The sequence below is a fragment of the Thamnophis elegans genome, chromosome 2 (genome assembly GCF_009769535.1).
Source record: "Thamnophis elegans isolate rThaEle1 chromosome 2, rThaEle1.pri, whole genome shotgun sequence".
NCBI classification, from domain to species: Eukaryota; Metazoa; Chordata; class Lepidosauria; order Squamata; family Colubridae; genus Thamnophis; species Thamnophis elegans.
Genome location: NC_045542.1, coordinates 162030391 through 162098650, shown reverse-complemented (window position 1 = coordinate 162098650; position 68260 = coordinate 162030391). Strand labels below are relative to the sequence as shown.

General features: G+C 43.4%; 4 protein-coding genes across 6 annotated transcripts; all 4 read left to right on the top strand.

The window, feature by feature from the left end:
* Window positions 1-6100: 6100 nt before the first annotated feature.
* On the top strand, window positions 6101-7636 carry LOC116502513 (zinc finger protein 665-like; the record flags this gene model as incomplete). Its single annotated transcript, XM_032208393.1, has 1 exon — window positions 6101-7636. A coding segment is annotated over one exon (1536 nt), but the record flags the coding sequence as incomplete, so codon positions are not given.
* A 6211-nt stretch (window positions 7637-13847) lies between these two features.
* Window positions 13848-35692, top strand: LOC116502769 (zinc finger protein 260-like). The gene is made up of 2 exons (XM_032208695.1): window positions 13848-13968; window positions 32171-35692. Exon 2 carries the CDS (start codon window positions 32269-32271, stop codon window positions 34135-34137), a length of 1869 nt encoding a protein of 622 aa, XP_032064586.1. The 5' UTR covers window positions 13848-13968; window positions 32171-32268; the 3' UTR covers window positions 34138-35692.
* A 6204-nt stretch (window positions 35693-41896) lies between these two features.
* LOC116502771 (zinc finger protein 260-like) lies at window positions 41897-54714 on the top strand. The gene is made up of 3 exons (XM_032208697.1): window positions 41897-41953; window positions 50670-52959; window positions 54265-54714. The coding sequence occupies exons 2-3, from the start codon at window positions 50875-50877 to the stop codon at window positions 54295-54297; spliced, it is 2118 nt and encodes a 705-aa protein (XP_032064588.1). The 5' UTR covers window positions 41897-41953; window positions 50670-50874; the 3' UTR covers window positions 54298-54714.
* Window positions 54715-56154: 1440 nt separating this feature from the next.
* LOC116502767 (zinc finger protein 260-like) lies at window positions 56155-67063 on the top strand. Of its 3 annotated transcripts, none has more exons than XM_032208687.1 (2): window positions 56155-56285; window positions 64228-67063. In XM_032208687.1, the coding sequence occupies exon 2, from the start codon at window positions 64433-64435 to the stop codon at window positions 66341-66343; it is 1911 nt and encodes a 636-aa protein (XP_032064578.1). In that variant the 5' UTR covers window positions 56155-56285; window positions 64228-64432; the 3' UTR covers window positions 66344-67063. The 3 variants fall into 3 exon arrangements, with proteins under 3 accessions (XP_032064578.1, XP_032064580.1, XP_032064579.1); XM_032208689.1 differs by having other exon boundaries at window positions 56155-56342; XM_032208688.1 differs by having other exon boundaries at window positions 56155-56370.
* Window positions 67064-68260: the final 1197 nt, after the last annotated feature.

Below are 68260 nucleotides of genomic sequence, written 5' to 3'. Positions count from 1 at the left end.
AAATGGAAAAGAAGGAAAGGCAAAGAGAAAGGAAAGGAAAAAGAAAGGAAGTTAAAAGAAGGACAGAAAGGAAAAGGAAAGAGTGGAAAGGATTGGTACTGCTCAAAAATCAAGTCTCAAGATCCCGTGGACCCCTTTGGCTCAGGCATTCCAATTCCACGCTGCTTCCCTCTCTCCCCAAAGCGAAGGGATGGCAGAAAAAATGCTGAGCCCAGAACGGGGCTTCAGATGAGGCAATGCCTGAGAAACCCCGGATGTGCAGAGAAACGCAGTCTACAACCAGCGAATCCCGTTTTCCCAGGAACTGGCGGTGTTTTTTTGTTACCTGTGCGGCCGCGGACGTACGCAGCTTAGAGCAGTGTTTTTCAACCACTGTGCCGCGGCACACTAGTGTGCCGTGACATAGTGTAAGGTTTACTGTGGGAAAAACACCTGCCAGGTGTTTTTGCCTCGGGACATCTCTGTGTCCACTGTTCCCTCTAAGGTGCGCAGCTGCGCACGTGGCAAGAAAACACCGCGCAGCCGTTTCAAACTGCGCGCAGTGGTTTCTGCCACAGGCTCCCGAAGCTGAGGGGAATAGCTGCTGCTGCCTCCTCCTCCTCCAACAGCACTGCCGGATTTGCCGCCAATGCTGCAGCCGAGTTGAAGCCTCCAAAGCTCCTGCAGGCGCCCCCGCCCATGGCAGCGGTGGCAGTGTCTCCCCCTCTGCTCGGAGCACCTCAGCTGGGCTCTGGGTTACCACTGCCGCCGCCTCCAGAAGCCATGAGGCCTTTTTCCCTGCTCCCCCCCTCCGCCGCCTTCCTACTAGCTCCCGCGGCCAAATGGCTCCTCAAAAGCACGGCGGAGGAGGAAGGGGGAGGGATAACACGGGGGCCAGCTCAGGTGCTCTGCGTGGAGGCTAAGTCAAGGACTGGCTGTATTGCAGAGGAGCTGGGAGCCACCCAAGGATTTCACGGTGCTACGAGGAGGATAGCGAGCCTCTGAGCAGCTGCGGGGAGCCTGCCTGGCCAGGAGCGACCTTCGGCTGGACGGAGGGGCGAGGGCTGCCTGGAGAAACAGCGAGGGCCCTTTTGAGCTAATGAGCAGGAACGTTTGTGGAGCACACCGGTTGTGTGTGCAGGCTCCACGCAGAGCACCTGAGCTGGCCCCCGTGTTATCCCTCCCCCTTCCTCCTCCGCCGTGCTTTTGAGGAGCCATTTGTCCGCGGGAGCTAGTAGGAAGGCGGCGGAGGGGGGGGAGCAGGGAAAAAGGCCTCATAGCTTCTAAAAAACTGTGGAGGTGGAGGTGGCGGCAGGGGTAACCCAGAGCCCAGCTGAGGTGCTCCGAGCGGAGGGAGAGGCACCGCCGCCACTGCCATGGGTGGGGGCGCCTGTGGGAGCTTTGGAGGCTTCACCTCGGCTGCAGCACTGGGCAGCAAATATGTTGGTGCTGTTGGAGGAGGAGGAGGAGGCAGCAGCAGCTATTCTAGTGGCGGCGGGGGCTCATTGGCATCTTCAGCGGCAGCCCTGCCCCCTGTGAAAAAAACCGAAGATAGAGCAGATCCACGCAGATGACGTTGCTGCAACATGACTGGAGGAGGAATTCTGGGAGTTGAAGTTCACAAGGCTTAAAGCTGTCAGGTTTGAAGACCCTTGGGATTTTTTTTTTCTAAAGGGTTAGGGGTGAAAAGGTCTTGGAACTTGACAGCTTTAAGACTTGCATGCTTCAATGCCAGAGTTTCTGAGCCAACATTTTGGTTGCTAAGCAGGACCGTTGTTAAGTGATACTGATATTATATAACACTTTTAATTAAGCGGGTACCTTGAATAAACATAACTTTGAGTTTCAAATAATACTGATTTCGTTGTTGTTTGGTGACATCTGTGAAAAAAATTCAGGTGCTCAGGCATGAAAATATGCCACTCAAACACTATACTTTTCTGCTCACACTGAAAAAAAATTAGAGGGACTGTGTCCTGAAAGTTGCTTTCGGGACACAGGGATGCCTCTATTAAGTCCCTGCGGCCCCGCGTTTACTTTAAAAACGTGGGGACCGCCGGGAGGTAGCGCACGCAGGGACGTCACTGACGTCCCATGCATGCGCCCATAGCAACAATCGCGGAGGATTCAAGAGAATTACTTTATATATAGTCAATATAGGCACAGAGTTAAATTTTTTTAACATTTTCTAATGGTGGTGTGCCTCGTGATTTTTTTCATGAAAAAAGTGTGCCTTTGCACAAAAAAGGTTGAAAAACACTGGCTTAGAGGGAACACTGGTGGCTGTCCATTCTTTTCTTAAAAGACTCCTCTGCAAACCAGTTGCTCCACTGATTAATTGTCCTCCCTGTTAGGAAGTTTCTCCTTAATTCCAGCTTGCTCCTCTCCTTGGTTAGCTTCCATCCAATATTTCCCGTCCTGCCTTCTGGTGCTTGGAGAATAGACTTATCTTATTATCTAGATCCCTTCCAGTCGGGATTTAGGCCTGGCTACAGCACGGAAACCGCTTTGCTCGCATTGATCGATGATCTCTGGAGAGCCAGGGATGGAGGTTATGCCTCCGTCCTAGTGCTCCTTGACCTCTCAGCGGCTTTCGATACCATCGACCATGGTATCCTTCTGCGGCGACTGCGGGAGGTGGGGGTGGGAGGCACTGTTCTACGGTGGTTCTCCTCTTACCTCTCGGACACGTCGCAGTCGGTGTTGGTCGGAGGGCAGAGATCGATTCCTAGGCCCCTGACGTATGGGGTACCACAGGGTTCGGTCCTGTCCCCCCTCCTGTTTAATATCTACATGAAACCGCTGGGTGAGATCATTTGACGGCACGGGATAAAATACCACCAGTATGCGGACGATACGCAGCTGTATCTGTCCGCCCCGTACCAACTCAATGAAGCGGTTGACGTGATGTGCCAGGGCCTCGAGGCTGTTAGGGACTGGATGGGGGCTAACAAGCTTGTACTCAATCCAGATAAGACCGAGTGGCTGGTGTGTTTCCCTCCTACTAATTGGCCAAGTGTTCCATCTCTCAGGCTGGGGGGTCAAACAGTACGCCCCTCAGACAGGGTCCGCAATTTGGGAGTCCTCCTGGACCCACAGCTGACTTTTGAACACCACTTGTCAGCGGTGACCAGGGGGGCATTTGCCCAGGTTCGCCTGGTGCACCAGTTGCGTCCCTACCTGAACCGGGAGGCCCTCACAACAGTCACTCGCGCCCTTGTAACCTATAGACTGGACTACTGCAACGTGCTCTACATGGGGCAGCCCTTGAAGAGCATTCGGCGACTTCAGCTTGTCCAGAATGCAGTCACGCGAGTGATCGTGGGTGCACCTCGGTTCACCCATGTAACACCTATCCTCCACGAGCTGCACTGGCTGCCTATTGGTCTCCGGATACGCTTCAAGGCGCTAGTCGTCACTTATAAAGCCCTTCATGGTATTGGACCTGGGTACTTGAGAGACCGCCTGCTGCCAATTACCTCCACCAGACCGATTAGATCCCACAGAGTAGGCCTCCTCCGAATTCCATCCGCCGGCCAGTGTCGACTGGTGACTACCCGGAGGAGGGCCTTCTCTGTGGCTGCTCCCACCCTCTGGAACGAACTCCCCGTGGAGATTCGCACCCTCACCACCCTCCAGGCCTTCCGCAAAGCCCTTAAAACCTGGCTGTTCCGACAGGCCTGGGGCTAAACAACCGTGGCCCCTATCTCGAATGGTATGATTGTTGTGCTTTTTTTAAATTATGCATTGTTTTGTGTTGGTGTCAAACTGTTTGTATCCCCTTTCCCTTGCTCAAGTTGTGAGCCGCCCTGAGTCCCCATCGGGGAAAAGGGCGGCATACAAATGAAATAAATGAAATGAAATGACTGACCTCCTCTACATTCTGACAGCCCCTCAAATACTAGAATACTGCTATCATGTCACCCCCAATCCTTCTTTTCTAGTCCAGACTAACCATTCTCGTCAAATAAGGAAATAAGATTGTTTTGGCATGATCTGTTTTAACAAACCCATGCTAGCTTTTATTTATAACTTTGTCTCTAGAGGTTCGAAGATCTGTGTTTTTATTATTCTTCAAAATGGAACCACATTGGTTCTTTTCAGATTCATTGTTGTCTTATTGATCTCCAGGTGCAGGACAAGAAAGGTTGGTCCTAGAAAGACTATCTGCTCTGCAGTCTATAGTTTCTGTTTCCCTAAGAATTGAATCACCTGTCACTGAAACTCGCTTTCTTTCCCTATGAAATGCCGAGATATTTTCTTCCTGTTGTAGAAATACTGGATTTTGCCTCTTTTTAAGGAACTATTGCTCTTTTGTGGGTGACTGCATATTTTCTTCCAGGGGGAGAACACGACAGCAATTGATTTCTTGGAGTGGAGGAGAATACATAGAAGGGGATTTGCTCTCGGTTGTTGTTTCCTTCTGAAAGTGATAGGATTCCATCGGTCTTCCTCTTTATATTCCTCCATATATTCTAGGGTCAATTTTTTAAAATGGGAATTGTTTGTTCCCTGTTGTGTTCAAACTGCATTGCTGGCCCCAATCAATGTATTTGCATCCTCCCTTAACTATAAAGCTACAATAGGAAGCCATTCTAGCTGGGAGACATATTCATACTACTGCAATGCGCTCTACATGGGGCAGCCCTTCAAGAGCATTCAGAGACTTCAGCTTGTCCAGAATGCAGCCGCGCGAGCGATTGCATTCGACACCCACGTCACATCTATCAATGCGACACCCACGTCACATCTATCTTCCGCGAGCTGCACTGGCTGCCTATTGGTCTTCGGATACGCTTCAAGGTGCTAGTCGTCACTTATAAAGCCCTTCATGGTATTGGACCTGGGTACTTGAGAGACCGCCTGCTGCCAATTACCTCCAATAGACCTATTAGATCCCACAGACTAGGCCTCCTCCGAATTCCATCTACCGGCCAATGCCGATTGGCTACCACCCGGAGGAGGGCCTTCTCTGTGGCTGCTCCGGCCCTCTGGAACGAGCTCCCCGTGGAGATTTGGACTCTCACCACCCTTCAGGCTTTCCGCAAAGCCCTTAAAACCTGGCTGTTCCGACAGGCCTGGGGCTGACGAGTTCCCGTCCCCGCTCGAATTGTGTGCTTGTTGATTGTTTTTAAATTGTTGTAGTTGTTTCTCCGTTGTTTTCCTCCTGTTTGTATCCCCACCCTTACTTTGGTTTGTGAGCTGCCCTGAGTCCCTCTGGGAATAGGGCGGCATAGAAATGCAATAAATCAAATCAAATCAATCTGTGCTGGCCCAAAGAACAGGGTCTATGAATACCTACATGGGTTGTACTCTGTACACAATTAGCTCTACTTGGAACATATAAATCCTATGAGGGATCTTTGCAGTTTCTCTCCCATCATATAGAATCATCTCCCCCACCCAAAGCGAGCAAAAGGAAAAGGCAGGGTTCATCTCCAGTTCAGGCAGGGAAATGAGGGGCAACAGGGATTCTGTCAGCCATCTCTCTCATCATACTAAGAAAAGCAGAGGGGAGGTCAGCTCCACAGGGGGCATCCCAGCATGGCTTTCATTCTGGGGTGGGTGGGGGGAATAGAGGCTTTGAGGACCCCACCAGTGTTCATATAGGGGGTGTCCCAGCTATTGTTTGGGCTATTTGGAGAGCTGAAGAAAATAAATCTTCTCTCCTTCACTTCTTTTTTCTTCATCCTGCAGGTGCCACCAGGAAAACCTTTGCACAAAGTTCTGCTTGCAGGATCCAATCTGGGTCAGTCACCAAGGCCAGAGGTTTCATCTTCTCGGCTTTCGGACTCATGCTAGAGCCCCTCCCTCCTCCTGCCCATCGTTCAACCTTTTGGCCAAAGTTCTGCTTGTTTCGAATTTCCTCCGATAGAAATCCCTGGAAGTGAGCAGCCCCTGGAGACTATGCAGAGGGGGGAACACTTTGGCCACAGGTCCCCCCAGAGGAATCAGGGGAGACTCTCCAAATGCTCCGATTGTGGGAAATCCTTTGCTTACCATTCCCTCCTTTTGATCCACCGGAAGCTGCACACGGGGAATGGATCCCACCTGTGTTTCCTTTGTGGGAAATCCTTTCCTGGAGTGTGGAGCTTTGCCAAACATGTCCGGAGCCACCCAGGTACTGAAGCCTTACAAATGCGGAGAGTGCAGGGAGCGTTTTGCTAAAGGCTCGGACCTTGGAGCCCATCAGCGAATCCACCAGGGAAAGAGACCTCAGGAGTCCTGGAAGCGCTGGGGAAGATTTCCTGAGAGACGGCATTTCTCTAGGCCTCAGAACAGCCCAACTGAAGAGAAGCCCTGCAAATGTGTGCAATGTGGGCTGTGCTTTTCCCAAACCTCGCAGCTGCTTAAACATCAGCAAATCCACACCGGAGGGAAACCTTATCAATGTCTGGAGTGTGGGAAATCTTTCCGTTATAAACAATTGTTTAGAAGACATGAGAAAATTCACACAGCGCAGAGTCCTTATAAATGCCTAGAATGTGGGAAGTGTTTCACTCGGAGCTCATCTCTTTACCAACATAATAAAACACACACAAAGGACGAAAACAAAACATGCATAGAATGTGGGAAATCTTTTTCCAGCAAATCATCCCGGCTGAAACATCAGAGAATTCACACTGGGGAAAAACCCCACAAATGCCAAGAATGTGGGAGATGTTTTGGTGAAAAGTCAACTCTAATTCAACATCAGAGAATTCACACTGGGGAAAGACCCCATCAATGCCCTGAATGTGGGAGATGTTTTGGCTATAAATCACGTCTAATCACACATCAGAGAGTTCACACCGGAGAAAGACCCCATCAATGCCCAGACTGTGGGAGATGTTTTGGCAGAAAGTCTCACCTAATTCGACATCAGAAACTTCACACTGGGGATAGACCCTATAAATGCCCAGAATGTGAGAAAAGATTTGTGGGTTCTTCTGAACTTAGAAGACACCAAAGAATGCACTGTGGAGAAAAACTATATAAATGTAATGATTGTGATAAATGTTTTTCTCTTAAAGAAACTCTTTTTCAACATCAGAGTATCCATACAGGCGTGAAGCCCTATATGTGCATCGAGTGTGGAACATTTTTCCGTACAATACAATGCCTCAGAATGCATGAGAACGTTCACAGAGGGGAAAAAAAGTTCAAATGTTTAGAATGTGGGAAAGCATTTGGTCGTTCATCATATCTTAGAATTCACTGGCAAACCCACACGGGTGCGAAATGCCACAAGTGCTCAGTGTGTGGAAAATCTTTTGGTCGCAAATATACTCTTAGAAAACATGAGAGGATTCACAAAGGAGAGGAGCCTTCCAAACCCCACAAATGCCCAGAATGTGGGCGGTGTTTTCGCTACAAGTCAGACCTAATTCCACATCAGAGACGTCACACTAAAGACAGACCCTATCAATGCTCAGAATGTGAGAAAACATTTGTGGAGGCTGCTGAACTTCGAAGACATCAGAAGGGGCACACAGGAGAGAGCCCCTATAAATGTGGGGAGTGTGGGAAAAGTTTTCTCACAGCAACACTGCTTCGGGTCCATCTGAGAATCCACACGGGGGAGAAGCCATACCTATGTGTGGAGTGTGGGAAAGGTTTTTCCCAAAAACAACACCTTGGGAGGCATCAAAAGATCCATTCACGAATGAAGCCATAGAGATGCACAGAGTGTGGTAATGTTTTGTTCAAAAGGGAGACATGAGAAAAATGACATGGGAAAAGCCCTAATAGGCCCTGATGGTAGAACAGTTTTTCATAGTTGTTCAACCCTTAGGAGCCATATAAGAGATCATAAAAGGGAGAAAAATTAGAATCTCTTAGATCGTGGGAAAGCATTTTCTTGTCAATCGTTCCTTAAAAATCAAACTCTAATCCATATAGCAAAAGATGCAGTTTAAATGCTTGAAGTGTGATGTATCAGGGCTTAGAATGTGGCAAAGTTTTTTATCTGATCATCAGATCTTCGGATGCACATGAAAAATCCACACAGGAGGAAAACCTTGCAAGTGTGAGTAACATGAGAATACTTCTCCTTGCCAATTGGAGCGCCTTGCCTCCTGGAATTTGTCCATTAAAATTGCCTCCTTGGAAATTTTCTTTGCTAAGTTAAATGTTTTTATAATTTTTAAAACAAATTAATTCTAAGTCATGAAAATGAAAATCTGATGAGATCGTGGAAACCTAATATCTAATGTGAAATTGTCAGGAACCGTATAAGGACTCCTGCCTTGCCCAGGGAAGGTGGGACTAGAAGCCTGCGCCTCTGTTATTCTGTGGTAGGTCCCTTCTAGCCCTTTGATTCTAAGTATTTGAAAAGAAAATGGAAAATGGATGAAAAGCAAAAGGAGGGTTCATTTAGTGTCCATTCAAAGTTACAGTGGCACTGAAAAAAGTGACTTATGACCATGTCTCAGCAACCCCATGGTCATGTGATCAAAATTCAGATGCTTGACCACTGACTCACATTTATGACGGTTACAGTGTCCCAGGGTCACCTGATCCCCTTTTGCGACCTTTTGACAAGCAAAGTGAAGGGTGAAGTCAGATTCACTTAACAACCATGAAACTAGCTATACAACTGCAGTGTTTCACTTAACTCGTGTGGGAAGAAAGGTAGTAAAATGGGGAAAACTCACAGGGTTGGGCCTGCCCTGGGTGTTGATCTGCTGTGCTGGTGGCTTGCCGTCGGAGCTGGTTGACGTGCCAGCGCCACATTCGCCCATCATTGAGCTGGACCCTATAAGAGTATAAGGTCCAGTTAGTTGCGTGAAGCAGCCCTGACAGTGTGGGAGTTGGGGAGTAGTGATTTTTAAGGTTCGCCAAAAGTGTCTCCCAAGGCATCGAATGGATGGAGGGGCCGCTAAAGCCCCAGCTGTTCCAAACCTCTCGTGGCCACAGGTGCTGCGTAAATAGCCTCTTTTACGGCCACTAGAGAAACCAGTGAAGTCGTTTGCCTCCAGGAAGCACTCAAACCTCTCGAGGTAGGCGTCCCATATTTCAGTGGCCGGGCTGAATGCTGTGAATGCTATTAGGTAAGCCATCCTTAGAAGGACGGAACGTGAGGAATTAGCCTTGGAGCGATGTCTCGTCGCCAGTGAGTTGAGGCAGCTCTAATAGTGACTTTGCTTCTTTCCTTTACCTCAGACCTGATCCCATCCTCGTCGCTAGTGTTCTCTAGGGAGAACGAGGCAGACAGGAACTAAGGGAAGGCAGGTTGAAGCTAACACAACCTTTGATTACGGTAACATACAGCTCAACGTAAGGCAAACCTCGAACCAGCAAACAACAAAACATTTGACAGCTGACAGCCCTTTTATACCAGAGCTGTCAGATGCTTAACCAATAGATTGGCTGGATTTTCCCGCCAGCTGGCTGCTCGCGTCTTAGCCAACCAGGAGCTAGCAATGCAAGACAATGGTGTCATAGCCTCGAGGACTGAGCCAAGGTGGCGCAGTGGTTAAATGCAGCACTGCAGGCTACTGCTAGATCAGCAGGTCAGCGGTTCAAATCTCACCGGCTCAGGGTTGACTCAGCCTTCCATCCTTCCAAGGTGGGTAAAATGAGGACCCAGATTGTTGGGGGCAATATGCTGACTCTCTGTAAACCGCTTAGAGAGGCCTGAAAGGCCTATGAAGCGGTATATAAGTCTACTGCTATTGCTATTGCTATTGCTATTAACACTTGACAACAGAAACTTTGGGTTCAACGGTGGCCGTAACTAGAGGACTACCTCTAGATGATAAATTGAGAGTTCTTAGAACAGGAACACGGAGAAGACAAGGTGAAGACAAAAGAATGTGGAGATGTTTTGATGAAAAGTCACACCTAGTTTAAACATCAGAGGCTTCACACCTGAGAGAGACCCTATCAATGCCCAGAAGGTGAGAATAAATTTGTGGATTCTTCTGAACTACAGAGGCACCAGGAGGGGCAGGAAGGAGGCCCTATAAATGTGGGGAGTGTGGGAAAAGTTTTACCCGAAAACAAAACCTTAGGAATAATCAGGCTGGAATGAAGCCATACAGATGCATAGAGCACTGGTGGATTCCTACCGGTTTGTTGATTGTCCGTGCGCATTTAAAAGAAAATTGCTCTGAAAGGAAGGAAAACAGCGAAGGAGTGGCAATTCAATCTCCCTCCCCAATCAGCTGGGCTTCAGAAGCTGAAATAGAGGGAGGTCCAACCCTAGGGGCCGGTGGGTGGGCCCCATTTTCTTTTTTAAATATATTTTTATTTTTGCATTTAAAATAGTGTTGCACAGCAAAGCCATTATGGCCATACAATCATATATGTGTACATAAGCTCATCCATTAGCTGTCAGTCTACTTAGTACTTTATCTATCCTTCTATCCAATCACATTGTTTACAGTTTGTTCCAGTCTTGTCACCTTGTCTTATACCAATAACAAAATCTCTTCCGAACTTCATAATATTCCGACTCCCCTTTCTTTTTTAATTCTAGAGTGAACCTTATCTGCTTCCGCACAGGCCAAGATTTTCCTAATTATGTCTAACTCTGATTGGATACTTCCTTTTCCCCAATGGGTTATTTATGCCGCTGACAATACATGGATAACTAAATAAAGCGCATCCTTCTTATACCTCTCTGGTTTTATACCTAGGAGGAAAATTTCTGGTTTGAACAGAATTTGATCTCCCACCATTTGTTCCAGCCATAATTGTACCATTCTCCAATATCTTTTTGCCTCGTTGCATGTCCACCACATATGGAAAAAGGTTCCTGCTGTTTTCTTGCACTTCCAACAATTTGGGGCCAAATTTTTAAACATTTCAGAGATGGGGAAAGGTGCCATGTGTAGAACATCTTGTACAGAATTTCCTTGTAGTTCGTGGCCATTGTTCATTTCCAATTGAGTGTCCAAAGTCTTTCCATTTAGCCAATTCAACATTGCAACCAAATTTTTTTGCCCAGGCAACCATAGTTTCCTTAACATGTTCTTCCTCAAGTTTACATTCAAGCCGATATCTGTACAATATTTAATCAAAATTTTGATTAAAGTGGGTGGACCACTTTCAAAGCAACAGAACCGTTTTGCTCTCTGCTTGATGGAAGAGCTACCGGTTTGGGAGAAATGGTGCGAACCGGTAGAAACCCACCACTGGCATAGAGTGCAATCAAGTTTTGCTCAAAAGCGACACATCAGAAAAATGACATGGGAAAATCCCCACCATGCCCTGATGGTGGAACAGTGTCCAATAGTGGATCAAACCCCGAAAATCATATAGAAGTTTGTAAGCTTTCTTAAATTTTAGGAAAAGTTAAAGTGCAAGAAAAGAAAGGAGAAAGAACTGAAAAAAAAGAAAGGGAGTGAGGGAAAAACAAAATTGAAGAGGGCAGACAAAATGTGGAAAAAGCTATAGAGATAAAAGAAGTTTCCAACTTTCTTCACTGAAGGTAAAATCCTAAGTACCAATAATTCTTTAAATTAGAATGAACCATAACAAAGAGTATTTTTATCATTATCAACATGTATATCCATAAAGTAAAGCGGCAGAGCGAATATCATGGCTACCATCATTCTGATCTTAAGATTCTGTCGATTCTAGCCTTTATCAACAAAGTAAGAATTCCCGAACTCTTCTGGGTTTCCCTTTGTGTCAGCCTCTGCTTTGCTGCCTGTGCTTTGCTGTTGCTTCGGCTGCCATGAAACGGGGAGGGAGGGCATGGTATTTGGGAGGGGTTACTCATTGCGTGACCCGTCAAAAGCGCGGACGGCAAAAGCGCGATCGACATAATTGCACCTTTGACGTCATCACAGCGCGATGAAAAAGATCGAAAAATTCAAATAAAAATTAATAAAAATTAAATTAAAGCAAGCCGATTCACATAAAGGTAAGGGTTAGGGTTAGGTTAAGGGTTAGGGTTAGCTTTAGAGCGTTAGCATTAGCGTTAGGGTTAGGTTAAGGGTTAGCGTTAGGTTTTTCGTTACTTTAACGGTTAGGGTTAGGGTTAGAGTTAGGGTTAGGGTTAGGTTTAGGGTTAGGTTTGGGGGGCTTAGGGTAAGGTTTTCGCTTTATTTTTACATTTTTCGAACTTTTTCGTCGCGCTGTGATGACGTCACAGCGCGCTTTTGTCGAGCGCGATTTTGTCCTACGCGCTTTTGTGGTGGAACCACTCATTGTGCTGGAGCAAGGTTCTGGAGTTCAGCTGATATCCGTCTTGACCCCAATATCATTTTTCTTTCCAAAACAGGCAAGGCAGTTTCATTAAAATTAGCTCCTATTCCCTGGGGTTTCTTTGCAACCCTCCAAGTGTTTCAAACCGTAAATTTGTGAACATCTTTTAAGCATTCCAATTGGGCTAAAGTTCATCTCTGAATTTTTGTACATTTTGTATCACGATACAAAAAAGGTGTTGAAATTAGAAAAGGATGCAGGGAAGAGCAAGAAAGATAAATAAGGGAATGGAGGCTACAGCATAAGAGGAAAGGTTGCTGATTACGACTAGTCCAAGGGAGAGAAATAGGAGTAACAGGATGGTGACACCCCCCTCCCAAACACACATGCGACCCCTCCCTGGCTTTCCTGAAGGCTGGAGAGGGCAAAAAATGAGCTTGCCAGTGTGCGCATGAGGGTCAGAGCTGACAACTGGAATGCAACCAAATATGGCTCAAAATGCCACCTGGGACACGTGTACCCCCACCCCCGCTGTTCCATGCAAGCACGCAGGGCTTTCGTGGAGCCTGGGGAGGGCGAAATCGGTTGCTACAGGTTCACCATCATGGGCATAGGATCTCTTGCTGGAGGGGGGAGTTTTGAGCTTGAGGACCTCCAGGTTCCCTTCCAAGTCTGTTATTCTGTCAGCTTTCACACCTGTGGCTTGGAAAGTGTTACACACCCACCAGTCACACCCATCAATGCCCAGAACGTGAGAAACGATTTGTGGAGTCTGTTGAACTTCGGAGACACCAGAAGAGGCACATGGGGCAAAACACGATGAAAGCAGAGCTCATAGGTTGTTCTTTCCTGATGCCCAGAGATGCACAATAAGGGAAGCATGATGCCCATTTTCTACAATTGGCAAAAGACATCACATCCAACCTCTGATCCACGTGTCTCATCCTCAGTTTCGATGCCGCATTTCCCCACAACCCACTGGGAAGAGGCGCCCCAGAGTGGAGACGGAGCTCCTTGGGAAGGGATGAAAGGCAGGGAATTAAACTTTCGCCCTTTGCACCTGGCGGGAGGAGGAAGAGGGGGGGGGGTCCTTCCTTCCACCTCGACGGGGCCGCCTCTGCTGCAGGGAGACCGGCCGGCGGGCAATGAATGGATGGAGGGCTTGGCTGACTTCCAGGGCTGGAAGGGAATCCTCGTTTAGTGTCGGTCTGTGTCCTTGCGGAAGCCACGAGCTTCTACTACGGAGCCCATCCTCCCCAGCCGTCTCAGCCTTGCCAGGTGCCGGATGGGGGATCCCAGCGCCCGGTCCCGCCTCCAAGTCCACCCCAAACTTCGGGGGAAGGAGGGAGCGGGGATCCCCGGCTGACTCTTCCATATCCTGGGGGGGGGGGGGAGAAGGGAGGGAAAGGCTCCGGGCCCCTCTGGACTCCGCCCGGCTGGGAAAGCGGCGGCTCTCGCCCAGCGTCCTCCGAGGGAGAAGCGGCGCTTGCCGGACCCCGAAACTGCAGCTGATCAAGGAGGAGGAGAGGAAGGAGGGGCTAGAGCGTCTCCCACACTCTGCAAGGGAGGAATGGGGACCGGAAAAGGCGGGAAAAGAAGCGTCCGTGGATCCTCTCTAGGAGCCTGCTCTCGGTCTCCCTCTCCACCTTGTATGGGAGCTGAATTTCGGGTAGTTTTCCTGCCTTTTTCCCCACTTGCGGCATTTTGGGCGACTGTGCAACTTCTGGGCCTCCGGCAAGGCTGCTCCTGGGCTCCGCTCCGGGCAGGTGGGGCTCCCGCTCTCCCTCGGGCTGCCAGGAGGGCTTCTCCCCGCCAGGAGGAAGGTAGCCCCGAATCGGTGCCAGGAGGAAGGTGCGGGTGGATGCGGGGCTGGACGGGGAGCCTCTGGGCAAAGGGGGGTGGGGGAGCCTCGCCCCACGGAGGGAAAGGGGGCTTCTCCTCCAAGGGTTTAAGGGGGGGGGATTATTGGGTGGCTGAAAGAAATACCCGCCCTTCTCTCTTCAATGGGGGGTGGAGGGTTTTTCTTTAGGGGAAGAAAAAGGGTTCAAATGGCTTGAATTGAGTTGAGTATTTTCCCAGCGCAGAAAAGATCCATTTTCTTTCGCCTTTATTTAAATGGTAGAGAATGAATATTCTTTGCTTTTAAAAAAATATATTTTCAAACTTACAAAATACACAGAAACCAAATTTAGACATAAACTACATTTACACAATACATTGGAACTTCATGTTCCTTCTTATAGCAGTTTCAAATCGGTACAATTCTTCTTATGTTACTTCCCCTTCTAATATGTTTGAGTTTCACCATTTTTAACCCTCTTATTTTACTTATCAATCTGATATATTCAGTGATTACCTGTAGTAAATTTAAAGTCTCTTGAGTGCACATGGACAGTACATGTTAATCCTCCTTAAATTCTATTTTTGGGCTTTGTTGGCTTCTTTCATTGACCTTTGTTTCTTTCCTATCTCCACCTATACCAATTATCGCATATCTGATTCTGGGAAGTGATCATCCAGCCCTCTCCCAGAAAAATGAAATATCCTAGGAAATATGGAAAAGGCAGAATATTTCTCTGGATGTGAAAAGAAAGAAACATGTTTTAAAAGACAGAATAGTTGCCTGTAGCTTCCTGTCCATCCCCAGTTAATGGGCCATTGAGATGGCCAGGCTAGCCCACTTTACATAATAAAGACTTCACCAGAAGCTACAGAAAGGCATGATCATATAAACTGATCACAAGGCATCTGAGAACTCATCACAGACTAGAGAGTAGCCCCCTGCATGGCACCATGGGATTCTGACAACCAATCAGAATACATTTCTTACACAGGAACGGGAAACAGAGAGGTGGGACTAAACAGGGTATAAAAAGCCTAGCAAGCCCCTTCCTCAGCCTTCTCTTCTTCTCCACCTACATTGAAGCATGTGATCACCTTTTCTGTTCAAGACTCAAGCCATGTGGCCCTGTCCAACAATAAACCACCTTTCCAAGCAGCCTCCATGTCTCCAGTGTCTTCTTCCCCACTTGGAGCTGAACCCAAAAGGACATTTCTTTCAACATGATAATATTCTGTCTCTTCTTTTCCCTGAATTTCTTTTTTTAATTTGTCCATTTCGGCACAGACCATAACCTTTCTTATTTCGTCTTCGCTTGGTATCAATTTATTTGTCCATTTCTGAGCAAAGGCAATCCTCGCTATCGTTATTATGTTTAGAATTAAATACTGGACTTCTTTTTTATACAAAGACAATTGGTTCTCATTATTCCTAATAAAAATACTTCTGGTTTCCAATCAATTTTGAGTTCTGTTATCGATTCTAACCAATTTTGAATTTTTTCCCATGCTTTTTGGCTTCCTCACACATCCACCATATGTGATTATATGTTCCATGTGCTATTTCACATTCCCAACATTTTGGTGATATATTTGCTGAGATTTTTGCTAACCTTGCTGGTGGTAGGTGTCATCTGTAAAACATTTTGTACCAGTTTTCCTTGTATGCAACCGATAGTGTCATTTTTAAATTTGTTCCCCCAAATTTTCCCCATTTACCTAATTCAATATTGTAGCCAAAGTTCTGTGCCCTTCTTACGAATTTGTTCCTTCACTATTTCTTCTTCCATTTTATATTTCAGAAGAAATTTATATATTCACCCTATCATCTTTCTTTCTGTACTTTGAATTATTTTGTTTATTTCGTGTGGTTCCATTTGGGTGTCGTATAATTTAGTATCGTTTTTGTGTTTACCTTTAATTTTCAAGTAAGTTAGCCAGTCGGCCTTCATGTTTTGTTCTACCAATTTGATTGTTTTTAAATTTCCCTGTCCATTATTCATATCTGTAAAATTTGTGTGCGACATCCTTTCTGTTCGGGGATAGCCAATTCTGGATTTTCATATAGTGGTTTTTTAAAATTTTGAACCAGTTTTGCAATAACGCGTTTCTAATTAGATGTTTTTGAAAGTATTTGTGTGTGTTGTTTTTACCATCCCATAGGAACGTGATCCAACCTACTTGCAGATTGTGGCCTTCTAAGGTCAAGATTCTTTTATTTTTTAACTCCATCCAGTCCTTCAAGCATGTTAGTGTTACTGCTTGTGTATATAATTCCCAGTCTGGTAATGCTGAACCTCCTCTCTCCTTGTTATCTTGCATTGACTTTAGTTTAATCCTCGCTTTTTGGCCTTATCAGATGAACCTGGATGTTAGTTTGTTTAATTCCTGGAAGAAAGTTTTACCAGGATTTATAGGTGGGGCTTGCAACAAAAATAAAATTCTTGGTAAAATATTCCTTTTAACTGTGGCTATGAGTGATAATTGAATACTTTTCCAACTTTTTAAATCTTTCTTTGTGTCATTAGTTTATTATAATTATCATCTTTAATTGTAGAACACTTTGCTGACATCCAAACCCCCAAGTATTTCACTTTCTTAATTGTTTGCATTGTAGTCACTAATTCCAATTCCTCTTCTTGCTTTTTTGTCATATTCTTAGTTTTCATTTTTCATTTTTAAGTCTTAAACCTTTTATTCCCTGGTCCTTCTTAATTTCATTTAACAATATTTCCAAAGTTAATATAAACAGCAAAGGAGAGAAGGGCATCCCTGTCTAACTTCCTTTTTTATTTCAACCTTATCTGTTAGGTCTCCGTTCATCAAAACTTTGGCTGTCTGGGTATTATGTAGTTTTTCTATCATTTTTGTAAATTTTTCTTCAAGTTTCATCCTATCTAATTGAGTTGTTATAAACTCCCAGATTACATTGTCGAATGTTTTTTGTGCATCAAGAAAAACCAGAACCAATTTCTTTTCCGGATGCACCTCATAATATTCTAATATATCTAGGATGACTCTTATATTATTTTTAATGTGTCTGTGATGTAAAAATCCATTTTCATCTGAATGTATTCATTCATTTAGCACTGGTTTAATTCTTCCTGCCGTAATTGCTGCAAATAATTTATAATCGGAATTCAATAGTGAAATTGGTTTATAGTTTTGAATTTCTTGTAAGTTAGCTGCTTCTTTACGGATGAGCGATATTGCTTCCATCCATGATTCAAGCATCTTGGCTTTTCTAAAACTTCATTAAACATTTCCAATCCTACTTCTTCCAATATTATTTGTTTATATTTGTATAACTCCACCTGGATTCCGTCTGGTCCTGGGGTTTTATTCTTCTTCTGGTTTTTCAGGACTAATTCTACTTCTGATGTCGTTATTGGCCTGTTTATCGCGCCCCCCCCCCCTTTGTTCTTTCGAGATTGGATTTATCTTTTCTTGGTTTAAATATTGTTTTATCTTAGTTATAATTTTGCGCGTATAATTTTGTGAAATATTTTTGAATAATTTGCCTCTTTTCTTCCGATTTATGTTGAATATTTCCTTTGTCATTATTGTGGATGATAAATCATTCTTTTTCTCTTTCATTTTTCAATCTGTACGCCAGCCAATTTTTTTTGACTGCTTAAATTTTTGTGTGCTAATTATTTTTGGGTTATTAAATTAATCTTATATTTTATCATCTCTTTTGTTTTTTAATTTTATTCTTTGGGTCTTTCTGTAATTCAGCTTTGGCTTCACTAAGTTCTTTTTGCATACGTTCTTGTTTATCTTTTTCCCCCCCTGTTTTTTCTTGCTATATAGGCAATCGTGAGGCCTCTTATGTATGCTTTCATGGTATCCCAGAGATTTTGAATTGAGATGTCTTCCTTTTTGTTCATTCTAAGAAATAATTTTAATTCTTTCCCTAGCATTTGAGTGTATTCTGTTTCTTTTATGGTTTATATTCCGTGGCCCTCTCAGAAAAGGATTTAGGTATTCGTTTTTTTCGTCTTTTTTTTTTAACTTTCATAGTTCATCTTTTTATCCACTATTGCGTTATAATCCCCAATTAAGCAAATATTTTCATAATCTAATTCATTCTTTTATTATGCAATTTCCTATAATATTCCCCTTGTTTCTGATTTGGTGCATATATCACTATTAATAAGGTCGTTTTTTGTGTTGTTTCTAATTCAATCATTAGAATCCTGCCTTCTTCGTTGGAGTAGGCTAATTTGGACTTTATTTTTTCTTTTACCTAGGTTGCTGTCCCTCTTTTTTCTTGTCTGCCAATGCTGTATATAATTTTCCACATTTTAGCAGAAAGTGTTCGTTATTACCGGAGAAACCAGCCTGCTCGGCGCCATTTTAGAAGCCTCTGAGTAAATAATTTTTCGAAGGAGAAAAAGAAAAGAAGCTAAAATATTGATAAGCAATTATTGTCCACAGTAAACGGATCCAGCTCGTGATAAGAATAAATCAAACAAAACTTAGAGCAGAGTGGGAGAGACCTACTTTGTCCTGCACAAGGCAGTTTGAAGTTCCCAGCACGGACAGCCGTTCTGCCTTGGGCTAGCCCCCCTTTCCTTGCAAGCACAAAAGCTGCAAAAATCGAAGAGCATTTGCCAGCAAAACAGTTTCTTCTTTCCTTCTTGCCTGAAGGATAAGAAAACCTGATAAGACGTCAGATGGAAGATCCTCTAAACAGGTACGTAGCCAGGAATTCGGAGGCAGCTGATTTTTTGCTGCCCCCACCAGTAGGCTCCTCCCAGGAAGTCCCTCCTCACAAGAATTCAAAACAAAAGAGATTGCTTATCACTTGTTTTGGTTTCACAATAGAAGAATTTTACTCCTTCATTAACCTTGCTTATTTGGAAGTTAAATGGTGATGAATCTGCTGAATGGTCTTGTTACAATGTTTACTCACTGAAAGTTTTGCCAAGCCTTAAACTTCAAAATAAAAGCCTCTTTATTTAAAGCTGCATATTTAGGCAATAGAGTTTTATTAACTGCAGGCAGATAAATTTTGAAATGGCCTCAAAACCAAATATTAACTTGAAGTCGTCACCCTCTACTTCCAGGGGCACATCCTCAGTGCCTGGCACAAAGCTGCAGCCTCCGCTTCCTACGCCCCCTGCTGGGGATGTGTTAACGAAAGAATTTTTCCTGAGTAATCTAAGCGAGGCTCTTAATGCACAGACAATTAAAATGGAAGATAAATTTAGAGATAATAGAGAGGAGAGAAAAGAGGAAATAAAAGAAATGAAAGAAGAAATTAAAAGTGAAATAAAAGGACTTAAACAGGAGCTGTATGAGAAATTTGAGGCTAAGGTTGATAAAATTAGAGACGACATGCTGAGTCTTGTAACTGTATTAACAGAACATATTTCTGGAGTGGAAGATACTCTAGAGGTTCTTAATGATGCCAATGCTAACTTGACATTGAAAACAGAGGTGGTGGAACAAAAAGTGGAAAATGCTGAAAAAGAAATTATTATGATACAGTACCGACAAATGGAGTTCGCATTAAGAGTAAGGGGGCTGCGTGAGGAGAAACAGGAGAACCTGAAACAGATCCTATCGGAAGCTTTTGACCGCCTGATGGGAAGACCAGGGACCAATCAAGATTGGCGAATTGACAAAGCTTACCGCGTTAACTCCTGGCTGGCAAAGCAGAAGCAGCTTCCTCGAGACATCGTTATATATTTTACTACAAGAGAGTTTAGAAATATGGTACTGCAAGCATCTTATAACACTAAGCTTCAAATTGGCGGTCAAGACCTGGCTGTTTTGAAAGAGATACCACCTCAAATGTTAAGAGCCAGGAGAGACTACGCTTTTTTGGTCGAAGAACTCAGAAATCGTCAGATACAGTATAGATGGGATGCACCATTTGGCATCATATTTACATTTGATAAGCAAAGATACCGCCTCAACGCTGTATGGAAAGCCCGAGATTTTTATTATAATATATTGAAGGCCGGACACCCTGCACCATCTGGACCTAGAGAAAGACCACAAGAAGGACAGGATAGACAGCAAACTACACAACCACCAGACAAGATGGAGCATCTCTCTTCTCTAGAAGTGCAAGGTGCTATGGAACCAAGACCTAGCCGCATGACTACTAGACGTATGGAGAAACAAGCGAAAAAGCAACAGCATCAACAATCATCGGCCATCGATCAAGGATCTACAACAACAAATCTGGAAGCAATGGGAGGAGCTAGACCTAAGGTTAAACAGGCCGTACAGGAAGCTCTAAAAATGCTTCAACCAACCAAAGATGACAACTAAGATTTTAACATGGAATGTTAACGGACTGAACTCTCCACAGAAGAGGAAGAAAATATTTCATTATCTCAAACAGTTTAAGAACGATGTAATTTGTTTGCAAGAAACTCATATCAAGTCAACTGAGGATTGAAACTACCTAATTTAAAACTATATTATGATGCAGTGGCATTATCTGTAATTAGTGATTGGATTCACTTAACCAATGATAGAATATTGAACATTGAGGGACACGATCTGCTATTTGGTTGGCATGCTTACCTGTTATTCAACAAAAAATTGGATAAGAACTTTAAAAGTCATATTTTAAGAAATGCTTTATTGCGGGTCTGGAAGAAATACCAATATAAATTAAATGACAAGATACCCATGTGGGCAATTCCTAGACACGCAATTGAAAATATGAATACAGCACAAAAACAGGACAGAATTACCTACAGACAGCTTCTTACCTCGGAAAGGGGGGTATTACAATTAAAATCTTTAGAGGTATTAAAAGAGGAGAAGGTAGTTCAAACATGGTTCCAGTATGGGCAATTACAGGCTAGGTGGAAAATAGATCAAAAAATTGGTTTTATTCAAGTTGAGGATAATCTGTTTAAACAAATAAGAGATCAAAGCTTAATGCATATAAAGAGGATATATAATGTATTAATACAGATGGATTCGGAAACAGAATTAGTTAAAGATTGTATGATAAAATGGGCTCAAAATATTGAGGAACCAATAATGTTGGATACATGGGAAAGAATTTGGGTAAGAAATGTGAAATTTACACAAGCTCAAAATCTGAGAGAAAATTTTTACAAGATGTTCTATAGATGGCATTTAGATCCTAAAAAGTTGGCTTCTATGTATCCGAATGTACAGCCTAAATGTTGGAGGTGTGGTTCTCTCGATGCTACATATTATCATATATGGTGGACCTGCCAAAAGGTTAAGGCATTTTGGATAAAAATATGGTGGGTCATGCAAAATGTTTTTAAAAGAAGGATAAAGTTTAGTCCTCAGTTATTTTTACTAGGTATATGTACTGACTTTACAGTGGTAGAGACCAATTTGATTCTGCACCTGATAACTGCAGCAAGACTGTTGGTGGCGCAATATTGGAAGAAGGAAGACTTGCCTACAATCCAAGAATGGACATTGAAAGTAACAAACTTAGCTGAAATGGCTAAAATATCGGCATATCTCAAAGATCATTCAAATGAGAGATATAAACGAGACTGGAAAAAATGGATTGACTATATACAAAATAAATACGGGACTAAGAAATTCCAGTTAGCCTATGCTTAAGATCAGAAATGATTTAAACTGTTAAAAGTCAGTTCAGTAAGAAGAAGCTAAGGTCAATCTAGAATGTCATTAATTTCTTTATTTCTTTTTTCTCAATAGATTTTAGACTGTGTTAGTTAAAAATCCATACCGGGTACGGGTTCTGGGAAGTCGGGGGGGGGGGGGAAGGAGGAAGGGGGTGGGGGGGTGGAGGGAGGGAGGGGTACACACACACAAAAAAAATTGTACTTCAATGTCTTAATGATTGACAAATGATGACATATTTGTGTTTTTTTTTTTAAAGAAAAATAAAAAAGTTCTGTTTCAGAAAAAAAAAAAAGGAAAAAAAATTTTTTTTCCACATTTTGTGTTTTCCCGTAAGTTAATATGTTCCCTTTTAATGTGCACTTCCTGTATACGGGTTATGTCTGCCTTCAGTTTCCTAAGTTTATTAAACATCTGTGCTCTTTTCTTGGGCAAAGGGGGGAAGCCTCGGCCCACAGAGGAAAAGGAGCTTTTCCTTGAAGGACTTAAGAGGATGGGGATTATTGGGTGAACGAAAGAAATATCCACCATTATCTCTTCAATGGGAGGTGGAGGGTTTTTGTTTAGCGGAAGAAAAAGGTTCAAATTGTTTGAATTGAGATGAATGTTTTCCCACGGAGAAAAGATGCACTTTTATTTTGGCCTTTATTTAAATGATAGCGAATAAATATTGTTTGCTTTTCATCTACTGTTTTAATTGTTTACGTTTGTTTCTAGAAAGCTGAGTAGAATCTGAAAAAAATCTTTACTTTCCCAGTTTTGCTCTAAAGGAGGGTGGGATGTGGCAGCCCCTTTTGGTGGGTTTTATCCACCAGAATAGGGCGGCAAGGTACCCCCGGAGGTCTTCTAGTCCAGCCCCCTGCTAAAACAGGAGTTCCTATACCATTTCGGACCGGTGGCTGTCCATTCTTTTCTTAAAAGACTCCAGTGTTGTAGCAGCCACAACCTCTGCAAACCAGTTGCTCTACTGATTAATTGTCCTCACTGTTAGGAAGTTTTTCCTTAATTCCAGCTTGCTCCTCTCCTTGGTTAGCTTCCATCCAATATTTCTCGTCCTGCCTTCTGGTGCTTGGAGAATAGGCTGACCTCCTCTTCATTCTCTCAAATACTAGAATACTACTATCATGTCACCCCCAAACCTTCTTTTCTAGTCCAGACTAACCATTCTCGTCAAATAAGGAAATAAGATTGTTTTGGCATGATCTGCTTTAACAAACCCATGCTAACTTTTATTTATAACTTTGTCTCTAGATGTTCGAAGATCTGTGTTTTTATTATTCTTTCCAGGATCTTCCCAGATACTGATGTTGGGCTGAATCGTTTGTAGTTTCCAGGGTCTCTCCCACCCCCCCACCCTTTCTTGAAAATGGAACCACATTGGTTCTTTCCAGATTCATTGTTGTCTTATTGATCTCCAGGTGCAGGACAAGAAAGGTTGGTACTCCATAGGTTTATTTCTGTTAAATCCTTAATTTTTGCTTCAGGGAGAGAACATGCCTGCCTAGAACAACTATCTCCTCTGCAGTCTATAGTTTCTGCTTCCCTAAGAATTGAATCACCTGTCACTGAAACTCGCTTTCTTTCCCTATGAAATGCCGGGATATTTTCTTCCTGTTGTAGAAATGCTGGATTTTGCCTCTTTTTAAGGAACTATTGCTCTTTTGTGGGTGGCTGCATATTTCCTTCCAGGGGGAGAACACGACAGCAATTGATTCCTTGGAGTGGAGGAGAATACATAGAAGGGGATTTGTTCTCGGTTGTTGTTTCCTTCTAAAAGTTATAGGCTTCCATCAGTCTTCCTCTTTAGGTCCATATATTCTAAGGTCAATTTTTTTAAATGGGAATTGTTTGTTCCCTGTTATGTTCAAACTGTATTGCTGGCCCCAATCAATATATTTGCATCCTCCCTTAACTATAAAGCAAGAATAGGAAGCCATTCTAGGTGGGAGACACATTCAATGTGTGCTGGCCCAAAGAACAGGGTCTATGAATACCTACATGGGTTGTACTCTGTACACAATTAGCTCTACTTGGAACATATAAATCCTATGAGGGATCTTTGCAGTTTCTCTCCCATCATATAGAATCATCTCCCCCACCCAAACCGAGCAAAAGGAAAAGGCAGGGATCATCCCCAGTTCAGGCAGGGAAATGGGGGGCAACAGGGATTCTGTCAGCCATCCCCCTCATCATACGAAGAAAAGGGGAGGGGAGGTCAGCTCCACAGGGGGCATCCCAGCATGGCTTTCATTCTGGGGTGGGTGGGGGGAATAGAGGCTTTGAGGACCCCACCAGTGTTCATATAGGGGGTGTCCCAGCTATTGCTTGGGCTATTTGGAGAGCTGAAGAAAATAAATCTTCTCTCCTTCACTTCTTTTTTCTTCATCCTGCAGGTGCCACCAGGAAAACCTTTGCACAAAGTTCTGCTTGCAGGATCCAATCTGGGTCAGTCACCAAGGCCAGAGGTTTCATCTTCTCGGCTTTTGGACTCATGCTAGAGCCCCTCCCTCCTCCTGCCCATCGTTCAACCTTTTGGCCAAAGTTCTGCTTGTTCAAATTTCCTTCGATAGAAATCCCTGGAAGTGAGCAGCCCCTGGAGACTATGCAGAGGGGGGAACACTTTGGCCAAAGGTCCCCCCAGAGGAATCAGGGGAGACTCTCCAAATGCTCCGATTGTAGGAAATCCTTTGCTTACCGGTCCCTCCTTTTGATCCACCGGAAGCTGCACACGGGGAATGGATCCCACCTGTGTTTCCTTTGTGGGAAATCCTTTCCTGGAGTGTGGAGCTTTGCCAAACATCTCCGGAGCCACCCAGGACTGAAGCCTTACAAATGCGGAGAGTGCAGGGAGCGTTTTGCTAAAGGCTCGGACCTTGGAGCCCATCAGCGAATCCACCAGGGAAAGAGATCTCAGGAGTCCTGGAAGCGCTGGGGAAGATTTCCTGAGAGATGGCATTTCTCTAGGCCTCAGAACAGCCCGACTGAAGAGAAGCCCTGCAAGTGTGTGCAATGTGGGCTATGCTTTTCCCAAACCTCGCAGCTGCTTAAACATCAGCAAATCCACACCGGAGGGAAACCTTATCAATGTCTGGAGTGTGGGAAATCTTTCCGTTATAAACAATGGTTTCAAAGACATGAGAAAATTCACACAGCGCAGAGTCCTTATAAATGCCTAGAATGTGGGAAGTGCTCATCTCTTTGCAAACATAATAAAACACACACAAAGGACGAAAGCAAAACATGCCTAGAATGTGGGAAATCTTTTTCCAGGAAATGGTGCCTGCTGCAACATCAGAGAATTCACACTGGGGAAAAACCCCACAAATGCCAAGAATGTGGGAGATGTTTTTGCACAAAGTCACAGCTAATTCGACATCAGAAAATTCATACTGGAGAAAGACCCCATCAATGCCCAGACTGTGGGAGATGTTTTATTCAGAAGGGACACCTAATTCGACATCAGAAACTTCACACTGGGGATAGAGACTATAAATGCCCAAAATCTGAGAAAAGATTTGTGGGTTCTTCTGAACTTCGGAAACCCCAAAGAACACACTGTGGAGAAAAACTATATAAATGTAACGATTGTGATAAATGTTTTTTTAAAAAGTCACATCTTTTTGAACATCAGAGTATCCATACAGGTGTGAAGCCCTATATGTGCATCGAGTGTGGAACATTTTTCCGTACAATACAATGCCTCAGAATGCATGAGAACGTTCACAGAGGGGAAAAAAAGTTCAAATGTTTAGAATGTGGGAAAGCATTTGGTCGTTCATCACATCTTAGAATTCACTGGCAAACCCACACGGGTGAAAAATGCCACAAGTGCTCAGTGTGTGAGAAATCTTTTCGTTGCAAACATTATCTTACAAAACATGAGAGGATTCACAAAGGAGTGAAGTCTTCCAAGCCTGTGCCAAAAAATGAAAAGTGCCCAGAATGTGGGCGGTGTTTTCGCTACAAGTCACACCTAATTCGACATCAGAGACGTCACACTAAAGACAGACCCTATCAATGCTCAGAATGTGAGAAAACATTTGTGGAGGCTGCTGAACTTCGGAGACATCAGAAGGGGCACACAGGAGAGAGGCCCTATAAATGTGGGGAGTGTGGGAAAAGTTTTCTCACAGCAACACTGCTTCGGGTTCATCTGAGAATCCACACGGGGGAGAAGCCATACCTATGTGTGGAGTGTGGGAAAGGTTTTTCCAGAAAACAACACCTTGGGAGGCATCAAAAGATCCATTCACGAGTGAAGCCATAGAGATGCACATAGTGTTGTAATGTTTTGTTCAAAAGGGAGACATGAGAAAAATGACATGGGAAAAGCCCTAATAGGCCCTGATGGTAGAACAGTTTTTCATAGTTGTTCAACTCTTAGAAGCCACATAAGAGATCATAAAGAGGAGAAAAATTAGAAACTCTTAGATCGTGGGAGAGCATTTTCTTGTCAATCGTTCCTTAAAAATCAAACTCTAATCCATATAGCAAGAGATGCAGTTTAAATGCTTGAAGTGTGATGTATCAGGGCTTAGAATGTGGCAAAGTTTTTTATCTGATCATCAGATCTTCAGATGCACATGTAAAATCCACACAGGAGGAAAATCTTGCAGGTGTGAGTAACATGAGAATTCTTTTCCTTGCCAATTGGAGCGTCTCGCCTCCTGGAATTTGTCCATTAAAATTGCCTCCTTGGAAATTTTTTTTCCTAACTTCAATGTTGTTATAATTTTTAAAACAAATTAATTCTAAGACATGAAAATGAAAATCTGATATGAGTGTGGAAACCTAATATCCAATGTGAAATTGTTGGGAACCGTATAAGGACTACTTATACAGGAAGGTGGGACTAGAAGTCTGTGCCTCTGTTATTCTGTGGTAGGTCCCTTCTAGCCCTTTGATTCTAAGAATTTAGGTTTAGGTTTATTAGATTTATATGCCGTCCTTCTCCCAAGGACTCAGGGCGGCGTACAACATTAAAAGAAACACATAATACAAAAGAAAAGGAAAAAAAAGAATATCCCAAACCCAATTAAAATTGACAATGACATTTTTTAAAAAAGAATTTGAATTAAAATTAACAGTGATCAATAATTTGTTTTGTTTTGTTCAGGCCAGGCTGGCTTGCTGGAAAAGCCAACTTTTTAGCGTCGGAAGGACCGGAGGTCGGGGATTGTACGAAGCTCCGGGAGCAGCTTATTCCAGAGGGAAGGCGCTCCCACAGAGAAGGATCTCCCCCTGGGGGTCACTAGCCGACACTGTCTGGCTGACGGCACCCTGAGGAGCCCAACTCTGTGTGATCGCACTGGACGGTGGGAGGCTACTGGTGGCAGTAGGTGGTCTCGCAAGAACCCTGGGCCTAAGCCATGGAACGCTTTAAAGGTCATAATTAGTACCTTGAATCGCACCCGGAAGACAACCAGCAACCAGTGCAGGCCGCCTAAAAGGGGTGTAACATGGGAGCACCTGGGTGCCCCCATGATAACCCGCGCAGCCGCATTCTGGATCAGTTGAAGCTTCCGGGTGCTCTTCAAGGGCAGCCCCATGTAGAGAGCGTTACAGTAGTCCAGGCGAGAGAGGACGAGGGCATGAGTGACTGTGCACAGAGCATCCTGATCCAGGAAGGGGCGCAACTGACGTACCAGGTGAACTGGTAAAAGGCCCCGCTGGTCACGGCCGTCAGGTGTTCTTCTAAACTAAGCCGCGTATCCAGGAGGACGCCCAGATTGCGGGCCCTCTCTGAGGGGGCTAAAATTTCTCCCCCTATCATCAAAGATGGAGCAAGATGCACAAATCGGGATGACGGAAACCACAGCCACTCCGTCTTGGAGGGATTGAGCTTGAGCCTGTTCCTCCCCATTCAGATCCGCACAGCCTCCAGGCATCGGGACATCACGTCGAGGGCATCATTTGGGTGGTTTGGGGTAGAGATGAAAAGTTGGGTATCATCAGCAAATTGATGATACCGTACCCCAAAACCACGGATGATCTTACCCAGTGGTTTCATATATATGTTGAACAGGAGGGGTGAGAGAACCGACCCCTGGGGCACCCCACAAGTGACGCACCTCGGGGTCAATCCCTGCCCTCCAGTCAACACAAACTGCGACCGATCCGACAGATAGGAGGAGAACCACCGTAAAACGGTGCCCCCCACTCCCAACCCCTCGAGTCGTCGCAGTAGGATACCATGGTCGATGGTATTGAAAGCCACTGAGAGGTCTAATAGGACCAGGACAGAGGAGCAGCCCCTGTCCCGGGCCCGCCAGAGATCATCGACCAATGCCATCTCTGTGCTGTATCTGGGCCTGAAACCCGACTGAAACGGATCCAGGTAGACAGCTTCATCCAGGGACTGGGGAAGCTGACGTTCTACCGCATTCTCAACAACCTTCGCTACAAAGCAAAGGTTGGAGACGGGACGATAGTTGGCTAAAGAAGCTGGGTCCAGTGAAGGCTTCTTAAGGATGGGCCTCACCACCGCCTCCTTCAAGGCGGTGGGAAAGAACCCCTCTCTCAACAAAGCATTGGTAATCGCCTGGAGCCAGCCTCGTGTCACCTCCCAGGAAGCCGAGACTAACCAAGAGGGACACGGGTCCAGCACACAAGTGGCAGCACTGAGTCTCCCCATAATCCTGTCCATGCCCTCGGGGGTCACAGGATCAAACTCATCCCAGATGGTCTCCACAAGATTCATCCCCGTCGACTCGCCCGAATCTACCCAGTCAGAGTCCAAGCCTGTCCGGATCTGAGCGATTTTATCCTGCAGATACTGAACAAATTCTTCAGTCCTACCCTGCAAGGGGTCTTTCCCAGCTCCTTGGTTAAGTAAGGAGCGGGTCACCCTAAACAGGGTGGCTGGGCAGTTATCTGCGGATGCGATAAGAGCGGAAAAATGCCGTTTTGCCGCTTTTATTGCCACTAAGTAGGATTTAATATGAATTCTTACTAGTGTTCGATCAGATTCAGACCGGCTGGCCCTTCAACCACTCTCTAGACGTCTTTTTCGGCGTTTCATCTCCCGGAGCTCCTTGGTAAACCAGGGAGCTACCCGGGATCGTGACCGGGTCAGAGGCCGCAAAGGCACAACACGATCCAAAGCCCCAGTGGCTGCCCTATCCCAGGCTTCCACTAGGGCTTCAGTCGAGTTGTGAGCAAGGGATTCAGGAAAAGTCCCAAGCTTCATCAGGAATCTTTCAGGGTCCATCAGCTGCCTGGGGCGGAACCATCTAGTCGGTTCCGCCTCTGTGCGGTGAGGGGTAGCAGTATGGAAGTCAAGCCTGATGAGGAAATGATCTGACCATGACAAGGGTTGGATAGAAATATCCCCTAAATCTAGATCATTTATCCACTGCCCAGAGACAAAAATCAGATCGAGCGTGTGTCCCCCATTATGGGTGGGGTCTTGAATTAACTGAGTTAGGTCCATAGCCGTCATGGAAGCCATGAACTCCCGAGCTGACTCAGATGTCTCGCCAATGGAAAGCAGATTGAAATCCCCCAGGATCATAAGCCTGGGGAAATCAACCGCCAATCTACCTAACACATCCAGCAATTCCGGCAGGGCCGATGAAACGTAGCAGGGAGACAGGTACGTAACAAAAAGGTCCACCTGAACTCCAAAGCCCCATTTCACAAAAAGACTTACACCTGCCTATCTGAGGCACAGTGACCTCCTGAGGTCTGAGACTTTCCCTAATAACCACCACCACCCCTGCCCTGCCCTGGGCTCTCGGCTGGTGAAATGCCTGGAAGCCTGGTGGGCATAATTCACTAAGGGGAACACCCCCCTCTTGGCCCAACCAGGTCTCCATAATGCATGCCAGGTCCGCTCTACCCTCTTGTATGAGGTCGTAAATGAGGGGAGCCTTATGTACGATTGACCTGGCATTAAGTGACACCAGCCGGAGACCAGGGTCCTGTAATCCCGAGCACCCAGGTGTGAGAAGGGTGATGAGGGTCGGAATGCGCGATCGCTCTTAAACAGCGGACCCGCGTCCCCCAAACATAATTTGTCCCCACCATATCTGCCTCTCCCACAAACAGTAGAGATGGTGAACCCCCCAATGGAATGGCTTAATGTCTCCCCCGGAATCCCAACCCTTCCCAGCACTCCTGACCTGTGCCCATTAGTTAGCTCTGTCCTATGCCCTGGCAGACTCCCCCCCCCCCCAAGCCTGTCTGAGCAATCTGAATCAACCCCCCCCCTGCCCTCCCTTTAAAATTTGATTTAAAAACCCCTGTAGAAAACCCCTATGAAGTCTCTTCTTTGCATGCCACCTCTCAGGATTCCAAAATCCGTCATTAAGGAAGCATCTTAATTTGAAAATAAAAAGGGAAATGGATGAAAAGTAAAAGGAGGGTTCATTTAGTGTCCATTCAAAGTTACAGTGGCACTGAAAAAAGTGACTTATGACCATGTCTCAGCAACCCCATGGTCATGTGATCAAAATTCAGATGCTTGATCACTGACTCACATTTATGACGGTTGCAGTGTCCCAGGGTTACCTTATCCCCTTTTGCGATCTTTTGTCAAGCAAAGTGAAGGGTGAAGTCAGATTCACTTAACAACCATGAGACTAGCTATACAACTGCAGTGTTTTACTTAACAAGTGTGGGAAGAATGGTCGTAAAATGGAGAAAACTCAAGTGTTTCACTTGTCAACAGAAATGTTGGGTTCAGTGGTTTGCTGATTGTGTGTGTGCCCTTAAAAAAAACCTGCTCTGAAAGGAAGGAAAACGGCTGAGGAGCGGCAATCTGACACCCCCCCCCCCCCCGATCAGCTAAGCTTCAGAAGCTGAAATAGAGGTAGGTCTAACCGAGGGATCCATCAAGAAAAAACAGAACCAATTTCTTTTCCGGATGCACCTCATAATATTCTAATATATCTAGGATGACTCTTGTATTATTTTTAATGTGTCTGTGATAAAAAAATCCATTTTGCTCTGAATGTATTCATTCATTTAGCACTTGTTTAATTCTTCCTGCCATAATTGCTGCAAATAATTTATAATTGGAATTCAATAGTGAAATTGGTTTATAGTTTTGAATTTCTTGTAAGTTAGCTGCTTCTTTAGGGATGAGCGATATTGCTTCCGTCCATGATTCAAGCATCTTGGCTTTTCCTAAAACTTCATTAAACATTTCCAATCCTACTTCCTCCAATATTATTTGATTATATTTGTATAATTCCACTGGGATTCCGTCTGATCCTGGGGTTTTAGTCTAATTTGCCACTTTTCTTCCGATTTTCATTTTTCAATCTGTATGCCAGCCATCGTCTGGGTTTGTTGGCTTCTTCAAAGAAATATTTTTTACCACTTAAATTTTCTGTGCTAATTCTTTTTCGGTTATTATTTAATTATGTTTTATCATCTCTCTTTTTTGCTCCACTGATTAATTGTCCTCCCTGTTAGGAAGTTTCTCCTTAATTCCAGCTTGCTTCTCTCTGTGGGAAGTTATCATCCAGCCCTCTCGCAGAACTATAAAATATCCTAGGAAATATTGAAAAGGCAGAATATTTCTCTGGATGTGAAAAGAAAGAAACATGCTTTAAAAGACAGAATAGTTGCCTGTAGCTTCCTGCCCATCCCCACTTTGTCAATAGGCCATTGAGAAGACCAGGCTAGCCCACTTTACATAATAAAGACTTCTCCACTGCAGCTCCAGGGGGAAGGGATATTAGTCAACTCTCCACATGGCATCTGAGAACTCATCTATACCTGGATTCAAAATACAGTCTAGAGAGTAGCCCCCTGCATGGCACCATGGGAGTCTCACAACCAATCAGAATACATTTATTACACAGGACCAGGAAACAGAGAGGTGAGACTAAACAGGGTATAAAAAGCCTAGCAAGCTCCTCCTTCAGCCCTTCTCTCTTCTTCTCCACCAACATTGAAGCATGTGATCACCTTTTCTGTTCAGGGCTCAAGCCATGTGGCCTTGTCCAACAATAAACCATCTTTCCAAGCAGCCTTCATGTCTCCAGTGTCGTCTTCCCCAATTGGAGCTGAACCCAGAAGGACATTTCTTTCAACATCTCCTTGATTAGCTTCCATCCAACATTTCTCGTCCTGCCTTCTGGTGCTTGGAGAGTAGGCTGACCTCCTTTTCATTCTGGCAGCCCCTCAAATACTGGAAAACCATTCTAGGTAGGACACATATTCAATCTGTGCTGGCCCAAAGAACAGGGTCTATGAATACCTACATGGATTGTACTCTGTACACAATTAACTCTACCTGGAACATATAAATCCTATGAGGGGTCTTTGCAGTTTCTCTCACATCATATAGAATCATCTCCCCCACCCAAACTGAGCAAAAGGAAAAGGCAGGGATCATCCCCAGTTCAGGCAGGCAAATGGGGGGCAACAGGGATTCTGTCAGCCACCCCCCTCATCATATGAAGAAAAGGGGAGGGGAGGTCAGCTCCACAGGGCGCATCCCAGCATGGCTTTCATTCTGGGGTGGGGGTGGGGAATAGAGGCTTTGAGGACCCCACCAGTGTTCATATAGGGGGTGTCCCAGCTATGGTTTGGGCTATTTGGATAGCTGAAGAAAATAAATCTTCTCTCCTTCACTTCTTTTTTCTTCATCCTACAGGTGCCACCAGGAAAACCTTTGGACAAAGTTCTGCTTGCAGGATCCAATCTGGGTCAGTCACCAAGGCCAGAGGTTTCATCTTCTCGGCTTTCGGACTCATGCTGGAGCCCCTCCCTCCTCCTGCCCATCGTTCAACCTTTTGGCCAAAGTTCTGCTTGTTTGAATTTCCTTCAATAGAAATCCCTGGAAGTGAGCAGCCCCTGGAGACTATGCAGAGGGGGGAACACGTTGGCCACAGGTCCCCCCAGAGGAATCAGGGGAGACTCTCCAAATGCTCCGATTGTGGGAAATCCTTTGCTTACCGGTCCCTCCTTTTGATTCACCGGAAGCTGCACACGGGGAATGGATCCCACCTGTGTTTCCTTTGTGGGAAATCCTTTCCTGGAGTGTGGAGCTTTGCCAAACATGTCCGGAGCCACCCAGGACTGAAGCCTTACAAATGTGGAGAGTGCAGGGAGCGTTTTGCTAAAGGCTCGGACCTTGGAGCCCATCAGCGAATCCACCAGGGAAAGAGATCTCAGGAGTCCTGGAAGCGCTGGGGAAGATTTCCTGAGAGACGGCGTCTCTCTAGGCCTCAGAACAGCCCGACTGAAGAGAAGCCCTGCAAGTGTGTGCAATGTGGGCTGTGCTTTTCCCAAACCTCGCAGCTGCTTAAACATCAGCAAATCCATACCGGAGGGAAACCTTATCAATTTCTGGAGTGTGGGAAATCTTTCCGTTACAAACAATTGTTTAGAAGACATGAGAAAATTCACAAAGCGCAGAGTCCTTATAAATGCCTAGAATGTGGGAAGTGTTTCACTCGGAGCTCATCTCTTTGCAAACATCATAAAACACACACAAAGGACGAAAACAAAATGTGCCTAGAATGTGGGAAATCTTTTTCCAGCAAATCATCCCGGCTGAAACATCAGAGAATTCACACTGGGGAAAAACCCTTTCAGTGCCCAAAATGTGGGAGATGTTTTGGCTATAAATCATGTCTAATCAGACATCAGAAAATTCACACCGGAGAAAGACCCCATCAATGCCCAGACTGTGGGAGATGTTTTATTCAGAAGGGACACCTAATTCGACATCAGAAACTTCACACTGGGGATAGACCCTATAAATGCCCAAAATGTGAGAAAAGATTTGCAGGTTCTTCTGAACTTAGGAAACACCAAAGAACGCACTGTGGAGAAAAACTATATAAATGTAATGATTGTGATAAATGTTTTTCTTTTAAAGAAACTCTTTTTGAACATCAGAGTATCCATACAGGTGTGAAGGCCTATATGTGCATCGAGTGTGGAACATTTTTCCGTACAGTACGAAGCCTGAGAAGTCATGAGAACGTTCACAGAGGGGGAAAAAAGTTCAAATGTTTAGAATGTGGGAAAGCATTTGCTTATGGATCATCCCTTAGAATTCACTGGCAAACCCACACGGGTGAAAAATGCCACAAATGCTCAGTGTGTGAGAAATCTTTTAACCGTAAATATACACTTTGGAAGCATCAGAGAAGCCACTTAGAGAAGCAATATAAATGTCCAGAATGTGAGAAAACTTTCCGTAGCAGATATTATCTTAGAAAACACGAGATGATTCACAAAGGAGAGGAGCCTTCCAAGCCTGTGCAGAAAAATGAAAAGTGCCCAGAATGTGGGCGGTGTTTTGGCTACAAGTCACACCTAATTCGACATCAGAGACTTCACACTAAAGACAGACCCTATCAATGCTCAGAATGTGAGAAAACATTTGTGGAGGCTGCTGAACTTCGGAGACATCAGAAGGGGCACACAGGAGAGAGGCCCTATAAATGTGGGGAGTGTGGGAAAAGTTTTCTCACAGCAACACTGCTTCGGGTTCATCTGAGAATCCACACGGGGGAGAAGCCATACCTATGTGTGGAGTGTGGGAAAGGTTTTTCCCAAAAACAACACCTTGGGAGGCATCATAAGATCCATTCACGAGTGAAGCCATAGAGATGCAGAGTGTTGTAATGTTTTGTTCAAAGGGGAGACATGAGAAAAATGACATGGGAAAAGCCCTAATAGGCCCTGATGGTACAACAGTTTTTCATAGTTGTTCAACTCTTAGAAGCCATATAAGAGATCATAAAGGGGAGAAAAATTAGAAACTCTTAGATCGTGGGAGAGCATTCTCTTGTCAATTGTACCTTAAAAATCAAACTCTAATCCATATAGCAAAAGATGCAATTTAAAAGCTTGAAGTGTGATGTATCAGGGCTTGGAATGTGGCAAAGTTTTCTATATGATCATCAGATCTTCGGATGCACATGAAAAATCCACACAGGAGGAAAACCTTGCAGGTGTGAGTAACATGTGCTTTGTGCGCATGTGTGAGCTGCGGAATGGTCGGTTGCTTTTCGCTCTGGCGAGACAGGCAGAAGGAATGCTGAAAACACCACCGGTTTCAGCTACAAGTCTTTCAGAAAGGAGCCCTAATGGTAGAGTATGACCCAGGGGACTCGGGCAGGCGATCAGCTGGGGAGTCACTGTTCTCGGCTGGCTCCCAGCCTATGCGGTGTTTTTGCTCGTTTCTTTGGCCGAGCAGCGAAGATGGCGGTTTCATGCTGGCGACGCCGCTTCCGGCAGTGTTAACGAGGCCGGCGCCTTGCAACTCTATTTCCTGTTCGGGAGACCCAGCAGAGCCACTCTGGACTGGACTGAACAGGGGACTATCGTGCCAGGGAGGGGGTAGCTCGCCCGGATGGTGCCAAAGGAGATCGATCGGCAGGTTTTGTTGTCACCGTTATGCCCCCCCCAGGCACCCCCCCTCGCGTATCACCTCAACAGCTTGCAGCGACCCTGCCGGTCTTGTTCCGGCTTTCTATTTATTTTTATGACACTGGAAGGAGCCTGTGGATTTGCACCAGTCTATCATCAGCATTGGAGAGTGGGGTGGCCGATTCACGCGGCGCTGGATGGCAGCCTTGGATGGAAGGGGGCTTTTCTTGGTGTCTTTGCGACCATCCCCCCACCCCCCTGGCTCTACTCGATCAGAGCCTCTTTGCAGTGCAACCCTCCCCCGCCTTCTTCTGCAATTACGGAGTCTACTTCCTTTCTTTACCACCTTTACCATCTGGCTCTCTCTGTTTACTTTGTTTACGAACTTGGACTCTCGGACTTCCAGAGCTACGCCGCTGCTCCTTTTGTTGCGACTACGGCTGCCCACCGCTACCCCAAGAATATTATTCCAACTATCAGGGACATCACTCCATCTGCCCTCTATTTTACAATCGCCCACCCAACACGGCTTTCTTTTGGACCTTGACTTTGGGTGCTCTTCAGGACCTGAGGAAGGGAGAGGGGCGGAGCAGCTCTCCCTCCTCCTTCCGCATCATTAACTATCTTAACCGTACTTGCGCAGTGCTCCGCACATTTTAGGAATGTAGTGTGAATGGTGTGCCTGGCTGATGTTTGTACCCACCTTTTTAACCTCATATTGTTGTATTTTTTGTGTTTAATTAACATATGTGGGGATTGCATGGATGAGTGGCTGTGCATGTATGTGAGGACTGAGAGTACAGCCTGGTGCCTCCTCTACTGAGTGCTATTGCAGAAGTGGTAGGGGGCCCAGGCCTACCTCCCATCCCAGAATGAGTGAGAAAAATCGCCTGCCGGATGGAGCGGAGGCTGTGGGAGGGGATATGGGGTCTACGGGTGCGGGGGTGGGCCGGAGCCTTCTCTGTTGCAGCTCCAGCCCTTTGGAACGACCTCCCCATGGAGATCCGGACCCTTACTACCCTCCCGGCCTTCTGCAAAGCCACCAAGTCCTGGCTGCTCCAGCAGGCCTGGGGGCTTGTGAAATATCCAGCTCCACGGTAACTGTGAATGTTCTGTATTTTAAAGTGTTGTTTTGTTTATTTACCCCCTTCCCTTGTTTATTGTAAGCCGCCCGGAGTCCTTTGGGAGTGGGTGGCATACAAGACCAATAAACTCAAACTCAACTCAAACATGAGAATACTTTTCCTTTCCAATTGGAGTGTCTTGCCTCCTGGAGTTTGTCCATTAAAATTTCCTCCTTGGAAATTTTCTTTACTAAGTTAAATTGTGTTATAATTTTTAAAATAAATTATTTCCAAGACATGAAAATGAAAATTTGATGTGTGTGTGGAAACCTAATATCTAATGTGAAATTGTCGGAAAGCGTATAAGGACTCCTTATACGGAAAGGTGGGACTAGAAGCCTGTGCCTCTGTCATTCTGTGGTAGGTCCCTTCTAGCCCTTTGATTCTAAGAATTTGAAAAGAAAAAGGGAAATGGATGAAAAGCAAAAGGAGGGTTCATTTAGTGTCCATTCGAAGTTACAGTGGCACTGAAAAAACTGACTTATGATCATGTCTCAGGAACCCCATGGTCGTGTGATCAAAATTCAGATGCTTGACCACTGACTCACATTTATGACGGTCGCAGTGTCCCAGGGTCACCTGATCCCCTTTTGAGACCTTTTGACAAGCAAAGTGAAGGGTGAAGTCAGATTCACTTAACAACCATGAGACTAGCTATACAACTGCAGTGTTTCACTTAACAAGTGTGGGAAGAAAGGTGGTAAAATGGGGAAAACTCACAGGGTTGGGCCTGCCCTGGGTGTTGGTCTGCTGCCCTGGTGGCTCGCCGTCGGAGTGGGTTGATGTGCCAGCGCCACATTTGCCCATCATTGAGCTGGACCCTATAAGAGTAGGGTCCAGTTAGTTGCGTGATTTGTACGAGAAGCCACCTTGGTTTGGCCCCATAGTTGTGGGTGTAGACGGGGTCTCCCACATTAAAGGCCCATGTGTTGCTTGCAAGGGGGCTTTTTTCTGCTGCATAACCGGGGTGCAGCCGGTCCAGGGTTCTCTGGAGCTGGCGACAAATAAGTTGTTCTGCAGAACTTTGCTTGATGACCGGGCACGGGGCTGTTCCAAACCTCTTGTAGCCACAGGCACTGAGTAAATAGCCTCTTTTACGGCCACTAGAGAAACCAGTGAAGTCGTTTGCCTCCAGGAAGCACTCAAACCTCTCAAGGTAGGCGTCCCATATTTCAGTGGCCGGGCTGAATGCTGTGAATGCTATTAGGTAAGCCATCCTTAGAAGGACAGAACATGAGGAATTAGCCTTGGAGCAATGTCTTGTCGCCAGTAAGTTGAGGCAGCTCTAATAGTGACTTTGCTTCTTTCCTTTACCTCAGACCTGATCCCATCCCCGTCGCCAGTGTTCTGTAGGGAGAACGAGGCAGACAGGAACTAAGGGAAGGCAGGTTGAAGCTAACACAACCTTTTATTACAGTACCCTACAACTCAACGTAAGGCAAACCTCGAACCAGCAAACAACAAAATATTTGACAGCTGCTTTTATACCAGAGCTGTCAAATGCTTAATCAATAGAATTGCTGGATTTTCCCGCCAGCTGGCTCCTCGCGTCTTAGCCAATCAGGAGCTAGCAATGCAAGACAATGGTGTCATAGTCTCGAGGACTTAACACTTGACAACAGAAATTTTGGGTTCAATGTTGGTCGTAAGTAGAGGACTACCTCTAGATGATAAATTGAGAGTTCTTAGAAGAGGAACACGGAGAAGACAAGGTGAAGACAAAAGAATGTGGAGATGTTTTGATGAAAAGTCACACCTAGTTTAAACATCAGAGGCTTCACACCTGAGAGAGACCCTATCAATGCCCAGAAGGTGAGAATAGATTTGTGGATTCTTCTGAACTACAGAGGCACCAGGAGGGGCAGGAAGGAGGCACTATAAATGTGGGGAGTGTGGGAAAAGTTTTACCTGAAAACAAAACCTTAGGAATAATCATGCTGGAATGAAGCCATTCAGATGCATAGAGCACTGGTGGATTCCTACCGGTTTGCTGATTGTGTGTGCGCACTTAAAAGAAACTTGCTCTGAAAGGAAGGAAAAGAGCGGAGGAGAGGCAATTCAATTTCCCTCCCCAATCAGCTGGGCTTCAGAAGCTGAAATAGAGGTAGGTCTAACCCTAGGGGCTGGTGGGTGGGCCCCTTTTTCTTTTTTTAATATATTTTTATTTTTCAATTTAAAATAGTGTTGCACAGCTATTATGGCCATACAATCATATATATGTACACAATCTCATCCATTAGCTGTCAGTCTACTTAGTACATTATCTATCCTTCTATCCAATCACATTGTTTACAGTTTGTTCCAGTCTTGTCACCTTGTCTTATACCAATAACAAAATCTCTTCCGAACTTCATAATATTCTGACTCTCCTTTCTTTTTTAATTCTAGAGTGAACCTTATCTGCTTCCGCACAGGCCAAACTTTTCCTAATTATGTCTAACTCTGATGGGATACTTCCTTTTCCCCAATACTGCGCATGGGTTATTTGCACCGCTGTCAATACATGGATAACTAAATAAAGCGCATCCTTCTTATACCTCTCTGGTTTTATACCTTGGAGGAAAATTTCTGGTTTGAACAGAATTTGATCTCCCACCATTTGTTCAGCCATAATTGTACCATTCTCCAATATCTTTTTGCCTCGTTGCATGTCCACCACATATGGAAAAAGATTCCTGGTGTTTTCTTGCACTTCCAACAATTTGGGGCCAAATTTTTAAACATTTCAGAGATGGGGAAAGGTGCCATGTGTAGAACATCTTGTATAGAATTTCCTTGTAGTTCGTGGCCATTGTTCATTTCCGATTGAGTGTCCAAAGTCTTTCCATTTAGCCAATTCAACATTGCAACCAATTTTTTTTGCCCAGGCAACCATAGTTTCTTTAACATGTTCTTCCTCAAGTTTACATTCAAGCAGATATCTGTACAACATTTAATGAAAATTTTGATTAAAGTGGGTGGGCCCACTTTCAAAGCAACAGAACCGGTTTGCTCTCTGCTTGATGGAAGAGCTACCGGTTTGGGAGAAATGGTGCGAACCGGTAGAAACCCACCACTGGCATAGAGTGCGATCAAGTTTTGCTCAAAAGCGACACATCAGAAAAATGACATGGGAAAATCCCCACCATGCCCTGATGGTGGAACAGTGTCCAATAGTGGATCAAACTCCGAAAATCATATAGAAGTTTGTAAGCTTTCTTAAATTTTAGGAAAAGTTAAAGTACAAGAAAAGAAAGGAGAAAGAACTGAAAAAAAAAGAAAGGGAGTGAGGGAAAAACAAAATTGAAGAGGGCAGACAAAATGTGAAAAAAGCTATAGAGATAAAAGAAGTTTCCAACTTTCTTCACTGAAGGTAAAATCCTAAGTACCAATAATTCGTGTGATGCTTGTGATGCTACATATTTTCATATATGGTGGACATGTCGTAATGTCAAGGCATTTTGGATAAAAATATGGTGGATCCTGCAAAACATCTTTAAAAGAAGGATAAAATTTACCCCCCAGTTGTTTTTACTGGGTATATGTATTGATTTTACAGCAGCAGAGACTAATTTGATTCTGTATTTAATAACGGCAGCAAGACTCTTGGTGGCGCAGTATTGGAAGAAGAAAGATTTACCTACAATTCAAGAATGGACTTTGAAAGTTATGAACTTAGCCGAAATGGCCAAAATCTCAGCATATCTCAAAGAACATTCAAAGGAGAGATATAAACGAGACTGGAAAAAGTGGATTGATTACATAAAAAGTAAATATGGGACTAAGAAACTCCAGATAGCTTATGCTTAGTATCAGTAATAATTTAAATTGTTTAAAATTTGGGTAACAGTAAGAAGCTGAGTTCAATGTAGAGATATTTTAGACTGTGATTGTTCAAAAATTATACCACGTATGGTCTTTGGGAAGTCGGGGGGAGGGAAGGGAGGTGGGGATTTAGGGGGAGGGGGGAGGGGGGAAATACAATATGTGTTAAATTCCATGATTGTATTTGTATACTGTGGCTTTTCAATGTTAGTGCGAAAATAGAACAAACCGAATATACTGGAAGGTAATAGATACCGAAGGAAAGAGTCGAGTGAAAGAAGAAGGAGGGTGGAGAGGGTGAGAGAGAGGAGGAGGAGAAGGGAGGGAGGGAATGGAGAGGGAGTGATAGGGTTAAGGTTAGAAAGAAGGGGAGGGGAAGTAGGCGTAGAGGGATGTGTGAGAAGGAAGAATGAAAGTTGGAGGGGGTTGAAAGAGGGTGTATGGCAGGCCAAGGTGGTATACTGGGTTTGTATTGTAGAGGGCACTTTCTATATAAGTGAGGGCCGTGTTTATTATTCAATGTTATATGCCCTGATTAAGCACAGTGAATATGTGATTGTATAGAATGAAAACATAATAAAATATATATTAAAAAAATAATAATAATACAAAATGTGGAAAAAGCTATAGAGATAAAAGAAGCTTCCAACTTTCTTCACTAAAGATAAAATCCGAAGTACCAATAATTCCTTAAATTAGAATAAACCATAACAAAGAGTATTTTTATCATTATAAACATGTATATCCATAAAGTAAAGCGGCACAGCAAATATCATGGCTACCATCATTCTGATCTTAAGATTCTGTCGATTCTAGCCTACATCAACAAAGTAAGAATTCCCGGACTCTTCTGGGTTTCCCTTTGTGATTCAGCCTCTCTTGAAGAGCTGATACCCGTCTTGACCCCAATATCATTTTTCTTTCCAAAACAGGCAAGGCAAAGTCTCATTAAAATTAGCTCCTATTCCCTGGGGTTTCTTTGCAACCCTCCAAGTGTTTCAAACCGTAAATTTGTGAACATGTTTAAGCATTCCAGATTGGGCTAAAGTTCATCTCTGAGTTTTTGTACATTTTGTATCATGATACAAAAAAGGTGTTGAAACTAGAAAAGGATGCAGGGAAGAGCAAGAAAGATAAGTAGGGCAATGGAGGCTACAGCATCCCGCTGTTCCATGCATGCAGGCAGGCTTTCGTGGAGCCTGGGGAGGGTGAAATCAGTTGCCACAGGTTCCCCATCACGGGCATAGGATCTCTTGCTGGGGGGAGAGGGAGTGTTGAGTTTGAGCACCTCCAGGTTCCTTTCCAAGTCTGTTACTCTGTCGGCTTTCACACCTGTGGCTTGGAAAGTGTTACACACCCACCAGTCATTCCCATCAATGCCCAGAATGTGACAAACTATTTGAGACACCAGAAGAGGCACACGGGGCAAACTACGATGAAAGCAAAGCCCATGGAATGTTCTTTCTTGATGCCCAGAGATACACCAAAGTCCCTCGGGAATAGGGCGGCATACAAGTATAATAAACAAAAATACACAATAAGGGAAACATGTCGCCCATTTTCTACAATTGGCAAAAGCATCACATCCAACCTCTGATCCACCTGTCTCATCCACTTGCAGTTTCGATGCCGCATTTCCCCACAACCCACCCGGAAAGAGGCGCCCCCGAGTGGAGACGGAGCTCCTTGGGAAGGGACGAAAGGCAGGGAATTAAACTTTCGCCCTTTGCACCTGGCGGGAGGAGGAGGGGGGGTTCCTTCCACCTCCACGGGGCTGCCTCTGCTGCAAGGAGACCCGCCGGCGGGCAATGAATGGATGGAGGGCTTGGCTGACTTCCAGGGCTGGAAGGGAAGGAGGGGCTAGAGCGTCTCCCACACTCTGCAAGGGAGGAATGGGGACCGGAAAAGGCGGGAAAAGAAGCGTCCGTGGATCCTCTCTAGGAGCCTGCTCTCGGTCTCCCTCTCCACCTTAGATGGGAGCTGAATTTCGGGTAGTTTTCCTGCCTTTTTCCCCACTTGCGGCATTTTGGGCGGCTGTGCAACTTCTGGGCCTCCGGTCCGGGCAGGTGGGGCTCCCGCTCTCCCTCGGGCTGCCAGGAGGGCTTCTCCCCGCCAGGAGGAAGGTAGCCCCGAATCGGTGCCAGGAGGAAGGTGCGGGTGGATCCTGGGCTGGACCGGGAGCCTCTGGGCAAAGGGGGGTGGGGGAGCCTCGCCCCACGGAGGGAAAGGGGGCTTCTCCAAGGGTTATTAAGGGGGGGGGATTATTGGGTGGCTGAAAGAAATACCCGTCCTTCTCTCTTCAATGGGAGTTGGATGGTTTTTCTTTAGGGGAAGAAAAAGAGTTCAAATGGCTTGAATTGAGTTGACTTGAGTTCACTTTCTTTCGCCTTTATTTAAATGGTAGAGAATGAATATTCTTTGCTTTTTTAAAAGAAATACTTTCAAACATACAAAATACACACAAACAAAACTTAGACATAAACTACATTTACACAATATATTGGAATTTCATTTTCCATCTTATAGCAGTTTCAAATCGGTACAATTCTCCTTACGTTATGTCCCCTTCTAATATGTTTGAGTTTCATCTTTTTTAACCCTCTTATTTTACTTATCGATCTGATATATTGGGTGATTACCTCTAGTAAATTTAAAGTCTCTTGAGTGCACATGTTAAGTTGGAGTTTGGAGTTTATTCAATTTGTAGGCCGCCCTATTCCCGGAAGGGACTCAGGGCGGCTGAACAAAGCCAAGGGAGGGGAAATTACAAAAAGTAAGACAAAGACAATCAGACAATTCGAACAATTTAAAAGCACAACAGACACAGCAAATTCGAGGGGGGGGACTCAACCCCAGGCTTGCTGGGACAGCCAGGTCTTCACGGCCGTCCGGAAGGCCTGAAGGGTGGAGAGGGTCCGAATTTCCACGGGGAGCTCGTTCCAAAGGGCCGGGGCAGCCACAGAGAAGGCCCTCCTCTGAGTAGTCGCCAGCCGACATTGGCTGGCAGATGGAATACGGAGGAGGCCTAATCTGTGGGATCGAATGGGTCTGTGGGAGGTAATCGGCAGAAGGCGGTCTCTCAAGTACCCTCCTTAATCCTCCTTAAATTCTATTTTTGGGTTTTATTGGCTTCTTTCATTGACCTTTGTTTCTTTCCTATCTCCACCTATACCATTTTTCCCATATCTGATAATATTCTGTCCCTTCTTTTCCCTGAATTTCTTTTGTTAATTTGTCCATTTCAGCACAGTCCATAACCTTTCTTATTATTTCGTCTTCGCTTGTATCAATGTATTTGTCCATTTCTGAGCAAAGGCAATTCTCACCTCCATAATTATGTGTAGAATTAAATACTACTGTTTTTTATATTTGGTTGTCATTATTCCTAATAAAAATACTTCTGCTTTCCAATCAATTTTGAGTCCTGTTATCGATTCTAACCAATTTTTAATCTTTTCCCCATACTTTTTGGCTTCCTCACACGTCCACAATATGTGATTATATGTTCCATGTGCTATTTCACATTTCCAACATTTTGGTGATATACATGCTGAGATTTTTGCTAACCTTGCTGGTGGTAGGTGTCATCTGTAAAACATTTTGTACCAGTTTTCCTTGTATGCAACCGATAGTGTCATTTTTAAATTTGTCCCCCCAAATTCTCTCCATTTATCTAATCCAATATTATAGCCAAAGTTCTGGGCCCTTCTTACCATTTGTTCCTTCACTATTTCTTCTTCCATTTTATATTTCAGAAGAAATTTATATATTACAGTACAATAGCAGAGTTGGAAGGGACCTTGGAGGTCTTCTAGTCCAACCCCCTGCTTAGGCAGGAAACCCTATACAGTTTCAGACAAATGGCTATCCAACAACTTCTTAAAGACTTGCAGTGCTGGGGCATTCACAACCTCTGGAGGCAAGCTGTTCCACTGATTAATTGTTCTAACTGTCAGGAAATTTCTCCTCAGTTCTAAGTTGCTTCTCTCCTTCATTAGTTTCCATCCATTGCTTCTTGTTCTACCCTCAGGTGCCTTGGGGAATAGTTTGACTCCCTCTTCTTTGTGGCAACCCTTGAGATATTGGAACACTGTTATCATGTCTGCCCTAGTCCTTCTTTCTATTAAACTAAACATACCCAGTTCCTGCAACCGTTCTTCATATATTTTAGTCTCCAGTCCCCTAATCATCTTTGTTGCTCTTCTCTGCACATTTTCTAGAGTCTCCACATCTTTTCTACATCGTGGTGACCAAAACTGAATGCCGTATTCCAAGTGGCCTTACCAAGGGATTATAAAGTGGTATTAACAGTTCACGTGATCTTGATTCTATCCCTCTGTTTATGCATCCTAGAACTGTGTTGGCTTTTTTGGCAGCTGCTGCACACTGCTGGCTCATATTTCAATGGTTGTCCACTAGGACTCCAAGATCCCTTTCACAGTTACTACTGTTGAGTAAGGTACCACCTATACTATACCCGTGCATTTCGTTTTTGTTGCTTAAATGTAGAATCTTACTCTTTTCACCATTGAATTCCATTTTATTAGATAGTACCCAATGTTCAAGTTTTTCAAGATCCTTCTGTGTCTTAAGCCTATCTTCTGGAGTGTTGGCTATTCCTGCCACCTTGGTGTCATCTGCAAATTTGATGAGTTCGCCATTTATTCCCTCATCCAAATCATTGATGAAGATGTTGAAGAGTACTGGGCCCAAAACAGAGCCTTGGGGTACTCCACTGCATACTTCCCTCCATGAAGATGCAGTTCCATTGAGGACTACACGTTGAGTGCGGTGGTCAGCCAGTTAGAAATCCATCTGGTGGTGATGCTGTCTAACCCACATTCTTCTACTTTATCTAGTAGTAGGTTATGGTCTACCTTATCAAATGCCTTACTGAAGTCCAAGTAAACTATATCGACGGTCCACTGATTTTGTCACATTATCAAAGAATGCAATAAGATTAGTCTGGCATGACCTGTTTTTGACAAACCCATGTTAGTTTTTGGCTATTACTTTGTTTACTTCTAGGTGTTCGCTAATTTGTTGCTTTTCGAGAATCTTTCCTGGTATTAAGGTCAGGCTGATAGGTCTGTAGTTTCCTGGATATATTTTTTTTTCCTTTTTTGAAGATGGGAACCACATCAACTCTTTTCCAGTCCTCTGGCAGTTCCCCAGTGCTCCAGGATCTCTGAAAGATATAGTTCAGTGGTTCTGAGATCTCGTCTGCCAGTTCCTTCAGAACCCTGGGGTGTAATCCATCCGGTCCTGGTGATTTGAACTCGTCTAGGGTAGACAGTTGCTCACTTAACATTTTCTTCCCTATTTCAACTTGTGTTCCTAATCTGAATTTTTGTAATGCTATTTTTGATAGGTTGGACTGTTTTATCCCTTTGTGTAAAGACAGATGCAAAACATGAGTTAAATAGTTCTGCTTTCTCCCTGTTGCTTGTCACCTTCTTGCCACTTTTTCCCAGCAATGGACCAATTGTTTTCTTAACTTTTTTCTTGTTTTTAACATGTTGGAAGAAGCTTTTTTTTGTTATTTTTTACTTTTGTGGCAAGCCTTTCTTCATTGTGAGCCTTAGCTTTCCTCACTTCATCTTTACATGCTCGGGCTATTTGCTGATATTCTGCCTTAGTTATGTCCCCCCCTCTTTCCACTTTTTATACTTATCTTTTTTGTCTTTCAATTTGTCAGAGAGTTCTTTATGCAGCCATGCTGGCTTCTTTTGGGAGCTGTTATTTTTCTTCTTCATTGGTATTGTGCTAGACTGGGCTTTTGTAATCTCAGTTTTCAAAATTTCCCAAAGCTTCTTGATTTTTTTTCCCCTTGAGGATTCTCATCCATGAATTTTTTCCCAAGCTCTCTCTAACTTTATTGAAATTAGCTCTCTTAAAGTCCAAGACTCTAGTTTCACTTTGTTCTACTACTTGGTTTGCGTAATGTTGAATTCCAATATTGCATGGTCACTTGCCCCCAGGGTTCCTGTGGCTTCAACACCTTCTATCATTTCCTCTCTGTTAGTGAGAATTAAGTCCAATATGGCTGATCCCCTTGTTCCATTCTCTACTTTTTGGGAAACAAAGTTGTCTGCTAGGTTTGTTAGGAATCTGTTGGATCTTCCACTTGGTGCAGAGTTTGTTTCCCAGTTGATGTCAGGGTAGCTAAAATCCCCCACTACTATTGTGGTGTGCTTCCTACATACCTTAGTTAGCTGACTAGCAAAAAGTTCATCTACTTCCTCTGCTTGGTTGGGTGGCCTGTAGTATAGATATATTATTATATAGATATATTCTCCCTATCATCTTTCTTTCTGTACTTTGAATTATTTTGTCTAATTTGTGTGGTTCCATTTGGATGTCATATAATTTACTATCGTTATTGTGTTTAGCTTTGATTTGCAAGTAGGTTAGCTAGTCAACTTTCATGTTTTGTTCTGCCAATTATTTGATTGTTTTTAAATTTCTCTGTCCATTAATTAAGTCTCTGTATCTTATCATTTTATTCATATATATAAAATTTGGGTGTGTCATACTTTCTGTCGGGGATAGTCAATTTGGGATTTTCACATAGTGGTTTTTTAAAATTTTGAGCCAGTTTTGCAATAGCGCATTTCTAACGTGGCGTGACAAAACCGCGCTCGTCAAAATAGCGGTGACAAAACCGTGTCACTAAAACCGCGACGTCATCACCGCAGCGACAACAGCGCGGCAACAGAAGGGCGCTTTAAAACAGTGCGGCGACAGAAAGCTGATTTAAATTAAAGTAAGAGTTAGGATTAGGTTTAGGGGTTTGGTTTAGGGTTAGGGTTAGGTTTAGGGTTAGGTTAGGGTTAGGTTTAAGGTTAGGATTAGGTTTAGGGTTAGGTGTAGGGTTAGGGTTAGGGTTAGGGTGCTGAGCGCTTCGGAAGGTGTGGATTTGCCCTGGTTATGTCATCGCGCTAGGGTCGCCTTTTTCCTTAGCGCTTCGGACGGCGCGGATTTGCCCTCCGCGCTTATGTCGGCGCGGATAAGGGCTTCACAGTTTTGTCGGTGAACCCATTTCTAATTAGATATTTTTGAAAGTATTTGAGTGTTTTGTTTTTACCATTCCATAGGAACGTGTGCCAACCTACTTGCAGATTGTGACCTTCTAAGGTCAAGATTCTTTTATTTTTTAACTCCATCCAGTCCTTCAAGCATGTTAGTGTTACTGCTCGTGCATATAATTCCCAGTCTGGTAATGCTAAGCCTCCTCTCTCCTTGCTGTCTTGTATTGATTTTAGTTTAATCCTCGCTTTTCGTCCTTGCCAGATGAACCTGGATGTTAGTTTGTTTAATTCCTGGAAGAAAATTTTACCAGGATTTATAGGTGCGCCTTGCAACAAAAATAAAATTCCTGATAAAATATTCATTTTAACTGTGGCTATAAGCTCCATGAGTGATAACTAAATACTTTTCCAACTTTCTAAAACTTTCTTTATTTGTGTCATTAGCTTATTATAATTATTGTCTTTAATTATAGAACACTTTGCCAACATCCAAACCCCCAAGTATTTCACTTTTTTAATTGTTTGCATTTTAGTCACTCCAATTCCTCTTCTTGCTTTTTTGTCATATTCTTAGTTTTCATTTTTGTTTTGCTTTTATTAATTTTTAATCCTGCCACCTCCCCATATTCTAATTTTTGAATTAATTTCAGACGAGATTCTAATGAATCCTCTAAAACAAATACTAATTCATCAGTGTAAGCTTGGGTCTTATATTCTTCATTTTTAAGTCTTAAACCTTTTATTCCCTGGTCCTTCCTAATTTCATTTAACAATATTTCCAAAGTTAATATAAACAGCAAAGGAGAGAGGGGGCATCCCTGTCTAATTCCCTTTTTTATTTCAATCTCATCTGTTAGGTCTCCGTTCATCAGAACTTTGACTGTCTGGGTATTATGTAGTTTTTCTATCATTTTTGTAAATTTTTCTCCAAATTTCATCCTATCTAATTGAGTTGTTATAAACTTCGAGATTACGTTGTCGAATGTTTTTTGTATATCAAGAAAAACCAGCACCAATTGCTTTTCCAGATGCACCTCATAATATTCTAATATATCTAGGATGACTCTGATGATTATTTTTAAGGTGTCTGTGATGTAAAAATCCATTTTGATCTGAATGTATTCATTCTTTAGCATTTGTTTAATTCTTCCTGCCATAATTGCTGCAAATAATTTATAATCGGAATTCAATAGTGAAATTGGTTTATAGTTTTGAATTTCTTGTAAGTTAGCTGCTTCTTTAGGGATGAGCGATATTGCTTCCGTCCATGATTCAAGCATCTTGGCTTTTCTAAAACTTAATTAAACATTTCCAATCCTACTTCTTCCAATATTATTTGATTATATTTGTATAACTCCACCAGGATTCTGCCTGGTCCTGGGGTTTTATTCTTCTTCTGATTTTTCAGGACTAATTCTACTTCTGATGTCGTTATTGGCCTGTTTATCGCCCCCCCCCCTTTGTTATTTTGAGATTGGATTTATCTTTTCTTGGTTTAAATATTGTTTTATCTTAGTTTCTTCCGTACTATCTTGCACGTATAATCTTGTGAAATATTTTGGAATAATTTGCCTCTTTTCTTCCGATTTATGTTGAATATTTCCTTTGTCATTTTTTAGTTGATATATCATTCTTTTTCTCTTTCATTTTTCAATCTGTATGCCAGCCATCGTCCAGGTTTGTTGGCTTGTTCAAAGTAATTTTTTTTGACCACTTAAATTTTCTGTGCTAATTCTTTTTGGGTTATTAAATTAATCTTATGTTTTATCACCCCCTTTTTTGTTTTTTAATTTTATTCTTTGGGTCTTTCTGTAATTCAGCCTCAGCTTCACTAAGTTCTTTTTGCATACGTTCTTGTTGATCTTTTTTTTCCTGTTTTTTCTTGCTATGTAGGCGATCGTGAGGCTTCTTATGTATGCTTTCATGGTGTCCCAGAGATTTTGCATTGAGGTGTCTTCTTTTTTGTTCGTTCTAAGAAATAATTTTATTTCTTTCTCTAGCATTTGAGTGTATTCTGTTTCTTTTACAATATCAGGTTCATCATCCATCTTTTTCTTCTTTTTTGGCCTTTCCATTTTAATTTTATTGGGTTATGATCCGCCCACTTATTTGTTTCAATTTTAATTTCCTCTAATTGGTTTGAATAGAAGATATACTGCTTTCTTGTTTTGTGCATTTCTCTCCAAGTATTGTGTAGTTTATATTCTATGGCCATCTCGGAATAGGATTTAGATAATCGGGTTTTTTGTCTTTTTTTTTTACTTTCATAGTTCATCTTTTTAGCCACTATTGCGTTATAATCCCCAATTAAATATTTTCATAGTCTAATTCATTTATTTTATTGTGCAATTTCCTATAAAATTCCTCTTGTTTCTGATTTGGTGCATATATCACTATTAATAAGATCCCGGTTTTTGTGTTGTTTCTAATTCAATCATTAGAATCCTGGCTTCTTCGCTGGAGTAGGCTAATTTGGACTTTATTTTTTCTTTTACATAGGTTGCTGTCCCTCTTTTTTCTTGTCTGCCAATGCTGTATATAATTTTCCACATTTTGTGTTTTCCCGTAAGTTAATATGTTCCCTTTTAATGTGCACTTCCTGTATACAGGTTATGTCTGCCTTCAGTTTCCTAAGTTTATTAAACATCTGTGCACTTTTCTTGGGCAAAGGGGGGAAGCCTCGGACCACAGAGTGAAAGGGGGCTTTTCCTTGAAGGGTTTAAGGGGGGGTGGGGATTATTGGGTGAACAAAAGAAATACCCACCCTTCTCTCTTCAATGGAGGGTGAAGGGTTTTTGTTTAGCGGAAGAAAAAGGTTCAAATTTTTTGAATTGAGATGAATGTTTTCCCACGGAGAAAAGATCCACTTTTGTTTTTGCCTTTATTTAAATGATAGTGAATGAATATTGTTTGCTTTTTTTCTACTGTTTTAATTGTTTACATTTGTTTCTAGAAAGCTGAGCAGAATCTGAAAAAAATCATTACTTTCCCAGTTTTGCTCGAAGAGCTGTGTTTTTAATATTCTTTCAAGGATCTTCCCAGATACTGATGTTGGGCTGAATGGTTTGTAGTTTCCAGGGACTCTTCCCCCCCCCTTTCTTGAAAATGGAACCACATTGGTTCTTTCCAGATTCATTGTTGTCTTATTGATCTCCAGGTGCAGGAGAAAAAAAGGTTTCCTTCTAGAAGTGTTAGGCTTCCATCAGTCTTCCTTTTTAGGTCCATATATACTAGTGTCAAATTTTTTAATGGGAACTGTTTCTTCCCTGTTGTGTTCAAACTGCATTGCTGGCCCCAATCAATGTATTTGCATCCTCCCTTAACTATAAAGCAACAATAGGAAACCATTCTAGGTGGGAGACATATTCAATCTATGCTGGCCCAAAGAACAGGGTCTATGAATACCTACATGGGTTGTACTCTGTACACAATTAGCTCTACTTGGAACATATAAATCCTATGAGGGGTCTTTTCAGTTTCTCTCACATCATATAGTATCATCTCTCCCACCCAAACCGAGCAAAAGGAAAAGGCAGGGATCATCCCCAGTTCAGGCAGGCAAATGGGGGGGCAACAGGGATTCTGTCAGCCACCCCCCTCATCATATGAAGAAAAGGAGAGGGGAGGTCAGCTCCACAGGGGGCATCCCAGCATGGCTTTCATTCTGGGGTGGGGGTGGGGAATAGAGGCTTTGAGGACCCCACCAGTGTTCATATAGGGGGTGTCCCAGCTATTGCTTGGGCTATTTGGAGAGCTGAAGAAAATAAATCTTCCTCTCTGCTTCACTTCTTTTTTCTTCATCCTGCAGGTGCCACCAGGAAAACCTTTGCACAAAGTTCTGCTTGCAGGATCCAATCTGGGTCAGTCACCAGGACCAGAGGTTTCGTCTTCTCAGCTTTTGGACTCATGCTGGAGCCCCTCCTCTTGCCCATCGTTCAACCTTTTGGCCAAAGTTCTGCTTGTTCGAATTTCCTCCAATAGAAAGTCGTGGAAGTGAGCAGCCCCTGGAGACTATGCAGAGGGGGGAACACGTTGGCCAAAGTTCCCCCCAGAGGAATCAGGAGAGAGACTCCAAATGCTCCGATTGTGGGAAATCCTTTGCTTACCGGTCCCTCCTTTTGATCCACCGGAAGCTGCACATGGGGAATGGATCTCAACTGTGTTTCCTTTGTGGGAAATCCTTTCTTGGAGTGTGGAGCTTTGCCAAACATCTCCGGAGCCACCCTGGACTGAAGCCTTACAAATGCGGAGAGTGCGGGGAGCGTTTTGCTAAAGGCTCGGACCTTGGAGCCCATCAGCGAATCCACCAGGGAAAGAGATCTCAGGAGTCCTGGAAGCGCTGGGGAAGATTTCCTGAGAGACGGCATCAATGTGTGCAATGTGGCCTGTGCTTTTCCCAAACCTCGCAGCTGCTTAAACATCAGCAAATCCACACGGCAGGGAAACCTTATCAATGTCTGAAGTGTGGGAAATCTTTCCATTGTAAACAATTGTTTAGAAGACATGAGAAAATTCACACAGCGCAGAGTCCTTATAAATGCCTGGAATGTGGGAAGTGTTTCACTCAGAACTCATCTCTTTGCCAACATAATAAAGTACATACAAAGGACAAAAGCAAAACGTGCCTAGAATGTGGGAAATCATTTTCCAGCAAATCATGTCTGCTGAAACATCAGAGAATTCACACTGGGGAGAAATCCCACAAATGCCAAGAATGTGGGAGATGTTTTGGCAGAAAGTCAAACCTAATTCGACATCAGAGACTTCACACTGGGGATAGACCCTATAAATGCCCAAAGTGTGAGAAAAGATTTGTGGAGTCTGCTGAACTTCGGAGACACCAAAGAACACACTGGGGAAAAAAACTATATAAATGTAAATCACACCTAATTCGACATCAGAGAATTCACACTGGGGAAATACCCCATCAGTGCCCAAAATGTGGGAGATGTTTTGGCTATAAATCATGTCTAATCAGACATCAGAAAATTCACACCGGAGAAAGACCCCATCAGTGCCCAGAATGTGGGAGATGTTTTGGCAGAAAGTCTCACCTAATTCGACATCACAAACTTCACACTGAAGAAAAACCCTATCAATGCCCAGAATGTGAGAAAAGATTTGTCAATTCTTCTCGCCTTCAGAGACACCAAAAGACGCACAGGAGAGAAAAGCTATATAAATGTAAGGATTGTGATAAATGTTTTTTAAAAATGTCATATCTTTCTCAACATCAGAGTATCCATACAGGGGTGAAGCCCTATATGTGCATTGAGTGTGGAACATTTTTTCGTACAATACAAATCCTTAGAAATCATGTGAATGTTCACAGAGGAGAAAAATTATTCAAATGTTTAGAATGTGGGAAAGCATTTGGTCGTTCATCATCTCTTAGAATTCACTGCCAAACCCACACGGGTGAGAAATGCCACAAATGCTCAGTGTGTGAGAAATCTTTTACCCGTAAAGATACACTTTGGATGCATCAGAGAAGCCACTTAGAGAAGCAATATAAATGTCCAGAGTGTGAGAAATCTTTTCGTTGCAAATATTATCTTAGAAAACATGAGAGGATTCACAAAGGAGAGAAGCCTTCCAAGCCTGTGCAAAAAAATGAAAAGTGCCCAGAATGTGGGAGATGTTTTAACACAAAGTCACAGCTAAATCAACATCGGAGAGTTCACACTGGAGAAAGACCCCATCAATGCCCAGAATGTGGGAGATGTTTTGCCAACAAATCATGCCTGCGGAAACATCAGAGAATTCACACCGGAGAAAGACCCCATCAATGCCCAGACTGTGGAAGATGTTTTGTTCAGAAGGGACACCTAATTCGACATCAGAAACTTCACACTGGAGACAGACCCTATCAATGCTCAGAATGTGAGAAAGGTTTTGTGGATTCTGCTGGACTTCGGAGACATCAGAAGAAGCACACAGGAGAGAGGCCCTATAAATGTGGGGAATGTGGCAAAGGTTTTCTTAGAGCAACACAGCTTCAGGTTCATCAGAGAACCCACATGGGGGAGAAGCCATACCCGTGTATGGAGTGTGGGAAAGGTTTTTCCCGAAAAGAACACCTTGGAAGGCATCAAAAGGTCCATTCACGAGTGAAGCCATAAAGATGCTCAGAGTGTGGTAATGTTTTGTTCAAAAGGGAGACATGAGAAAAATGACATGGAAAAAGCCGTAATAGGCCTTGATAGTTTTTCATAGTTGTTCAACTCTTAGAAGTCATATAAGAGTCCATAAAGGCGACAAAAATTAGGAACTCTCAGATTGTGAGAGAGCATTTTCTTGTCAATTGTCTCTTAAAAACCACATTCTATTCCATATAGCAAAAGATACAGTTTAAATGTTTGAAGTGAGATGTATGTTTGCCTGGAAAAATACTCTTTCAGCATCAGCAATTCTTACTGGAAGGAAACTTTTATCAGGGCTTAGAATGTGAAGATTTTTATCTGATCATCAGATCTTCAGATGCACATGAAAAATCCACACAGGAGGAAAACCTTATAGCTGGGAATCTGACTCCGGGGCTGAAAGGGCTGCGATCTCTCCCCGATCTGGCCAAAGGCAAGCCTCCCTACAGGATGACAGCTCATTCTGAGGGGAAATGGAGTTCTCCGCCACCCACATGGGGATAAAGACGCGCCTGACACCACCCCAATGCAGAGGTTAATGGTGTAACTCCCAGCTGTACTCACAAACTTGCAATCCAGAAAATACCAATAATTTTGAAGGTTTTTGAAATCCAACTGGAGCGCTTAATGACACATCTGTCCTCATTGAGTGACTGAGTCAAAAGCTGGGTCTGCCTAGTGACAAGGGCATGGCTTAACAGTCTTATCAGACTCAGTCCAATCAATGAGCGGATGATGTCAAACCAGTCTGGATGTTACTTCCCACACTATGGAGAAAAATAAAATCATATAATATGTATCCTAGAGCACAACAGAAACCTGAGGTAAGAAGAACTTTGCTGATAGTTTTGTCGTAATTTTAAAAGCCTTTTGGAAGAAATCAAAATATTAATGGAAACATTAGCAGATTTTACTGCATTAGCTGGTTTTAAAATCAATAGCTAATAGACAAAGAACTTGACCAAAATAGGAAAATGGAACACCAAATATAATTGATGAGGAAAAGTGATTTAAATGATACAAAAGCAAGACATTTTGGTATTATTACAAAAAATACAAATTCTGTGTCAAAATAATTATGATAAGGCATAGGATCAAATGGAAAAGGTTGTGTTAAGATGGAAAAAATACAATTGTCATTGATTATAGAAGTACTATAAAAATGACTTTTAAAAAGAAGTTTATAAATAAAAAGAACAAATAGTACGTTTATCATTATAAACCTGTATAAACCCCAGATTTAAATTTCATTTCTTTCAGGTACAAGGAAATGCAAGAGTGGTTTCCATGTAGGAGGAAATCTAGACAGTTTTCTTTACCCAAAGCAGTCAATTTTCCCATCCATTCTTCCATTCTAAGTATATATGAGTCCTTCCATCTCTGTGCGAAGAGAGCTTTGCAGCTGTGGTCAGATAGAAAAAAAAGTTCCAAGGTTCCTTCACTCTAGCCATCTATCAAATCTAGAAGAAAAGCTGCTGGTTCAAGTAAATTCGGGAAAGCCTATTCAGGCTCCTAAGATAAATCCCTCATGGAAATTGCCTTCTCTTTTCATTGCAACCGCCTGACAGGGCAGGCCCATCTTCCTCTGCCTGCCCAGCTCCCTCTCCCTGACATTCTGATGGTCTCCCATTCAGAAGAGAAGAGCATGATTTGAGGCTTGGATGGCATGTTTTTTTATGATACAATAAAGGTAATGTAGACTTTTAAAAACCATGTTTGAAGTGCTTTATGGAAAGGGTCCACAACGCCTTTGTGATTCTTGGCACAAAACAGAGAGAAGGTGAAGTCGAGAGATCAACTCCTGAGGTTTTTACTGTTTCATGATTTTAGAGTTAAAAGAAAGATTTAAAATAGGCAAAATGACATTTGGAATTGAACAACAGACTGTCAGAAAGAAATTGAAACTAAACTATGCAAATGATGGACATGTCATTTACTTGGTATGGTAGTGTTCTTTAAAATTAACGTTCAACAACTGCCACATTCTTCCTATCCTCGTTTTGTCCAACTTTCTCTTCCAAAAAAAGTCAGAGCATATATCATGTCTACCAACATTGTGAATTTAAGATGCTGTCCCTACAGCCTTTATCAACAAAGTAAGAATTCCAGAACTCTTCTGGGTTTTCCTTTGTGATTCAGCCTCTCTTGAAAAGCTGATATCTGTCTTGACACCGATACCATTTTTCTTTCCAACGCAGGTAAGGCAAAGTCACATTAAATGTGTGTCCCACCTCTGGTGTTTCTTTGCAACCTCCAAATGTTTCAAACCGTTTATTCGTGAAGTTGTTTAAACATTCCAGATTTGGGCTACAGTTCATCTTCGTGGTATTGTACCTTTTGTATCACGGTACAAAGATGTTAAGACTAGTAAAGATGCAAAGAAGAACAAGAAAGATAAGTAGGGGATTGGAGGCTACAACATAAGATGAAAGGTTGCAAGTATTGGTTATGTCGAGTTGAACAAAAAACGTGAGAGCAAATAACATGTCTACCAACATTCTGAATTTAAGATGCTGTCCCTACAGCCTTTATCAACAAAGTAAGAATTCCAGAACTCTTCTGGGTTTCCCTTCATGATTCAGCCTCTCTTGAAGACCTGATATCCGTCTTGACCCCAATATCATTTTTCTTTCCAAAACAGGCAAGGCAAAGTCTCATTAAAATCAGCTCCTATTCCCTGGGGTTTCTTTGCAACCCTCCAAGTCTTTCAAACCATTTACTCATGAACACCTTTAAACATTCCAGATTGGGCTAAAGTTCAACTCTGGTTTTTATACATTTTGTATCTCGAGACAGAAAAGATGTTTCCTGATGCCCCAAAGGGCACAATAGGGGAAAATTCCAAGTTTCCCCAAACTTCGCGAAAAGCTGGGAGCGAGGGTCTCCAGTCGCCTCTTCCCAATCCGGGCATGGGGGGAGGAAAGGAGGAAAGGCTCCCGGCTTCTCTGGATTCCGCCCAGCCGGAAAAGAGGCGGCTCGCCCAGAGCCCTCCGAGGGAGAAGCGGAGCTTGCCGAGCCACGAAACTGATGCCTCCTCGGCAGGGGAAAGGAGGGGCTAGAGCGTCTCAACCACTCTCCCAGGGAGAACACGAGGGCCGGAAAAGGCGGGGAGAGGCTTCCGAAGGACCTCTCTAGGAAGCTCCTCTCTGTCTCCCTCTCCACCTTGTATGGGTGCTGAATTTCCAGGAGGTTTGATCTCGTTTCCCCAGTTGCCTCAATTTGGGCGGCTGTGCAACTCCTGGGCGTCCGGCAAGGCTGCTCCTGGGCTCCGCTCCGGGCAGGTGGGGCTCCCGCTCTCCCTCGGGCTGCTAGGAGGGCTTCTTCCCGCCAGGAGGAAGGTAGCCCCGAGTCGGTGCCAGGAGGAAGGTGCGGGTGGATGCGGGGCTGGACGGGGAGCCTCTGGGCAAAGGGGGGTGGGGGAGCCTCACCCCACGGAGGGAAAGGGGGCTTCTCCTCCAAGGGTTTAAGGGGGGGATTATTGGGTGGCTGAAAGAAATACCCGCCCTTCTCTCTTCAATGGGGGGTGGTTTTTCTTTAGGGGAAGAAAAAGGATTCAAATGGCTTGAATTGAGTTGACTGTTTTCCCAAGGCAGAAAAGATCCACTTGCTTTCGGCTTCATCTCAATGGAGAAGAATTTGTAGTTTTTGCTTTTATTCTAGTATTTTAATTGTTTTGTTTCTAGAAAGCTGAGTAGAATCTGAAAAAAAACCATTATTTTCCCTGTTTTGCTCTGAATGAGGGTGAGATGTGTCTGCCGCTCCTTGATGAGTTTTATATTTTAGGGCAGGAAGGGACCTTGGAAGTCTTCTAGTCTAACCACCTGGTCAATCAGGAGGCCCTATACCAGGGGTCTGCAACAGTGGTGGATTTCAATTTTTTTTTACTACTGGTTCTGTGGGCGTGGCTTATTTTGTGAGTGTGGCCTGGCAGTCATGTGACTAGGTGGGAGTGGCTTACCTATCATGTAACAGGGTGGGGGTGGCCAATTTAGCTGTCCATTTTACTATTTAGCAGTCATTAAGCAATGCACAGCAACCCCCTTTTCTATTCTTTTTAATATTGCATGAAATTTTTGCTCTAGGTTTTTTTTTACTAGGGGGGAAAGGTTGGCAATGCCTGGGGACTTCTGGGAATTTCTTCTCCATGTTAAAGGCACCAAAATAACCAAGATGACATAACGTCTCTTGCTGGAGCAGGGGGGGGGGGGGTTGGACTAGGTGACCTCTGAGGTCACTTCCAGTCCTGGATTGCTGTGCTGTTTCAGAGCATCCTCTGAAGCTGTGTCTAGTGCCTCTCCTTTTACTCTCCCTCTATCTCTCTCCCACCCTCCTTCCCTCCCTCCCTTCCTCCATATCTCACTCACTTTCCCTTTCCTCTTCCTCCCTCCCTCTCTCCCTCCTTCCTTCCTGTGAAGAACCCCAGAAGGTCTTCGGTAGGAGGGCCAATATATATATATACTATTATTTCTCTCTTATTTTATCTCTATTTTAACTTTTTCCCCATATCACCGTAATATTTAAAGACATTTCTTTTCTATTTTCCATCTTTCACCTGCTTTGTTATTCATATTTCCCTTATAGAGTAAATCTATTCAGTTCTTTCCAATTTTCCATTCCATATGGTTCTACTCCTGTTAATACACATGTTTACATTAATATTTTTATGCATAATTAATAATACCATCATTCAATCGCTAATTTCCCAGTTAATGCTTAATTTTTCATAATTCCCATATTTCACTCTTCATATCTATTTATATTAAAATATTATCCTAATATCTGTCACTCTACATAGAAAATAATTATCCTGTGTATATAATTCTAATATTAATACATATGATTTTATTAAAATATATTCATGGAGTACTTTAAGTCTTATTTTTATTTATTTGCTTCCCATATTCTTCTCTTAAGTCTAGATCCATATTCTCACTATGCAATCCGTCTTTTTCTCCCCTCTGCCCTTTCCCACTATCTAGTTTTAAAGCTATCTGTTCTAGCCCCTATTTCCTTTCCCCAGATATCTTTCTGTTTCTCCCACTCCTTTTTAAATCTTCCAAAGTATTTTCCTCCTGTTTGAATTCCTTAATGATTATTAATTTTTATGATATCGCCGCCTCCTTGTCATCTTTTCTCGCTGGATTCTCACTTCTGCTTTCCCCTTCATTCCTTCTGGTGGCTCTTTTCTTTCCTGATTGTCCTGGTCTTTGCTCATTGTCCCTTGTGTGATATTTTTGATCTATGCCATCAAATAATTTCACCATAGCCTTATGTTGTTCCTGTATAAGGTCCTTGATGCTTTGAAACATCAGCTCCATTTCGTTTAAAATTTCACTCACTTCCGTCCTACATTGCGCCTTACAATGTTTGAACTGTGGTATTTTCAGCCAAAGACAGTTACAGGTTTGTGGAAGAGTTTTTCTCCAGGCCGAAGAGAAATGAACGTTGGGGGCACAGTTGATATTAAAGGGACTCATGCCGGTTCTCTGGCTGTGTTGCCTTGTCTCCCCACGATGGGGTCCTGATGCCCTGAGGGCACCTTCCTCTTTTGAGGCGGCTAGCAAGCAAACAAATGTGGGTCTCCGTCTGGGAGGCGGTGATACAGAGCCCCACCTCTCGCTGGCATCCTCCCAACTGGTTTGATTTACTGCCGTGCTACTTCACTTTTGGAACTCCTTATCTCCCTTGCCCTGCTGGCTTAATTACCTTTTTTGCCTTGTTGGATTTATATTTGGAAGTTTTCTGCTTACAACATTTGAAGTGAGATAGTTTCAGCCAAAGGCTATTACAGGTTTGTGGAAGAGTTTTTCTCCAGGCAGACATTGGGGGCACAGTTGGTGTTAATAAAGGGACTCATACTGGTTCTCTGGCTGTGTTGCCTTTGTACCACGCCCCAGGTTGAATGGACAGCAACCTGTCTGAAATGGTATAGGGCAGGTGTAGACAACCCGTGTACCACACCTGGGTTGTTGACACCTGCCCTAACCACTGTTCCCTCTAAGGTGCGCGGCTGCACGGCCGCGCACATGGCAAGTAAACATTGCACAGCAGTTTCCCACTGCTGCGCAGTGTCGTTTGCTGGACACGGACTGCAGTTTCTGTACTCTGCAGAACGGCCGTGGAATCGTGAACGAAACCCCCTCCAGCTAAACAGGAGTCTTGACAACATTTTTTTTTTAAAGTTTGGGCGGAATTGGTGAGATTTATTATGCAGCTGCACCTGGGTGGCACTTCCTGATTCTCTGTGCTTCAGATCTTTCAACAAAGCCTTTCCCCACCCTGCGCTGGGGAACGTGCTTGCGTGCAAACCGGCGCCCCAAACAGAGCTGGTTCCAGTCATCTCCTCCCTGCCTTTTCTTCCCTTTTTATGCCCTGCCTCGGACGTGCGGGCGCGAATGCTGTGGACTCGCCCACTTAGACGTCGAGGTTGCTGCGTGCTTATCTGTGGCCGTATCTCCTCTTGTTTTTTCCCCTCCCTCTTACATGCCCCCTTGGTGCAGCAGGCTAACGCCGGCGAAAGGAGTGGGGTGGACTACATGGCACAACTGGGTAAATTATAAACCACAGATTTTAATCCTATTTAATTTTTAATGCTATCAAATTTAGCTATAAAGTGGCTTTACCTACTTTTTTCCCCTGGGCCTGCTAAATTCTGGTCCCTGGTGATACAATGAGTTAAATGCATTCTGGCCTGGATTTCCTATTGTGCAATTTGTGTCATGGACTTAATCATTTTAAATTCCATAAAATGCCAGTACACATCCTTTCTGCCAAGAGATCAGAAAAAACAATGCTCGAATCTTCTGATATTTAAATGATTTATAATGTTGTTTAGATATATAATTTGGATTACATTTGAAAGCTATGCATTGATTAAATACTACGGAATACAATCCTGCGGCAGTTCTTCTTTCTTTTTTGGTTTTAGAAAAGAATACGGTAATTCCCTTTTTAGCCAGACTTTTTGAATTAGATTAACACCAGTTTTTAAGTAGATTTCAATTTTAAAAAAATCTGTTAGCTGCTTTGAATACATTGAAGATGAAAAAATGGGGTACAAAACTTAAATAATAAAAAAATTGTACATTCATTATGAAAAATAAATGCAATACTTGATTAATTTCATATCTTTATTTAAAATAGTTTTGGCATGGCATATGATTTTATTGACTCAGTTGGAAATGTTGTGGATGTTGTATCTGATTCTGAGGTATATATATTCTTAAGTAACATAACAGATAGCATATAGTCCAAACTTGCTAGACTATTTAATTGATCTTACTACTTTAAAGGGGGAGAGTTTCATGATAAATTATTTTATTACATTTATGTTGCATTTATATATTATATTTATTACATTTATATTCCAAATTATATATTTGTATTGTTATTTTAGTGTTTATTGTCAATTTTGATAGATATTATATTGATATATCAATACTGATTTTAATCATACTAAATAACAATTACTGCTATTATTTATCAGCATTAAATATTTACAGTTTTTAATATTGAGTTAGTCATATTTTAGAATAATAGGATTATCTTTTAATAGGATAATTGGCAAAATTTAATTCAAATGTGATGGGTTGCATTCCAAAGGAATGTGAGAGGATAGGTTGCCTGCAAAATGCCAGGACCCAGGCTGTTGGTGCCATGTCTCTCTCTAGCCAGTCTAACAATGTAAAAGCTGAGCAGAGAGCCTTTTTTTCCCAGTATGAGTGGAAAAGTATAGTGTTTGAGTGGCACATTTTCATGCCTGGCATTCATCAGGCTGAAACCTCGCTCGCAATCGGTGCTTGATGCTTGGAATGTTGCGCAAATGTCCAGCAGACCTGACAGCAGTTCAAACTGTTGCTCTCTTAGGTGCTCAGGCATGAAACTGTGCAGCTCAAACACCATACTTTTCCGCTGACAGTGAAAAAAAATTAGAGGGAACATTGGCCCTAACCATTTCAGACATGTTGCTGTCCATTCTTTTCTTTATAGAAAAGGGTCCTCGTGGAGGGAAGGGCGCAGTGGTGGGGGAGGCTGGCGATCCCCCAAGCTGGCTCTCAGAAGGAGGCAGGGATGCTGGGCCAGGGCTCGCTTCCCTTACCGCTTGCCGCAGATAGAGCGTTGGAAGTCAGGCCAGTTTTTCGCTGGTTTTGTGGGCGTGGTTGGGGGGGGGCATGTGACCTGCAAGGTTGTGAAATTATATCCTTACCAGAGAAATCCAGAGACGGCTGTGGCACTTTGAAGGCTACTTGCATTGCGGTCCTGCAGATGCCGCCTCAAATGTATGTAGCCTTGGGTCCGGCGATCTCCATTCCTAGTAGGAAGTGAGTGGCAACCTGCAAGATTGTGAAATTCGGCCCAGTGGGGGATTTTCTGACATTATGCAAGGCGGCTCTCAAAGAGAATGAAGCGGGCGCGGCATATCCAGAGTTGCCGCTGCTTCTTCGCAACAGCCAAGGACGGAACTGCGGGGAGCCTCCCAGCCTTTGCCTGCGCCTCTTCACCGGCCAGCGTCTCCTGAAACTCCCACCGTTGTAGTGGGGAGAGGGGCAAGCTGGGCACCTGAAAAGGTGCGGAGGTGCGGGCGAAGGCTGGGGTGTTTGTGTGTGCAACACTGCTCTGGCCTCCAATCTCGGCTCCTCTTCAGTCCTCGGCTGTTGCGAAGAAGAAGCGACAGCTCTGGGTGTGGCATTCCCGCTTCATTCTCTTTGAGACCCACCTTGCAAAATGTCAGAAAATCCCCCCCCTCCGCCTCAAACATTTGAGGCGGCATCTGCAGGACCGCAATGCAAGTAGCCTTCAAAGCGCCACAGCTGTCTCTTCTTGAAGTTCCGGGGTTCTCCGGTAGGGAAAGCAGGGGCCTAGACCCGGCGAGCCTAAAGGGGAGAGGTGCCTAAAGGCAGCCAAGGGAGACACCTTCCCGCTTCACCTCCTTTCTCCTCCTTCTGAGACAAACTGGGCCATCTAGCCAAACCTCCCACACTGCTTTCTCGCTCCTGCAGAAGGGGAGCGGGCAGCCGCGGATGGGCGAGCAAAGGGCTGCGTGGAGGAGAAGGAGAAAATGCAGGTATTTAGGGCGCCCACCTGCCCGCTCAGGATCTGCTTCTTCCTCTCCCGGTTCTCTCTGTGTGCCCGCTTTTATTCCCGCAAAACATGGCATCAGTCAAGAGGAGGAGAAACGGGGTGGGCAAGAGCAGTCGCGTGTCCAATCCAGCCAACCTCAAGAGGCAGGAAGAGCGGCACTCGCTGAGGCGACCTGGCTTCCTTTCCCGTCTCTCTAGCCTTCTCCTCCCCTTCCCCCTGATTTCTCCCCGGCCGTACTCCCTTCGCCCCATGGCAAGCGCTGGGTATATGTGTGTAGGGGGTACACAAGACTGTTTGGCGCTGTAGAAGCAGCAGCAGCGGGGAAAGCGAGTCTTCTTTGCCAGCCTCCCAGCTGGCAAAACAGAAATTTACGCTGGTATGGTGGGCGTGGTTAGGTGGGTGGGCATGTGACTGAGTGGGCATGGACATGAGTGACGTCAAGTTGGCCGTGTCCACTCAATCACATGCCCACCCACCTAACCACGCCCACTGAATCGGTAGTAAAAAAATTTGAAACCGACTCCTGGCTGGCATCCTTTCATTTGGGATGGGAAAAATAAAATACACAGTTACTTCCAAAGGCATCAAATTAGAAGCACTCTATTGCAAACATGGCCAAAAAAAAAAGGGAATCATTGTAATAAAATTCAAATTTGGTTATCGACTATGCACTAATCTATCTAAACGTACTAGATATAAATAAAATAATAAGATATGAAGATTTGTTAGAGAATCAGGAGAAATTAAAAAATCAGGGAATGGACATAGACTGGTGGCCATACGTGCAGACACAGACTTGATACAAGAAGGATTTAGAACTGGACGGATTCTACAAAGAACTACAAGAATTAGACAAAATTTTACAGGGGACAGAAGAAATCTATTGCGATTTGAAAGGGAAGAAGAAGTAGTAAAAGAGACCATGATAACATGGGCAACAAATTTTGAACACAAGGTAGAATTAGAAAAATGGGAAAACCTCTGGGAACTAAATTACAAACTAACAATGGCAACAGCATACAGAGAAAACTTTTACCAAATGTTCTACAGATGGCATTTACCAGCAGTGAAAATAGTGAAAATATTTCTGAACTGTTCACCGGATTGTTGGAAATGTAGTCAGGCCCATAGAACCTTCTATCATATGTGGTGGATGTGTACAGCAGCAAAAAAATATTGGATAAGAATAAAAAAAACTGGCCGGAAGAGATAACTACACAATCAATAGAACTAAAACCAAAACTATTTCTATTAGGGATAATTACAGGGAATTATGAGGAAAAAAATTCAATACTTAATACTACATGTCATAAATAAAGAAGGAATCATATACGCACAAAATTGAAAAAACAAAAATATACCAAAAGAAGAAAATGTGATTTTAAAAACTATTAGAATGTGCTGAAATGGACAGACTTACAAAAGAAATAAAAGACAAAGGAGAATCTGAGTATTATTTAGTATGGAATTTATGGAGCAAATGGTTAGAGGAAAGATGCAAAGTATAGGAAAGCATTAAAGGAAAAAAATATTAAGAAATTAGAACACAATCATAAAACAGCATAATAAGAGCGGGGAAATGTAAGATATACTGTATATAAAATAGTACAGAACAATAGTTATAAGAGGAATATATGTACATAGATATAAGATGTATTGTATATAAATAATTACATTGAAAGAATAATATGTATAGAAGAAATATAAGTATAAATTACCATATTAATAGATGGAGTGTGTGTGTGTGTGTGTGTGTGTGTAATGATGCAAAGATGATATTTTTTAAAAAAACAAATCCTATGGGGGGGAAGTCTTTGCAGTTTGTCTCATTCATGTAGTACATCACCACCATCCTCCCGAGCAAAAGGAAAAGGAGGGATCATCCCCAGTTAAGGCAAACAAATGGGGGGCAACAGGGACCCTGTCAGCCATCCCTCTCATCAAACAAAGAAAAGGGGAGGGGGGGTGAGCTCCACAGGCGGCATCCCAGCATTGCTTTGATCCTGGGGGGAGGGAAAAGAGGCTTTGGTGGGCCCCCCAGTGTTCATATGGGGGGTCTCCCAGCTATTGTTTGGGCTATTTGGAGAGCTGAAGAAAATAAATCTTCCTCTCTCCTTCACTTCTTTTTTCTTCATTCTGCAGGTGCCACCAGGAAAACCTTTGCACAAAGTTCTGCTTGCAAGATCCAATCCGGGTCAGTCACTGGGACCAGAGGTTTCTTCTTCCGAGCTTTCAGACTCATGCTGGAGCCCCTCCTCCTGCCCATCTTCCAATTCTTTGGCCAAAGTTCTGCTTGTTAGACTTTCCTTGGATAGAAAGCCCTGGAAGTGAGCAGCCCCTGGAGACTATGCAGAGGAGGGAACACTTTGGCCAAAAGTCCCCCCAGAGGAATCAGGGAAGACTCTTCAAATGCTCCAATTGCGGGAAATCTTTTGCTCGCCGGTCCCTCCTTTTGATCCACCAGAAGCTGCACACGGGGAATGGATCCCACCTGTGTTTCCTTTGTGGGAAATCCTTTCCTGGAGTGTGGAACTTTGCCAAACATCTCCGGAGCCACCCTGGATTGAAGCCTTACAAATGCGGAGAGTGCGGGGAGCGTTTTGCTAAAGGCTCGGACCTTGGAGCCCATCAGCGAATCCACCAGGGAAAGAGATCTCAGGAGTCCTGGAAGTGCTGGGGAAGATTTCATGAAAGATGGCATCTCTATAGGCCTAAGAACAAGCCAACTGAAGAGAAGCCCTGCAAGTGTGTGCAATGTGGGCTGTGCTTTTCCCAAAACTCAGAGTTCCTTAAACATCAGCAAATCCACACCGGAGCAAAACCTTATCAATGTCTGGAGTGTGGGAAATCTTTCCATTATAAACAATTGTTTAGAAAACATGAGAAAATTCACACAAGGCAAAGCCCTTATAAATGCTTTGAGTGTGGAAAATGTTACACTCGGAACTCATCTCTTTGCCAACATAATAAAACACATACAAAGGATGAAAGCAAAAAATGCCTAGAATGTGGGAAATCTTTTTCCAACAAATCATGCCTGCTGCAACATCAGAGAATTCACACTGGGGAAAAACCCCACAAATGCCAAGAATGTGGGAGATGTTTTGGAAGAAAGTCAAACCTAATTCAACATCAGAAACTTCACACTGGGGATAGACCCTATGAGTGCACAGAATGTGGGAGAGGTTTTCGCCAGAAGTCACACCTAATTCGGCATCAGATAATTCACACCAGAGAACGACCCTATCAGTGCCTAGAATGTGGAAGATCTTTTGGTGAAAAGTGTCACCTAATTCAACATCAGAGAATTCACACTGGGGAAACACCCTATCAATGCCTAGAATGTGAGAAAAGATTTGTCAATTCTTCTCGCCTTCAGAGACACCAAAAGACGCACAGGGAAGAAAAACTATATAAATGTAATGATTGTGATAAATGTTTTTCTTTTAAGGAAACTCTTTTTGAACATCAGAGTATCCATACAGGAGTTAAGCCCTATATGTGCATTGAGTGTGGAACATTTTTCCGTACAATACGAAGCCTCAGAAATCATGAGAATGTTCACAGAGAGGAAAAAAAGTTCAAATGTTTAGAGTGTGGGAAAGAATTTGCTTATGCATCATCCCTTAGAATTCATTGCCAAATCCACACGGGTGAGAAAAGTCATAAATGCTCAGTGTGTGAGAAATCTTTTACCCGGAAAGATACACTTCGGATGCATCAGAGAAGCCACTTAGAGAAGCAATATAAATGTCCAGAGTGTGAAAAAACTTTTCGTTGTAAATATTATCTTAGAAAACATGAGAGGATTCACAAAGGAGAGAAGCCTTTTAAGAAAAATGAAATGTGCCCAGAATGTGGGAAGTGTTTTGGTGAAAAGTCAAAGCTAATTCAACATCAGAGAGTTCACACCGGAGAAAGACCCCATCAGTGCCCAGACTGTGGGAGATGTTTTGTCCAGAAGGGACACCTAATTCGACATCAGAAACTTCACACTGGAGACAGACCCCATCAGTGCCCAGTATGTGAGAAACGATTTGTGGATTCTTCTGAACTTCGGAGACATCAGAAGGGTCACACAGGAGAGAGGCCCTATAAATGTGGGGAGTGTGGGAAAAGTTTTCTTAGAGCAATACAGCTTCAAGTTCATCAGAGAATACACACAGGGGAGAAGCCATACCTATGTGTGGAATGTGGGAAATGTTTTTCCCGAAAAGTACACCTTGGAAAGCATCAAAAGATCCATGTGAAGCCATAGAGATGCATAGAGTGTGGTAATGTTTTCTCTAAAGAAAGACATCATCAGAAAACTCACATGGCCCTGATGATAGAACAGTTTTTCATAATTGTTCAACCCTTAGAAGTCATATAAGAGTTCATAAAGAGGGGGGATTAGAAACTCTTAGATCATGGGAGAGCATGTGAAATTGTCTGGATTCATATTAAGACTCCTGGGCAGGGAAGGTAAAACTAGAAGACTACAGCTGTGTTATTCTGTGGTAGGTCCCTTCTAGCCCTATGAGTAAGAATTTAAAAAGAAAAAGGAAAATGGATGAGAAGCAAACATAGGGGGTATTAACAAAATAAGGCGAAAAGCTAAGGCTTCTGCTAAAACCTTGTAAGCCATCAAAAGTCTCTATTTGGGCAGGATTAACGAATCCAGGAAATAAATAGAATCATTATTAATAGAAACATTAAACAGATTTTTAGTACAATGGCTGGTTTTAAAATCAATAGCTAATGGACAAAAAGTTGATCAAAATAAGAAAACGGAAGACAAAATAGAATTGAAGAGGAAAAGTGATTTAGAAGAAATGATACAAAAGTAAGACATTGGGATATTGTTACAAAGAATACAAATTCAGTGTCAAAATAATTGTGACCAGGCATGGAATGAAATTGAAAAGGATGTGTTAAGATGGAAAATAGTACAATTGTCATTATAGACGCTCTATAAGTAAAAATGACTATATTACTAGATTGATGTTTCTGTTTTAAACAATACCTAACCGGACAGTGGGTGTACGACATAAGCAATGACCAGAAGATATGTCTAAGCTTAAAAGGCAGGAGTAAAACCAACAGTTTAATTTAAAACAGTTCAAGACCACAGAGAAAGAGGATGACTAGGATCGCCTGATTAAAAATTGTACTTTGCAGCCTGTTCGCTTTGGATGAAAGAGTAGGTGCTGCTGTAGCTGAGCAATAAGAGGATTTTAAAATGGGATTGCTTTTTTATGATTCACCTTTGATAATAGAAACATAGACAGTGCCAAAAGAATGACTTTGGAGTCTCCGCACAAGAAGCATCTTCTGGAAAAGAAAGAGTAGGCCACGATAAATGGATAAAAGTGTCATATCCCGATATCCTACACTTTTTGTCTTATTTCTTTGAACTGTTTTTCCCCATCGATTTGTCAATATAGTTAGTTGACTTATAACAGTTTAATGACCATTCAAACTTACAATGGCAGTGAAAAAACTGACTTATTACCATTTTTCAGCATCCCTATAGTCACATGATCAAAATTCAGATGCTTGACCACGGACTCTCATGTTTGACAGTTGCAGTTTTCCCGGGTCACCTGATCCCCTTTTGTGACCTTTTCACAAGCAAAGTCAAGGGAGAAGCCAGATTCACTTAACAGACATGTTACTAATTTAACATCTGCGGTGATTCACTTAACAACTGTGGCAAGAAAGGTCATAAATTGGGGAAAACTCACTTAAGAAGTTTTCACTTAACAACAGAAATTTTGGGTTCCATTGTGGTTGTAAGTAGAGGACTACATATAGATGATTAACTGAGAGTTGTTAGAACAGGAACATGGAGAATACGATTGCGACCTGTCTCTAAATACTACAGTTTGTTTTTTGCTACATTATAGAGCCCCAATTGCGATCTTGGTCATACAAATAATTCACTGTGCTACTAATGTGGGCAGCTTCCTGCCTGCACCCCCTTGTTTTTCTTTGGGGTCTTAATTTGCCTCCTATTAATTGGAGCCTAAACGAAGGTACAACTGAACCTCTACATGTAACCATGTACAATGCTGTTGTGACTCTGGGGCTGGAGCGGTTGGTAACGAGCAACACTAGGCTCAACAATTGCTTAGATCTCATATTCTGTAATACTTAAATTCCATTTATGGCTTACAAGTTAAAGAACCATTTT

Coding starts and splice junctions, on each gene's coding strand:
- LOC116502769 (XM_032208695.1), top strand. CDS start 32,269: ATGCTGGAGCCCCTCCCTCCTCCTGCCCATCGTTCAACCTTTTGGCCA.
- LOC116502771 (XM_032208697.1), top strand. CDS start 50,875: ATGCAGAGGGGGGAACACGTTGGCCAAAGTTCCCCCCAGAGGAATCAG. Junction 52,960..54,264: donor ACCTTGGAAGGCATCAAAAG/GTCCATTCACGA, acceptor CATTTCTTTCAG/GTACAAGGAAATGCAAGAGT.
- LOC116502767 (XM_032208687.1), top strand. CDS start 64,433: ATGCAGAGGAGGGAACACTTTGGCCAAAAGTCCCCCCAGAGGAATCAG.